Below are 70,754 nucleotides of genomic sequence, written 5' to 3' on the forward strand. Positions count from 1 at the left end.
ATATGGGAACAATACTGTTACTTCAGTGCTACAGTGTACACAATAAGACAAAATACAAAAAAACAAGCACAAAGACAGTAAAGTGCAATATTAAACAGAGTAAAGTGCAATGAATTAAAGTGCCGTCACACATGTAAGGATGTGCCTGATTTCATCCTAATGATCCACCAAAGTTAAATATCGGAACATCTGGATGGAAATTTGGTTTTCCCTAGCATCATGATGCAGTTCATATTTGTGGAATTGATATTAATATCTAGACAATTAGATGGGTTGCCATGAAATGTGTACAACCGTGACCCCATGAGGACGGACTGCAATCACCTTGGTGATGTCCAAAATTTTTATCTGGTGCCCACATGTCACATTTCAGTTTGCCCAGCATTTTGGTTTATGATGAAGTACCTGTAAAACTACAGCTTCAGCTGTACTGTGTTTAGTGCTAATTAGCAAATACAAGCATGCTAACAAGTTAAACTAAGACGTGAAATATGGTAAACACTATACCTTAACATCAGCATGTTGGCATTGTGTCAGTATACAGCCAAAGAGCTGCTAGCATGGCTGTAGACCCCTGACTGTTCTTATTTTTGTTTTAAGATGCTCAATATTATACAGGCATCTAATAATCTTTCAAATTAACAATTTGAGAAGCAAAAATCACTCTGTGCCTGCACAAAGTTCAAGTAATCAAGTGATACACAAGATGCAATCAAGGCTCCACACCATGGCTGGATTAACAACAGGGCTAAGGGGGGGGGGCTAGCTGGTGTCTGGTTATTGATGATTTGGAATCATCCACTAAAATATAATATCAACTAAGTCAGACTCCGCATTAGTGGCTGTCTTGAAGAGGGGCCCGGTGCTCACACTGTACACATAGCTACACAGGGGCCTAACAGAGCAAACACACAAGAGCAGCTTCATCCTGGTCAGTTCAACAACAAACTTCAGTTTGTGTTGACAGCTGATGGCGCCACCTGCCATCAACACACCTGCACCACAAACTGCATCAAACTGATTCAACACAACATCTTGATTGGAAAACCAAGGTATGTGTTTATCTGTCTTTTGTGTGTGTGTGTGTGTGTGTGTGTGTGTGTGTGTGTGTGTGTGTGCGTGCGCGCGCGCGTGCGTGTGTGTGTGGTATTGAAGAGGAAGGCGTTAATTTACCAATACCGAGAAGCTACACAAGTAAAATAGGTGTAGGTAGCAAATAATGTAATGTGGAATCACTTACCAGGAGCTGAGCTCAACCAAACTCCAACAATGGCGGCGCCACGCTGCGCAGCATCTTGCATTAAATCTTGTTTACCAGCTCAGTTTGTTTTGTGTTGAGGAACTGAAATGTCCGCTGAATATAAACATCCTGTTCTTCTCTGGAACTTTTATAACGGAAACTCCGGCAAAGTCGACAGTTTCTGCCGTAACAGTCCCTCCATGCAGAGTCCAACACACCTGAGGTCGGTGGGTCACCTAGCGTCCATTACAAACAGCTAATTAGGCTAATGACCGGTGTATGCTAACGACCTGTCAATCACACGTCACAGGTGACACCCAGGTTGGAGCAGGGTTCATGTTTGGAGCCTGTGACCACTGAAAACTGTTCACAACTGATTATTACTGGGAAAGAAAGTTTTAAAGGAAACATAAAGTTAAACCCAAGCAATTAAGGATAGGGTTGTTATCAATGATTGTTTTCATTATACATTAATCTCCTGATCATTTTCTAGATTAATGGATAATTACTTTATTAATAAAATGTCAGAATATAATGAAATTGTGTTGTTGTTTCTGATAGCCCCATGTGATGTATTCAGGTCGCTTGTTTAGTCCAACTAAATGGTCCAGAACCCAAAGATATTGAGTTTACTTTCATACATGACAGAAAAAGCAGCAAATACTCACAGTGGAGAAGCTGGAAGAAGCAAGTTTTGTTTGAAACTGAAAGGATTAATTGATTATTATAATAGTTTCGCTGTTGATTAACAAATCAAATAATCAACTAATTGTTTTGCCTCTAATTAAAAAAATCCATAACATCCAAAACATCCAACCATACAGATCAGGGGTGCCCTGGTAGCTCATCTTTCAGAGCTCATACCATTATCAAAGCTGAGATCTTACTGCAGTGGTCCAGGTTTGAATCTGGCTGCATGTCATCCTCCTTCTTTTCCTGTCACTCTCTACTATCTCTATCAAATAATGTGGGGGGAAAGAAACATGCAGATAAGCTTCATCTCAGACCAAACACATGTGTTATGACTTGGCAAATCAGTTCATTTTTGAATTATCTAATAAATTGTGAATTTCAGACATTGTTTTCTGTAAACTACGTAACGTCAGTCTCACAGTTAATATGCATTTCCCCACAACAAGCCAAGGAATTTCCAAACTGATTCATTTAGTGCTCATGTACTGTATTAGATGGGAAAGTAGGCAGACATGCCCTAGATACGAATGACAAGGAGCATATTGTTTGTTGTACATAACCCTGTATTGATCCAGTCACGCAGAGGCAGCATCCCCTGAATTCACATAAACAAACCTCCACACACACACACACACACACACACACACACACACACACACACACACACACACACACACACACACACACACACACTATCATCCTTTGCTCAACTACTCCAAGCTGCTTTAATTTCAGAAGAGAGCTAATTGCAATTAAGATGCATGGGGTGTTGAGCTGGAAAGTAAAAGGAAGTAATCAGTGTTGATTATAGAGCCTCAGCCTGATCAGAGTAAATCATACACTGTGCGGCTCCTCTGTGCCTGCCTGAATCTGAGTCAGGCATGACACCGGAACAGAGCCTGTTTTTAGTGTGATTACGTCCGTGGCAGCACTACTGACTCCAGCTCTCTGCTAGATTTGAAAGGATTACAACACATGTGACACAGTGAGGCTGACCTAATCATGTCTTGCCCGGAGATGCGCACAGAAGATGTTTTGTGGCTTCAAAAATGAATCTCCCCGATACAGCTGCCAGACTGAAATTAATGGTTTCCTTGCCAGTTGCTTTAGTTTCATAATCTGGGTTTGTTTTGGAAACTGCTCATTATATCCAGAGCTGTGCTACTGTATATTAAGCTTGATTCATGTATGTAAACAAAACAGCAGCAAAATGAAACTGTAGATGATTAAGCGGTCTAAATTTGTCTTTTGGGGATAGCTGAAAATCATGCTGTGCAAGCTCTAAGAAACAGTGTAGTTATATATCTTTGAAGCCAGTGTGTTAAATGATCATTTGCAAGTCTAATAGATCTATTCCTCCATGTAGACTGTTCAGATGGTGTTAAATGATCCAAGCTGAAGTACATAACCCTCTATTGATCCAGTCATGCAGAAGCAGCACAGTGAGCTGCAGTAAAAGCAACATTCAGAACACATTTTAAAACCTTTAAAGAGAAGCTTTTGTAGACACTCAGGGATCTTTTTACTGCACACAACACCTCTGCATAACCAGAGAGAAGAAACAGTTACACTGTTTATATCAGAATGAAAGCAGTAAAATACTTTTTTCCCTTTCCTGTCAACTGATTGCATTTTTCTCTTTTCCAGATGTTGCATGCACACGTTTGGAGGCCATGTTGCGCTAGCAGCAAACAAGGCACTCCACTGAAGCAGTCTGAGGACTAAGTGCCTTGCTCAAGTGTGCGTCAGCAAAGTTCGGTGGGTGTGAGTGGACAGTTACTCATTCATCTTCCTCATCCTCCTTTTTACAGCACATCTGGGGTTTCAGACTCACTGACCTCAGCCTCTGGGTATCATCAGCTCATTGTTTTCAGTTTGAGGAGCAATAAAGAAAATTTCCATTCTGGCTTTATTCACATCATTTGTTAGAAGATACAGAGACAGAGAAGAAATATAGGAGCTGACTTGGTGTGGACATTTGCTAACCAACACTGACACCTAGTGGTTCCCAGAGGCAAATTAATTATGAAATAATATTTTAGGCAAGTCAAGGAATTTTTAGGTTTAGATATAAAATAGTATACAGCAACAACATAAACTAATCTAATAAATGATAAAGTAAAACATTTGAATAATTACATTATTTGAGAAACTACCAGCACACACACACACACACACACACACACACACACACACACACACACACACACTACTGTTAAAAAATAGTTACCAATTAAAAGTATTTTAAAATAGCTACAGTTCATAAGGAAGCATCTTAGTTATTACGTTACGTTAAGTGTTTGTGATGATTAAGGTTCAAGTTACAGCAGAGTTCGTTTTCTGCTTTGTTTGTGTGCTTGACTTGAGCTGAAGCAGGGAAAAGACACACAAAAACATGCAAAGGGAGTTTGGACCTTGGGCATAAACAAAGCTGTCATGCTAATTTCAAGCATGATCGATGTGTAATGGGTTATAGCACACTGCTGCCTCATTGGCCCCGCAGCACAAATAAGTGCTAGCACGTGTGGAGAGAATTTTTGAATGGCACGTGTTCATATTTATGCAACAGTATAATGACAGATTTTCTTAATGAGAAAAAGATAAAAAACTGGCATGTGATATGAGGAGAACCCTCTACAGGGCTCCCTTGTTGTTGTCTCAATCGAGGAGGTCAGGGTAGTAGTCTTGGCAGTATTGGTTAAAGCTGAAGTCCTCAACACTGAATTGGACATCCTTCCACTTCTTCACAGTTATCCTGCCATCAGGGGTCTGCAGGGCAAAATTCTTAATGGCTAGATTGGGCAGCAGGGCGATCTTCTTGTACTTCATCTCAAATCCCCAATCCTGTGAATTTACATAAGAATATCAGTCAGATCCCAACACGAAACAAGCACCAACATCAGCTCTATCAACGAACTGCCTTGAGCAGAACGGTGTCTGTTTTTGCGTTTTAAATTGATATTTGGCAGAAGGTCCGTTGTACCTTGTTGCAGTTGCCATAATTGCAACTGATAGTGCGCCCAGGCTCCCAGTCCTCAAAATTTCTTGGAATCTTCACCTGTCCACCGACTTTGTAGTGTTTCCTGAGAACAGACGCCATGATTAGACCAGTAAAGACGTTTTGTAAAGACTTTGGCCTGAATACACTTTTGGATGACCTCTTATACCACAAGGAGTCCAACTTACCCAAAGTCAGGATTGACATTGACATAGTGCGCATTGTCAACAAGTTTAATGTCACTGCCAGATGCCACAGACTTGAAACAGTTTCGACACAATAACTGGATACTGGAAGCAGTGTAGCGACTCCTCTTCTCTGTTTTTTGGTTCTCTGCAACTCTACTGCTAATAACTGCCTGTATCTGTAGCTCATTGATCTGGAGACAAAGAGGAGTAAGGTGATGGTAGAAACATTGAGCAGTGAGAGCAAGGAATAAGAATGAACAGAGTTCCACACTCTCACCTTTCTCTGAAACTCTTGGAGGCTCATTTCTTGGACCTTAGCGATAGCTTCTCCAGTCAGCTCTTCCAGATATTCATTGGTGATCTCTCTGCGCTCTTCCCGGCCCCCTCTCATGGCGACCACTGAATACTGGCTGTTTTGCGCTCTTGCACGTCCACTGGCCTGCTGCTGGGCAATCTCATTTGTAAGCAGTCCATAGCGCACCACCAGGTTGCATTCAGGGATGTCAAGGCCTTCCTCAGCCACACTGGTGGAGATCAGAAGGTTGAGAGTTCCCTCGCGGAAATTGCGGATTGTCTCCGCCTGTTCATTCTACAAGGAAAATATAGAAATGAAATACTAAGTCATACAAAACAGAATCACATATCCATAATAGTAATGATGATAAAAAATAATAATAATAATAGTAATAATAATAATGAGCTTTATTTGTATAGCACCTTTCATATAAGAAATGCAGCAACAAAGAAATTACATGCACCAAGAGCATTACATGAAAAATCATAAAAATGAACATAAAACATGTTAAAAACACTAAAGATGGAAGAATAATAAAATAATAACAAATATAAATGAAATAAATAAATAATTAAATTAAGTTTAAAATGGATTACATAGAATGCAGTGCTGACCAGTGCAGAGGTGTGGAGCAAAGTGCAAAATAACAGAACTAGTTAGAGCCTAAGGTGAAGAGATAAGTTTTAAGCTTTCTTTTAAAAATACTTAGTGAGCTTGGTCCTCACTCATTAAGGCCTTTGTATATAAGGAGGAGGAACTTAAAATCAATTCTAAATGTAACAGGAAGCCAGTGCAGAGCTGGACTGGACTGATGTGCGCTCTCCTATTGGTTCTGAGGAACAGCAGAAATGCAGAGTTTTGAAAGAGCTGAAGTCTCGCAGTGTTTTTTTTGTTTTTTCGGGAGCCCAGTAAAAACTGCATTACAGTCATCAAGTCGATTCTTTCAGCATCTTATTGTTCTATGAATGGCCCTACTTTAGCTGTTTCTAAGGTGGAAAAATTATATTTTCGTCACCTTGTTGATGTGAGACCTGAAGCTTAGATCTGAATCTAAGATAACACAGAGACTTGTAACCTCAGGTTTATTCCAGGGTTAATTTCCCCAGGTTATTGAGCAGCATTTAACTTAGTGAAGCTGCAAATAAATTCGGATGACATAAAGCTCATAGGTCAACATCATATGTCAACACACCTGTGTCATGTAAGTGCTGCCATTGCCAGCCCCAGTGAGGATGGTTGCCTTGATGCCAGCTTGCTGTAAGGCTCTGTTGTTGAGGACCCAGTCATTGAGGCAGTAGGTGCTTCTACGGGTTTTACTGAAGAGGATCCCCCTTGATTGCACGCCTTGTCCAAACTGTTTAAGCAGAACGCTCTCAAGTTTGGCCATCTTTGGGTTCTCGTAACGAGAATCCCATGCAAGTTTCTTCAGCTCCACCTGATTCTCTGTGTAACAAAGACAATGATATTTATATTTGCTTACTTAGTGAAAATTGCATTGTGAGCTACAGCATGAATGAAAATCATGCACCCGAATCTATCAAGACAAGTGATGAAATTTTCCGTATTCCCACCTTGGAAAAGTCCCACCAGGAAGAGGTCTGTTCCGTCGATTGTTCTGGTTAACTTTGTGCTGTAGAATTCCTCCAGGGAGCAATAAGCATCCATCATTCGCAGGGTGTCGTTGATCAGGAGGGCGTCGTTGTACTGTCTGAGGTGGAGTGCACATTGTGCCAGCAGTCTGTTGTCCTCTTTTACCCCTGATCCAAGAAATTCACAAAGAACGTATGGTATTGCTTTCTGCTAACATTTGATTTACATTTAATTTGCCTCACCGTGTCACAAAGACAAATGAGGTCTCCTCAACATCACAAGTGAACACCCTCAAAACAACAATGTTAAAACTGTTCTTACCTCGCTGCTCTAAAATCACCACATCTGCCTCATACTCCTGTGTGCCACACTCTCTCAGTTTAAAGTCTGGAGGTAAGTTCATGTACTCGTGGATCAGCTCCATCATCCATTTCAGATGATTCCCAAATGGATCCTAAAAGAACAAAATATTGTCTTTTAGCAACTTATAGCAACTTTCTAATCGTTGTGACGACATAAATTTTTGTTTGTTAAAATGCGAGACAATCCCAGTGAAGCAGTATGTTGTTTTCACCCCATTCATCTTATTGTCCCCAGGTCAGATCAGCTGGGTATCAGCTGTAAGTTCTTCTGAATTCTATAAATAGTGCTTTTGTTGTTTAAAAAGAAAGAGACAAATTGGCTTACCGCTGGCCTTTTCTCCACAATGTCAAATGATTTGATGGGTCTGGGTACCTTCCTCTTCAGCTCAGGGGCATAGTTTTTAGTTGAGACTATGGCTGCGTCCAAGTTGGCACAAATCTGAGAGGGAGAGAGATGAAGAAGAAAGGAGTTGTGGGAGATCAGACAGATAGCTCACATTGTCAAGTGACAAATACAATAAAAGCCAAATACATAGACCCTGACCTGCAGGACATGCTCCACAGCCCTGATTAGGATCTTGGCGCCTCCTGTACCCGGTGATGCAGTGAGACCCAAGATCTGTGGCAGTCGACGTTCTCCTTTCAACTTTTTCTCCAAATAGAATCTCATTACCTTGTTGTAGACTGACTCCTTGTGGGTGTGGTGGCACTCATCAATTATCAGTAGAGTAATGTCTGTAAGGAACCATGAAGAGTCAATTCACCTTGTCATAACAACATCATAATCGAAGCTGTTGAAGCTCATTCTTACTAACCTGAGAGCTCCACATGTTTGGTTTCCTCCATGTTAGTCAGAGCGTTATATAAGATCTGTGCCGTGCAGATGACCACGTCGGACTTCTGCACCACTTTTCCAAAGAAGTCCTTCTCGTCACTCTCTCCACTGACTGGCACCACTTTGTAGTTTTGGTCCAGGTGAGGCTTGAACTCTTTCTTGTAATGTTGGTCTACAAGGTGAACCTGCATTACAAAATATGTTGAAAACATTGTATTTGGCCACCTGGTTCAACAATGATCCTTAACTGTATTTGTTATTATAACGAAAATGATTCTGTACTGTCCGTCCTGTCTGTTTTGTGCATTCTGTATACCTTGTTCACCAGGACCACCACCTTCGCCCGATCAGTGGTCTCCAGATGTCTTTTGGCCACATACACAGCAGCACGGGTCTTTCCACCTCCTGTCGGCAGCCAGATGATTATGTTCTCTCTCTGAAGAGCCCTCTCAACCACTTCCTCCTGGTATGTGTACAGATCAAAGTCTGCCATCCTAACGTTACTCCTGTTTGACAACACATCAGAATTACATAGAATTCCAAATACTGCAGGAAAGCAATAGACACTGGATTATACATCAAAACTGTTTGGATCATTGACAACACAAAGTCCGGCTAGATCTTAGTAGAGAGAAAACAAATGAGGATTCTGTGGGAGATGCATCCTGAATAAATTGTCCTCTCTGTGTCATTTCTCTATGAGCTGTTTGAAAGGAAGTTGGCCTTTATTAACTCACCAGTCAGCTGTAGAGAACCGTGTGCTGTTTGCAGCTTCTCCTTGCCCACTATCACTGTACAGTGCCGTTGGTGGGGCTTTTAAATTCTGCTCTGATCAGCTGTGTGACGCCAAGACGGGAAAACGAAAGTAAAGGCTCCTTTAACTCAGAAAAGTGGGCCTACTGAGGGAGGCTCTGGAGGACCAACACATAGCCATCACTATGCAGTGACAGGGGAATCCTGAACTACACTGACATGAAATATTCCTTACATAACCCTTTTTTGCTGAAGCCATATCCAAGCCTATATTTATATATTTATTTATGTTTTATCAATGGTATTTTCTCTATTAGCAGCACACAGCTGAGGTGTTCTGTTTAGGGTGATGAATATGTCCCATGTTTTTGCATGCACCCTAACAGGGCCCTACCCCATCAGGAAAGCGAAACCTAACGCCGATGACAGTATACTCAGGGAAACTCCTAAGTAGTTTTAACTTGTTTCCTGGCCCCAGGATATTCAGAAACTTTTTTCAGTTGCAAGTTATTGTTTTGCAGGACTTGTGAAAGTGTTAACTCATAATGACAATGCATAATGGTAAACATTTAAGAAGATAACAAGTATCATAGCTAGGAGCACTTTAAAATAACAAATATGCAGAATGGACTTCGTCCTGTCTGTTAACATTTTGACAATGCTACAGTCTTCAGAGATTAAAAGAAGTGAAAAATAACATCCAAAGCTTCTGGTACAACATGATATATCATATCATCATCAATGACCTCAATAAGGAAGCCATATACTTACACATAACAATAAACAAACTATTCCTGTCCTTTACAATACCTTCAGGGTAAAAAGTTGGGAACAATGAGAATCACAGGATCAATGAAAAAGTATAAACACAAAAAGAAATACAATGTGATGTTGGATGAATTACCCAAATCTAAAAAACTGGGTTAAAGTAAAAGAAACAGACACAGAACCTATAATCTATTCTGTGGGTAATTTCCATTAATCAGCACAAAACATGAATCACCATAATGTGCCTGTTCAAATGATACACACAGGATGACACAGGCAGCCCTCAACGTTCATTATGAGGTCTTAGATGTGGTTTAAAATGCTGTTATGATTAGCTGTGAGATACAGAGAAACGAAAGTAAAGTCTTTGTGCACTCTGCCTGCAGAATGGCCCTAGGGGGGAGGAGCTGGAGAAACAACAGAAGTCTTCATTACGCAGTGACAGATGAAGCCTAACTGACAGTAAGTCTTTCAAAAACCCTGTAGAGTCTGCCAATGGGTGAATCTGTTAAAGTTACCCTAAACTGTAATGCGGCTTACAGTTGAGGTGTTTTGATGAAGGGAGAGGCTCTTTGGCAGGTTTGGCATAAAGGACACAATGTAACTGACTGGGCGCAGCCTGTGGCTTATTCTCAATCAGGAAAGCAAAACCTGCAGCATGATGTTGCACAAAAAAAAGCACTGTACACAAATGCAACATAACAGACTCCTGTTTGACCACGAATGCACTGTGACCCACAATAAAAGATACAAAAATATTTTCTGATAATATAATTTGAACCAGTTAGGCCTTAATTAAAAGGTAGTTACTGAAGGCAGTTAAGGTAGCACAGTAATTCACAATGCTTTTCTTCACCAAGTTTAATATCCTTTCAAAATGTCAAACAACACCAACATAAATGTAGCATCTAGTGGCTGTAAATCCTGAATATTTAACATAAAATGAGTGTGTACATCTGCGGTTAAAAGCCTGGACAGGTGCACTTTGGTATGCAACAAATAAAAAAAAAAAAATTCACATGAAGAGAGATGTAAAATTACCTTCTTTTACTTCCCTGTAATCACCGTCAAAGGACAAAGTATACAGGGTGTTGTATGTTGTACAGAAGCACATTGAGGAAAAGGTATGTTTTTAGATAAATACAATCAACTGTGACAAAACAAGTGCAGATCTACAAGTAGGCGTACTAACAAATCAAGTCATGACAAGTAAGTGAAGTCACAAGATTTACTTCAGATTTACTTATTCTCAGGAAGTTATTTTGTCATGTCAGAAATCCCCAAAATCTTGACTGAATTGCATGCTTGTGTTTACCTGTTTCAGTTCCACTTGGTAATTGATGTTTTCACCCATCTTAGAAATCACATGCTCATTTAAGAATCATTTATAAAAAACTTTATTGTCATGAACAGTATTATAGTTACAGTAAATGGCATTTATACCATAACTAGAGACAGTAGCCATCCTCAAACTGGTGAAAAGTTCACTCAGACTTACCTTTTAAGAAAATCTGAAATGCAGCATAGGTAGACTGAGGAAGAACACACACACATACGCAATTGACAACCCTGAATAATGCAACACTGACATCACTTCAGTTATTCAAAGCTAGTCATGATTCAAGTACAAAATAAACATCCACTCACACACACACAAACACAAACGTACACAAGTCAATGAAAAATTCAACAAGCAGGCTCAACCAGCATTGGACAGTTACTTCCGATAAAAGAAGTGGATGCGTCTCAGGAAGCACTCTGTTTGACACTGACGGTGAACAGAGAAAGGTTTCCAACTTTTCATCACAATGTCTATAACACTGTATTAAAAAACCCTGCAACAACAAAGGCTAAAAGTTGGATGTTTTTTTGTTTTTTTTTAATCAATGCAAATTGTAAACTGTCCGTCATGCATGAACACCTACTACAGCTTGTGTATGTTGTGATAAATAAACCAGAGTTAAACTTTTTTTCCTAAAGCCCTGTGAGGACTGCTGGTTAGCTTCTCCCCCACCATGTTTGGGACTTAACAACATACTATCCAGTAAACCTGTGACACCACAACAAAAATGTGGCTGTACATGAAATAGACTACTTAGCATACGTGTGGAAGTGAGTGTACTACTGAACAAATCAACGCCAACAGCTACAGCATCCTCTCCAAGCGTGGTAAAAGCTATACTAATGTATGACCTCATCCTAAATGGTTTGGAATAAAACCCTGCCAGTGGAAAATGGTGTACAAACAGTACATTTCATATTTCCTGTATAAATAACTATCTTATGTTGTTGTCAACATGAAAACAGTGTTCTCTTGAAGGCAACAATTGAGGAAATTATTTCATTTAGCACACAAGTGCTGGCAGTCTCTCTATCTAGTAAGGGGTAGGGCTGCAACCAATGATTATTCTTATTATTCTGAGAAGGTTTTCATAATCACTCATATTTAGAATAAGTAAAAATGGCTACTTGTTTTTTTTTCTGACCAACAGTCAAAAAAAAAAAAAAAGAATCTAGATAATACACACTGGAATGAAAAAACAACAAACCCTCCAATGAGGCGCTACAGCAAGCAAATGTATGGTATTTGCCTTTTAACAACTTCAACAATTGTGTTCGATTAATTTCTCACCAATTGACTAATTCAATCATTTCTGCACTTCAGTAGACTGCACTACTTTGAATCAACAGTCAAAGCACTGCCCATCTTTCATAATCAAGGACTTCACCTCTGAAAGAACATTTATCTTTATACCCATGAAAATGGCCAGGATGTTCAAGTGTCTGTCAGTAACGGAAGGCAACGTGGCTTTAGGTCCCGAGGTCCAGTTTTCTGTGAAAGAACTCCACAACACATACACATCTGCTCGAGTGACGAGTTTTAAGCAAATTGGAATGAATGAATGTCTTTAAATGTGACAAAACCAGGTGAATTATACTATAAATAATGGTGGAAATAGTGGCATTGTTATAACTTGGACCTATAACTTTGGTACACTTAATGAAACATGTTACGATTATTAACTCACTGTGAGTACTGAGGAGGAAAAAGACAAGATAACTTTAAGTGGAAAGGTAATGCCATTTTGATACTGTGATGCTCAACTGGCTCTGATATTTCCAAACAACACTCATGTTTGTTCAAGTCCACCAATTCCCTTGTGAAAATTTCTAAGTCATGTACACACCCTTGTATTAACTTAGACATAAAAATAACTAGCGATAGTTTCCTCGTGATCTGCTTCATCCCGGTGTGTGGCAGCTGTGACGGTCACTCCTTGTCTGTAAATAATCCTGCGGCCAAGTTCATTTCTCAATCAGGCCTCCATCTTTTAATTTGAAGTAGAAGAACTTCTCCAAGGTGTTGGCACACTTGCAGTACTCACTGTCTGGAGGGTTGTACTCGCGACAGTTAGTGATGATCCGCTGCAGGTCAGCAATAAAAAGCTTCTTGGTCACATAGTATCTGTTCTTCAGTCTCTCTGTCATGGTCTTCAGGTCTGCAGGGACCAAAGGACAAAAAAGAACAATTAATGTAAATTACTCATGATTTAACTAATGAAAAGTGTGTGAGACATAAACAGGCAGTTAAAGTAACCAGGAGGAGTAGTCGCATAATCAAGGAGCAGCTCTCTCACCGATGGGAAAGCGGATGATTTCGTAGTAATCTGGAGCCTCTGATTTCTTCACTGGTTCCATGAAGGGCCAGGCTTCAGGGTGAGTCTGTTGAGAGATAAAGTCTGGGTTAGCCTCTGATCTTGTTACTCCGGTGGTGTGTGTCAACAGGTGACTCTTACCTTTATCTGGGCCAGGAGGTTCTTCAGCATGTTGTATAACACGTCAGGGTCCTTCACCTCTTTCCTACAGAACATGTAAAATGATAATTACGTAAAATATTAAACTAACGAGACTAAACGTACATGGAGAGATAAAAACTACAATCCAGAACAAATGGCCTAAAATAACATAAGTAATGTTCACTTGCATTGTTATAGGCTTGTTGATGAATCCCGTTTATTTCATCAACACCCACAAGTCAGACATATTTTGGTGTCCAAACATTTAATGATGGATTTTTCTTTAACTGGTATTGATAAGGTCAGTCTGGGACTCAGAGGGTGTGACATGAATTTCTTTAGAAAATGTATATTTGCTTCATGGATTTACAATCTCAGAATCTTATGAGGAATTAATGCAGATTTTAGCGATTTTTGTAATTATTAAAAGGTTTTGAAATTTTTGAAATGTACTAACAGTTTTTAATACTAATCCAGATTTTTCAATTCCTTTTTTGTGATGGTATTTTGTGAATGTTTAATGAATTTGCTATTTGTGGTATTTTGTTGTGCTGGCGTTAGATGTGCTACATCCTTTAGATCCTATCTTTTGTTTTATTTTGCAATAAAACTTATGATCAGCTCAAGCGTGCATATCAATATTAACAGGTATGATTGAAAGTTTTAGTTCACATGATTACAGAGAGCAAAGATGTTAACTTTAAATGTTTAAAGGGGCAGCAGTGGTTGAACATTGTGACTGTTATAGAGACTGCTGAATAGTAGCAGCAGAATTTGGCGTAAGATTTGAAAATGTCTGACTTTTTAAGATTAAGACACTGCTGCAAACAGAAACTCATGTCACTTCTCTGTGTCATTGTCACATAAAAATTCTACACACATTGTCTTTAAATTCGCATGTTGCTGTATCCATTGTGTTTTTATTGCAGAGCTAATTGAAAGAAAAATGACTAAAGAGGAAACACACAAACAGAACCTGGTTCCAATCATGGTACACAAGCATCTACACTACAACACCGATTCAAAAATATATGCAAAGAGTTTTTACCCTTTGTCCTTGTTACTGGGTTTCCAGCCTGTCTCTCCTGAAAGAAAAAGACTGGTAAGTTATATGACAATGCCAGTTTCTAAAAATATTTTTTCTTCACCGTACACAAACCAAACACTTACTTATGCCTGGAATGCTCTCTACGGGGATCTGTCGTACGCCCTCTTTGAAGCAGGTGAGGCCTGGGTAAACTTTTCTGATCTGGCTCTGTTTCCTCTCAATCAGCTTCTTAATGATCTGATATGACAATTTTCAGGTGTATGTGATAATAAAACCACAAATTAGCGGCAGGAAACACAGTCTTTGCTTTAATGAGAACATCAGACAGCCTCACATACCTCTTTCTGTCTTTTAATGATATGAGAGAGTTCAGTGTAGGGGATTCTCGGGTTCAGCTCACACTCCATGAGGGTCGCTCCTTCGTAGTCTTTGATGTATCCCAGGTATCGACTCTTCGGCACTTTGATGTCTTTGGAAAAGCCCTGCGAGGAAGGAACAAATTACTGAGCGGACAAGATAGCGGGAGAGGACGTGACGGAGCTAATGTGTAGGTCATGCCGGCAGTACCTGCTTCTTGAAGTAGCCAATGGCGTATTCGTCTGCGTAAGTGAGAAAATAGAGGATGTTGTGTTTGATGTGGTACTCCTTCAGGTGGTTCATCAGGTGGGTACCGTAGCCCTTAAAGTCACACCAGAGAGAAGACATTTGAAAAACAGGACTCTTACAATAGGTATCTCAATACTTCTGTGATCTTTCCAAATACCAGTGCTCGTTATGTTAAAAGGGGTAAAGTGGATGGAAGAAAGGCTGACCTGGAAAAAGTATAGTTGTGTTTTTCTTTAGCATAGACAATCAACACACAGACATCATAATGGAAAATAAGTACTAATTACTAAAACAGTACTAATGAGAAGTTGGTAGCTTTTTTTCTTTTTTGAGGTATGCTTTTACAACTGCTACAAATGGATAAGCTATGAGACGCTGCAACAAATTGACAAGTGTGAACAAGCATCTTATTAGTCTATTTGGACCCCCTCTCATGAGAGGAAATGGTTACTATGTACCTTAACTTGTTCATTGGATGTGACAGCACAGAAGACGATCTCTGTGAAGCCCTGAGTGGGAAACATCCTAAAACAGATGCCTCCAATGACGCGGCCATCTTTGATGAGGGCTAGGGTCTTGTGCTTCCTGTGAAAGCGGGACATGTCAGGACTGTGCAAATGCATCCAGTAACGTCCAACACGTGGTATAAGAAAACCTACTTACGGGTCAAACACCAGTCGTGTGATGTACTCTTTGGGCATGCGAGGTAACTGATGAGAGAAGACGTTCTGCAGACCGACCAGCCACATCAGGATCTTCTTGTTGGACTTCTGGGACAGTGAGTTTCCAATGACGTGGAACTCTATTATGCCCCGCCTCTCCTCCAGCCTGGCAGTCTCATCACGGGCGGCATTGGGTGTCAGCAGATTAGTCTAGCAGCATAAACATCAACCATCAGCACTACAATCTAAGTTTTGCTTTCACCTTAACAAATCACCTGAGGTTAAATGACTTACCTCTGGTCCAAGCATAGCAGCAGGGTCAGTGATTGTCATCATAACTTCATTGACCAGCTCCATAGGAATGTCTCCCATCACACGTATCCTCTTAGCATCCTCCAGGGTCAACGCCTCGGGAAGTTTACGTTTTTCTCCTGAACAGACAGCGACATTTCTCAGGTCAAGGCAAGGAAAAGACACAGCTGACAATGATTGTAGAATCGTCAGTGTTATTGTTTCATTAACAATAATTATTTCTTTTGTGATTTTGGTCATTTAACAGCATGAGACATTTGTGAGTCCGACTGTAGCTGCTAAGAATCTGGTAGACAGGTAATCAAAACAATATGAGAGCAGAGCTGTTCTCACAGACCTGTGATGGGCTCTGCACCTCCAGTGTCCATGCTGCCCAGAGAGGAGATGCTACTCAGACCTTTAGACAGAGCAGGGGAGCCAGACACTGCAGCAGGACTGATCACTGCAATGGAGAGACACCAAGATACAGGCAATTAATTACAGACTGTAAAAGAGGAACTGTGACAAGAGCTAAGGCCATATATTCATATATGCATTGTATTTACTACTGCTATTTTTATATTATGTGTATATCATACAATATTGATACCTACTTAACAAGTCACAATACCACCTAAGTAAGAGTTTCTGTTGCTGTAACACTTGAATTTCTCCTCTGGATATCAGTTAAGTCCACAAAAAAATCATTTTTGCAATAGGAATGTTTCACATTTGTTAGTCTGTACTCAGTTGTTACAGCTTTTAACTCTCCAACATCTGGAATTTCTATAATTTCTGCTTGAGAATAGCAAGTTTTCAGTCCCATGGTTAAATGACTCAATAGACGATTTGAGAATATAGTAGAATATTATCAGGCTATACAACACCTCAGCCAAAGGAAGTGGACAAATCTAATTATTATTGTTTATGTATTATTAACTGTTATTATTATTATCAACAATGAGCTAATGGAATGAATATCCCCAAGGGGATGAATAAAGTATATTTGAGAATAGAAGACTCATAAAATATGTACATGATGTGATTTTGTATTGTCTGGTCTCATCCCACTAACTGGATCATATCAGGTTATAAACCCTCTGCACCTGTCTGATGTCCTAGCTGTGTGCCATCGGATGCAGGCATGGTGAAGTCAGCTTCCCAGATGGGTGAATTCTCGCCATAGATTTCCTCCTCCAGCATAGACAGAAACCTGATGACAACACATGTTCAAATGAGTACATTTGAACACAGACGGGTCTCAAACAGATTCACACAGCTTGATCGCTGCTAAATATGCTTGTGCATAAATACAAATCCTCTATAACCTTGCATGAGCTTTTTGAAGCCAATATATACACCTGGCCTTTTCCAACACACATCTGTCAAAGCAGATACAGATTCTGATTGCACCAGCATTTCTACAAATGCAGCTGAAAGACCAGTGAGAACCATGAAAATTACTATCATTTTACTAATCTTAAAGTAGCACAGACACCAACGAGTGGAATAAAAGAAGAAAAGGGAACCTTCTATCGAAGCCAAATGTTTTCAGCTGTTTCTTTGTCATTAGAGGTCAGAGGTAGACACAATTTTTAAGGATCTGCCCTTACTTGGGGAAGTGTGTGAGGATGAGCGTGCGTTTCTCTGGCAGCAGTTTATCCTTCTCCACTCTGAACTTCTCCAGGAGCTGGCGTCGGGTCACAGTGAAGATGGACTTGAGCAAGCTGCGGCCAAACACCTGAGTGGTTTCATAGCGCGGGAGGCTGTCGTTACTCTGGGGGACATGGCAGTAGCACAGCCACCTGGGAAGCATAAGCAAAAACACTGAGATTGTACAAACTGATTAAGCATCCAACATAGAAATCTAGCAAGTAAATGCATGTACCAGCCTATTTATTCATTAGTAACAATAGAAGCAAGTCACTGATATGATATACCGCTTCCTAAAATTACAACACACCTGGTGTAGTCTACTTTGTATGCTGTCCCATCGTCTTTCTGTGTGCGCTGGCGATACTGTGTTGGTGTCTCCAGCTTCCAGTAATTTAGGCACAAGAGGAACATTTTTGACAGTTCAAACATGGTCTGCCTTTCCTTTGGTGCCAGGTGGCTGAACTTGTACTGAACAAAATTCAAAACCCCCTTTGAAATATAAAGGAAACAAAAAAAAAAGATCCAAAAAAAAAAAAAAAAGAAAATAGACAGAGTTAGACAAATGTGAAATATGATGATGCTGCATCCTAGCAAACTATACGAAGCATGCCCATTTTCAGAGAAGAGCAGTATAATCCTGTTACTCTTTCAGCAGCTGCTAAACATCTGGACATGAACTAAGAATGCTTTTAGTGTCATGTTCACCTGCTCAATGTTGGGCTTTTCAAAGGGTGGACTTCCAAGGGATCCCTCTACAACAGGCTGGCTCATCTGCAGGATGCATTTCCTCAGCAGCTAAAGGAAAAAGGGGTAGACAAGAACAATGTTGCTTGCTGATAGATGACACTGAGGATAAGTTATCAGGGCTAAAAAAAGATTAGCAGGTGGGAGTTCAGTGTGAAATGGACTCAACATTAATGGTTGGTCTGTTTTACCCATTACACTGATGTGACAAAGGTTAGCTTACCTTGAACAGATAGAAGTAAACCTGTTTGGTATCAGTGTCCTCCTCTTTGTGCACAGACATAAAAAGGTTCTCCACATCCACCACCATCCCCAACAGCCTGTTAATCTCATCCTCGGACACATTCTCCAAGTGGGACACATGATCAGCTGTAAATAAGGTATTATATAAACAAATATGGCAAACGTGAGGTGTTAAGAAATGAGAGGTCACTGGTATATAGCTTTTTGGGAGACAGGCAGGGGAGTGCTGAAGTATATGTGGAGGTTGTTTGTACCCAGAGCATGTCCACAGCTGCGGCACGGCTCGCTCAAGCTGGCTGCTTGCTGTTGCAGATCCATACGTGTGGCTGAAGGTGGATTCGGGTTTTTCCATCCATTGCACTTGCATGTGTCACTAGCCTGAGAATAGGCAAAATATGCCGAACACCAATTAAAGCCATTTAAACAGTAACTCAGCTGCTGGTTTTGCACGTCAATGAATGATTAAACCATTAAGCTAGCTGATACTAAATCAGATATTTAATGTGAATGACACAAGTATCCGGAGACTATGGCTGGCTAGCTAGCTACAAAGTTAACAATTACGTTAGCTCGTTATGCTTTTTAGCTAATGTTTTTGTTTGCGTTGTCCTGGCTGTAATACCATTTGCTACCCCACGTTCACAGTTGCTAATAGTACCCGGAGAGTGCTTTGTTGTGGTGAACTTTAGCTAAGCTAGCTACCTTGCATGCGGAGAATACGCCAAGTTTCTCAAGCTTTTTCGCCCGTGGGAAAGCTCGGACTTGGGCTTTCTTCTGGCTTGCACGCTGTTGCTGGCTAAGTCCCGGTCTGGCCGGGTCACTATTTCCTGGCCCGGAGCCTGTCGCAGCAGTACTGGACCCAGCTGACCCAGTAGACTGGGCTTGGAGAAGCCGGGGTTGCAAGGCCTGAGCCGCCGGATCCGACATATCCACGCTGCTAGACTGGTCCTCTGCTCCGATTTTGCTCGTTAGCTGCCTTCACTGGCTGTCGAAAAATTGGACACGGGAATGACACACTAGTGTCAAGAAGTAGAAATGGCTTTTTCAGATTTTTCCTTCAAACCAGATATGTTAAAACAGACAGAAAACACAGAGAGTACACACTAGTGATTTCAGGCTTCAAGCTGATTATCTTATTCAATATCAATCAGTCAAATCAGAACTATAACACCAAAATATATCGATTACTTGCTTCAATATACCAAAACTACATCCTGCTATTAAAGCGGCCACGTTACATCAATGTCCCCACAGGCACAGCATAAGCATGGATCTTCAATTCCGCAAATTTTCGCGATTTTATTTTGAATGTTTTTACTGCAACTGTTGGCGTGAGACTATTGTAGGTGTGTAGATGATAGTTATGAGTGTATCCTGAGTATTCAGTGCCCTCGAGTGGCCATAGCGCATAACTACAACTCTGGCTATTTTGAAATTGTTGATTTAACATTAACGAACCGGATCAAGGTTGACGGTCGCAATGACAGCGTTTATTATTGTCGGAATACACTGTGTTTTTTTTTTATTTTTGAATAATTTAACTGAAAGTATTTCTGTGCTTTTGTGTCCTGCCATGCCAGTGTAGTGCAGTTGTAGTTCACCGTAGCCACAGGAAATCAGTCTTATTGCCTCTAGTGGTCATAGTATGGAACTGCAACATAATATATTGTAAAACTGGCGTTATTACACCTATAATATAATTGGAAACGTTTTCAAATTTCAAATTAAAGTTTGAAGCAATTAAAAAAAAGAACTATCCCAAATTAAACTGAAATGATTATGTTAATTGTTCTGTAGTGATCACAGTTACAGACTAAAAATCACATTCTCTTTGGAGATATCAAGAAGGGTTATCAGTCATGTTAGTACTAATAATATTGATAATGTTCATTCTGTCACCAAATAATAGCCTCACATCATGTAATTGATTCAATTTAACAGCCCTGCAATTATTACTGTTATATTAAAAGTCTTTATTATTAGACAATTTGGAAGGATTTCCAATGATTAAGTGTCAGATTATCTGCCTAGGGTAGACCAAATTCTATCTTTCAAGACATGATTAAACACAGAAGAACCTGTGTTACAGTACCTAACCTGCTACACAAGTGTAATTGCACCACTTTGGGGATGCCAGCATAACAAGTGCACTTGAAAGCAACACCTTGCCTGTGGTTATCATTATGGGTAATGTAGTGTTTGGACATAAATCACATCATCACTGGTAAAAAACCCTAATTCAAGTAACATATTAATTTCTACATGTTATATATACATCAGAATTTGTTTCATATGATTTCTATTTTCTGCTTTCAAGAGCTGGGATGGAATAACTTGAGGTTTTTTACTTCGTTAGCACCTTTATATTTTACCATTTAAATAAGTTAAAAGCATCATCAGTAAGTTTAAGTAAGAACAGACACAAGAGAAAACAAGACAAACATTTTGTAATCCTTAAATGATTCCCTGATGTCTTCCAGTAATATGTTAAAATGTGTGTCAATTTCTCAAGATCAAATTGCTCATAAATATATTTTGAGTATTAGAGAAATTACCACATAAACTTCCAGTAAACTGAAACCAGCTTGTGTTCATTTTAGCAAAGAAAATGAAACCAATTAGGTTAAAATTTTGATTTTAAAGAACTTCCAGCATCTTGAACATGTGATGGGAAAGAAACGCTAAGGGGAGGATTGCCAGGATTGAACATTAAAGTACTAGTAAGTATTAAAAGTACAGCCAACTTGTGGCAGGCTGCACAAATTCAATACATTATTGATTGTCAGTCACTGCCGATTGGTTGGAGTGGTTTAAATATCAAAGAATAATCACTGGTGATTGTAACTAGTTATAAAAAATGACGAACCTAAGTGATTGGTAAAATTTAGATGAAATTAAAACAGGCATACAAAGAAAGATACCTTCCCCTTGTTTATTCATAAAATTACACTTTTTTCTTCCTTCTCTACCCATGACCCCACCCTGCCCATTATCCCCCACCGACAGCAGTGGCTGCTGTGCAGGTATTGTTGTGCTAGTCTTTGATGCCATAACAAGATGACAACACTGTTGAAAGCAATCCCTCCCTGATATGAAGAGTAAAAACAAATAGAGAATAGAAACAGTAAAGGAAGAGGATAACATCTCAATTCACAAAGATGATGAGACAGAACCAGTGCATTTAATACCATAGATCTTCAGAAAAAAAAAATTCAGACATAAAAAAAAAAAAAAAAAACACAAAATAATTAAGGTTGACAGAAAATCATGTAGAGATTGGGAAGATATTGTTTTGACAATAACTACTGATTGATTATAAACTTGAAAAGTCTGATACAAATACAGCAACATGTTTTCAATACACAGTTGTGATTTTGGTCAAGAAAACAAATCTTGCTTTATGTATTTGTCTTTGTACAATGATGATTCAAAAACATTACATTAATGCTAAAATTACTTATGGGTGACAGTGTTAATAAAGTACTATTTACTGTATATGGTTTGATAACATAGATTGATGATTGTAAAACCTTTAAGTCCAGGCTTTAAAATCATATTGAACAGTCAAAAGAGGTTGAAGTCATAATAATAGTGATGACAATAACAATGTAATAATTCAATCTACACAGCTCTATCAAGAAGGAAATATCTGTCCATTCCCGCTCTCCTGTTACGAACCTTCTCTCTTCATCTTTTCCAGGAAGCTGACCAGGAACAAGACAGAAAAGTGATGGACTGCGGCATGCACCTGGATTTGAGTTTTAACAGTGTCATGAGATGATGAGAATACTTTAGAAATGCATGGTGCATGGGAAAGCAGGGGGCAAAAGAGAAGACAGTGACAGGGCCAATGACCCCGTTTATATTCCTTCCTGTTGTGTTAATTTTTTTTCCTCTACACATATACAGAAACAAAGATGAGCAAGATGGCCCTATTAAGTGCCATTGGTAATGACTGATCTTTTTTTTCCTTCTTCCAAGAGTGGGACGTTTTTCCCCTAAGGTGACGTCAAGTGTCCATCATCAATAGAGAGGTCATGGATTGGCAAGTCCTGGGGTTCAAACAAGATTCTGTAAATAAGCCTGTGGGTTGATTTCTTGGTCTGTTGATTGGTTCATCACTTGGAACCATCAAGGGGAGGGGGGGGGGGGGGGGGGGGGGGGGGGTCTGGCAGTTTACTGGCCAGTGGACTTATTTGCCAAACAGTTAATTGGTGCTGATAGGGTGGTTGGTCAGACCATGGCTTGGTTTGACCAATGGGACATTGTTTGACAGCTGGCTAATATCTGGTCTGGTTGATCGAAGCTGTAGATTGGTTGGATCAGCTGACTCATTGTGTTGGTTAGTTCCCGCCTCCACAACACTGGCCACTTCTGCCATGCGGTGCAGTTTCCTGCAGGTCCACGCCGCCTCTGGCTCGTCCAGCAGTGCCTGCTCCACCCTGAGGCTCGTTCTTAGGAAGCTTCTTGGCTGTTGAGGTGTAGAAGTGTAATCCATTAATTTGTGCACTATGGTACTGTGACATTAGGACTGCAACTAACAAGTATTTCATTATCAATTCTGCTGATTATTGTCTTTATTAATCATTTTGTCTATAAAACATTGTCTACAAATACTTGTCTACAAAACTGTAAAATGAAATAATAAATCAATTAATCAAGAATATATATAATTTATGATTAATCAATAAATATTTTTTAGTCGCATTAAGCATTATTTTTCAAGATAGTTACAGACTTACTTTCATTTGATCAGCTAACTGTTGCAGCTCTACATGACAGTAAAATGTGTCTGTGTTGACTCACCTATAGCCATAAAAATCTCATTGACATTCATAGCAGTCTTGGCTGAAGTCTCCATGAAGAGCAAACTGTTGTCATCTGCATATGCTTGTGCTTCCTAGAGAAATAAATACAACACAGATATATCTCTGGGCAATTTGGCAGCTTATATTCATTTATTGAAATATGTCATTAAAAAACTAAAACCCTCAGTGTAAAACTGTGTCTCTTTACCTGGAAATCTACAGCTCTCTTGTTGGCCAGGTCTGCTTTGTTCCCTGCCAGTGCAATAACAATATTTGGGCTGGCTTGTCGTTGGAGCTCCTTCACCCAGTTCTTTGCACGTGTGAATGTGTCCTTTAACAAAAAGTGAAACATGTTTTAAACTTTAAACCACTGATGCAAGTTTTAAATGTTTAATTTGACTGTAAGAGTTAGAAGAGCAAAGGTCTGTCTGCTGAATTAAGCAATCATCAACCCAGGCTGGAAGACAAGGGTCAGCTAACAAATGACATAAGACTTTTGAGTGTCACAGTCCAGGTAACTTACTGTGTTGGTGATATCGTAGACCACGATGGCGGCCTGGGCTCCCCTGTAGTACATAGGTGCCAAACTGTGATACCGTTCCTGTCCTGCAGTGTCCCAGATCTCAAACTTGACTGTTGTATCATCCAAACATACCGTCTGTGTGAGGAAGGCAGCTGGAAAAAACAAAATAGATATTCAGTCTTTTTGACTGAGAGGAGGTGCTATATGTAAAAAGCAGAAAATCACAGACCCGTTATCTACAGGGCTTAAGTTTAATAATTAAGCCTCAAAACGCAAAGATTAAGGCTCTGATGAAACAATGAGGAACATCACACAGTCACTCGATTGACAAAAAGAGAATATAGATGGTTTAAATTAAATTTGGTGAGATATGGTTCTCTATTGACCATACTGAAAGGGACAAACCATCCAGCAGTAAGTTGTTAGCACTGCTGGTAACAACTTTACCCCCTCAGACTTGACTAGAATTACAAAACCAGCACAATTAAGAAAATAGAAGATTAAATAATAGTGAAAATACACAAAAAGATTCTGTATAGTGTAGCTTATGAATGGCAGGAGGCACAACTGCATACAAGTCACTTACTCAGCCGACTGTCACATGACAGAGGAAACTGAGCACTCACAAGCATAGCACATATTTTAAAGCTGTGTAATCTTTGACCAGGAATGCAGCTGAACACAAGTTCAACAGAAATAAAGTTAAAAAAAAAAATGCTGACTCGTTATGAGTCTTTGGTTAGCGTAAGCACTTAGCATCCTGTCCCTACATCCATAAGCCATGTTACTCATATGCAACCATATGGAAAAAGAAAAGTTTCAACATAAAAGAAAAAAGAAAGGACACTAAAAGTAGCTCTGACAGTGCACCAGTAAACCTGTTGATATCTTCATAGCATTTAATGAGATAGTTTACCTCACATTTTATACCAGAATTGTACTTAGGAATGCGAATTTTAAACAATTTAATTAACAGTAGCCCATGTTAATGAGTAATCATTTTATTATTAATTTTTATTCTTATATCAAGTGAAAAAAAAACTGGTCTGACCTCCTGACAACAGACTTAAGCCTGTGTACATGGTCAAAGCTGATTGGTGTGAACAATCCTCTCACTGTAAATCCTTCAATACATATTTGGTGGTTACGTTTCTCAAAAAGGAAAATAATGCAGTGGAGTAGTTATAAAAGCAGCAGAATCCACTGTGAACTAGAGGTGAGGTTTTCTAAACTGAATGGAAATTCAACATACATGTGGCCGGATGGAAGAAACAAATAGAGGCACAAATATGTTGCACCCACTTTGCCAATTTTTGGTTAATATAATTTTAATTTTCAGTTCTTAACGGCGATTAATGATTTAGTCAACATTACTGACTCAACATTTGTGCATTTACTTTCAAACGCCTGAATCCAGCATGCTGACAAAGGAGGAAACCTGTCACTGTTGTTTTTCCAGCTGGACTGAGGATTTGCACTTCTGACATACCAGTTAAAAGTTGACTTCCTTGGCCCTCAGGCTGAAGTCATGACAATGTAGAGACAACAACACATTTTTAGCCCCACCACTTTAAGTCACAGAGAGATTACCATATTCATATATCATATTATTCTTCTTTAAAACTTAGCAAAACCCATCAGCTTCACTCGTCTATAGGAGGTCCAGGAAACACCCATTGTTGTCTCAATTCCTTCCTGTTTCACTTAACTTCACTCCTCTGCAGCCCAAGAACTGGTATTTAGTATTAAAGTCACTTTCTTTTCATCTTCATCTCATTACCGTCAGAAACTATTACAAAATGTAATTTGTCTCCACAGAAATCAATACATGTGTCTGCCATGTGAGAGCAACTTGATGGCTCATGGGAGTCAGGTGATCAGCTGCACAAAACTGGTTATGCCACTCCCTCTCCTGGGCTCCCACAACAGCAAAGATTAAGCCCTCAAGCAAGCAGCTCCTCTGTACTGGCAAGGACATGTTTCCTTTTGCTCCAGCTCTCATGTTGTGTCCACTGACATTAAAACATTTTAAGAGCAGGTACAAAACCATTGTGCGTTTATGACAACTATAGTAGAATTCCTTTAAAAAAAACAGGATGTAAATTGTAGGGGCTGTGTGACGATTGTAATTAGGTGTGAAATTTGTGGTCAATTTCTATAAATAAAAGTCTAAAAGGATATGATAAATGAAATTATTTTATTAATTACATATCAGACCTGATTTGTTAAGAATTACCCTTACGTGCAGTACACCTTCAGTTTGTCTACACACACAGCACAGGTATAGGGCAAAAGACAGCCTTTACCCTCGAATGACTGAGGTAATTTTCCTACAGAGATATGCAGCTATGATGCTATCAAAGCATGAGTCAGACCAGGGACTATTATCAGAATCAAAAAAGAAACCTCACCTCCAATGGTGCTCTCCTGGTACTCATGGAACTGGCCTTTGACAAAGCGCAGCACCAAGCTGGACTTCCCCACTGCTGATTCCCCCAACAGCACTAGCTTAAACTGGCAAATCTTGTTGCTTGCTGCAGTGCCGTTGGTCCGTGCCGGTCCGCCTCGCCCTGCCATAGTGCAGTGTTAAAAACTGGGAGAAAGAAGCTGGGAGAAGAGGGGGAGGAAGTTTGGTTTGACTTGGGCTTGGTGCAGGGGCTGGTGGGGGCTGGGTGAGGCTGAGCTAGAGGGGGGCGAGTTCAGGTCAGGCAGGTAGATGAGCCAGAGGAAGAAGAGAGCTGAAAAACAAGACAGACAGTTTGTTAAGCTTTGCTTCATAAAGAAATAAGATTTTCCATTAAAACAATCAGGTTATGAATATTATAATCAGTCAAACCCAATGGAGTGTTTAATGAAAAAAACAAAACAAAAACAGAGATTAATTCCTTGTTCCTGCTGGCAGTTGCTAATAAGAAGAGGATAATGTAAAATATAATGTAACTGTAAAATTCATCAGCACTAAAGCTTTTTTTTTTTTTTTGCCCAAATTATAGTCAGTATTAAATCAATTTAAAGTCTAAATTGTAAACACAGAAACTCTGGGGCTCTGGGGCTGGGCCTCTAGGTAAAGAGTTTATTATTTACTATAAGCAAGCACTGGAAGAGAACACTTAGTGTCTTATATGAAGCTGTGTACACTGTCTGGCTCCCACAGGTCATCCTGATAGTGTGTGATTAGTACATGGTGCAGTATACACCATACTTTTGCTTTCCTTAAGTTTAAAACACTACACATGATAAAGAAACAAATGAAGTGATGTGGTTCTGGAGAGTTGATGGTGTACATGTACAGAGGTAGGTGTAAAAGTTCAGTAATATATGCACAGACGCACGGACGCACGCACGCACGGACGCACGCACGCACGCACGGACGCACGCACGCACGCACGCACGCACGCACGCACACGATATATGTTCCTGTGACTCATCTGTTAACAGATATCTGGCCACAGTTTGAAACCATAACCGTATAGTGTTAAGAACTTTGTGGCAATTTATATGCAGCAACAACAAAAAAAATCAAACATTAAACAGTGGGTCAAAAATAAAACATTTTAACACCCCACCTTCCTGTAACAACATAATGTAAACCCAGCATTCACTCAGCACTAAGAGGAACCTGTAACACAGAATTTGACTTTTAAAAACAAGTCTTTTTTAATTTGAAATGTTTCACCCAGCATAAATTACCGCAACTAAACTGTACCGCTTTCAGAGATAACAGTGTACCAAAACAGCTGTTTGTTCTCTTTTCTTCAGCCGGCTTTGAGTATGTGAAACCTTGCCTAATCTCTTTTCAGTTGGTTGATACACATGAGGTCAGGCAGCTTCTGCTTGGTCAAAGGACAGGAAACACAACTCAGCTCGAAGCAGGAAGTGAAGATTGCAGAAGACATTTTACTGCTGAGCACATTAAAACCTGGGATAGCCTCATCTTTGTCGCTGGGACAACTTAATGCAGAAACACACAATGCGTGCTGAAGTCAAGCACGAGAATAGACCATTCCTGAGAGAGAAGCAAAATATCAAGAGCGAGGAAAACCAGAGTAAAGATGTCACTATTATTAGTCTATAGAGTTTGGTTGGGCTACCCTTTTCCTCAGCTCGGTGCTGAGCTGGGCTTAATCTCCAGCATGTGACAGGAGATCATGGCTCTGTCCATGAAATATTCAGAACTGGCATGTTTCATTTGACAGTGCTGTGCACCAACCATGCAACATACATTAACTACATTCACCAATTTCTGCTGTGCAGCTCGCTGTCTACCATTGTTTTACAGCTTCAATTCAATTTTAACATTCACTGTCACAGAGCAATCATGAGCTATAAAAGCGCTCCAGCTGCTTCACTGGTTTGACCTTTTATTCCAACATAAAATAAGTTGGCTATAACACAGGGGCATTACACATTAGGATTAGAGAAATTGATTCCATCTTAAGTGCACTAGCAAATCTGCTTACCTTTGATATAGAATTTAAAAAAGGTACATGGACATATACCTGTATCCAACTACAGCAGTCATCATCAACAGTGAACTAAGGTCTCTCTAGACTATTTAGCTAGCAGACACACACTTCCCACAAGCCCTGAAAGAGCAGAGGGAATCCTTCACAGCAGCAGCACAGTCAGAGAAGGAATAAAGGCACTCTGTTCACTGGATCAGACAGTCGGTCTGTACTCATTTGATTGCAAGCAGCAGAGCTGAGCTCTCACCTGTTCACATTCCTCACTAAAGGAAGCAAAGAGAGAGATGGACTGAGTTTGTGGAAGAAAGCCAAAAAGCGCCCTGAATGGTGCCAAAATCTGAGCCTAATTGGTTTTCTAAGCTTCTTGAACATAAGATATGCAAGATAATGACATTTTGGGAACAATTACTCGGAATTAGCTTGAACTGATTACAACTATGAGTTTAAAGAAAAAGAATTAGTCTTCTATCACACAGTGACGAATTTGCAAATTGTAAGTTTTGCTGTCCCAGGGAAATGTCTGGTTTGGATAAGACAGGTGGGTGTCATAGACATGCACCAAAAATGTCTTAGGAAAAGGTTTTGTTAATCAGTAGATTTGCTTTTTTGTGACTACCAGTTATGGCTCACACAAAAACAAGTGCTACAGCCATTCCCACAGGATGAATACAGTGAAGGAAGGTTTCAGAAATGTAAGGAGTAGCCTATAGGAGCCAAAACACATTGTGTCCTAGGCTGAAGATTTTTTTTTTTTTACCACCAACAGATACTGCAGAATACAACTATTAAGAGGAAAATAATCAACTATTGTGTCACATTTTATGCACATAGGCTGATACATACTGATTAATGATGCAGTAACAGTTTAGCGCAAAAACACTAACACCTATGCAGCATACTGTGCAAAAGGTAGAAGTAACTAGCTCACAATCAGAGGCTCTTTCTTACACTGAGACAAACCTTCACACATCTTTAGCAGCCTGTGACGGATGCTTTGATGGCATCCCTAATGGGCTCTGAAGACCTCCACAGGGAAGTGGGTCAGAGAGAGAGAGAGAAAGACAGACAGTGGGACATGGGTCAGAAAAAGGGGGAGGAGAAAAGGCAGGAAGAAGAAGCACACTAGAGGGAGAGCCTGTGAAATATTCATCGTGGCCTCCTGTATGCTCTGCTGCCAGCATGATACCCAAGCACTTAGGAGGGATTGCAGTGCACTAAACACCTAAATATGAGAATGTGTGTACAAATTAAATACCTGTATACACAGACCCCATTCATGGTAATGTTATTCAAACTCGAAACCAGCTTCAAAATCTGAAAAAAGACAGATGACATTTCTATGAATAATTGCTGTTCACTCTGATAGAGCATAGGCTTCAGTCAATTAATGATTGCCTTCCTCTGTGTTGTGCTGTCACATGTACATCTCCATAAAAAGAAAAAAGTAAACTAATTGGAAATGATACTGACTGTGGTATAACTCATTAATGACAGTAATAAAGTCATAAAGTAAGTACCTCTCAGTAACAAATAACCGGTCATGTTCACACATTCGCTGTACTACAAACTTCAGCAAAATGATCAAGTCTCAGTTTTTGTCTACAGTTTCATCAAGTTTTTATCAATTTCGAAGAAAAAACATTTTTATATTGTATATTGTGTAGTGAGCTTCAGGAAAGACGTATCAGTCCGAAACTGTTGTGGCATAAATAAACATCAAGTTTGGATTCTTCTTTTCATACTTAGCAGGAACAAAATAAGGAACTTCAAATACACTTTTTGACCAACTGAGATTGCAGCTTAGATGCCACATGTTTGCAATAATTACATAAAGAAGAAAAAATAGCTGGCTGATTTTTTGAAAGTACTACAAGATAATTTCTTCACAAGGAACCACTTTTCTCCAAATGGTCTCAAACCTTTGGACCCCACTGTATAATTGGCAGTATACCAAAGAGTGCATAGGCATGTAATGACTGTGCAAAAAAATCATAATTCAGTCACACATTCCATTTAAGTAGTAGTCCAACAACCTTTACAGCTGACTATATTAGTTACAAGAAAACAAGCATGGACTGCTGTTCACTTCATTTGAAGGGTGGGGTCCTGGAAGAACTGGTGGTGTCTGATATGAGGGGCTGCATCACCATCCTCTTTTTGTCTATTCCACCAAATGGTCAGATTCTCTCCTGGAAAGAGGAAATTTCCATGTACACTAAAACCATGAACTCAAGACCTAGATATTACTGGCACAGAGCTTTTATAGGTAAAGTTTTGCCCCAAGATGACAACAAAGATACAAGAGAGGAACAATCCTTGAGATCTCAAATGAAAACAGGAAAATCTATTGAGCCAAGGTAAGCCCTTCTAAAGCTGAAATTTCTACTAAAAAATGAACAGTGACAGTTTGGATGGGAAACTGGTGACATTACTCAGGAAAAGCAAACAGGATAATCATCACTAGCAGTTAGCAAGGCCAATAGGAAATCACAGGCACTTCCTTTCCTTGTGACTTCTGTCTGAAAAGCTCAGTGACTAAATCAAGAGTCATGGTTGTCCAGAGGCTCAAACTAAACCTGCACCACCTCTGAAAATTACAATCTACAAAAAAAAGTCTTCCTATTTGCATGGAAATCTGAGTACCAATACTGGTTTCCATACTAGTTGCAATGAAAATAAAATCCTTTCTGTACCTCATAACTCATCAAGTCACATAAAACTATAATAACAAAAGCTTCAACATCAGCACCCTTCTGCAGAGATAAAACGGAAGATGAAATAACTCAGGGTGTTGATGAAAAGCACACTTTAGGAAACTAAAGCAAAATACTAGTAGTCAGTAGTCAGTTAAACAGTACTGACCTTTAAATTTAAACAGTGCTGAAACAGCCCAAGAAAGAAAGTGAGGGGTGTCCTTAATGAATGCAAACACAAATAGTACAGTGAGTGGGGAGTTAATTCGCAGTTCTTGTTTCAGGCCTGGTTTGTCAAGATGTGTCACTACTTTTGGAGGACAATGTCCATACACCATTAACATAAGAAGAGCTCAAGCATGTAACTGTAAATTCCCTCTCTGTCTCAAAGGTCCAAACTTTATTGCCTCTAATAAAGCCATAAACAGGAGCTGTGACGACACATGCATATCTGACTATATTTGCTGTTAAATGTAAGAAGAAACACGTGCAGGCACATAATAACCTAAAAATGTAAATTGGCAGAATTACATCACAATTGCTATGAACAGTTTATGACACTTCATGTGATGACACCTTTGAAAATACCAGCGTGCTGGCATTTACTGGCCTGTCAAACTATGAAACATATTAACTGCCTCACGACTGTCTCTGTCAAAGCTTCAAGGCAAACTTGTAAGTTGATAAACGACGAACGGGGTGTGTTAAAGTTTCAAAGGTATATCTACTTCAGGGAATCAAGTGGCTTAATTTTCTGTGACTCAACTGTGCTCAACTTCAAGGTGTCAAATGTAAAACCGATTATTACTTGACCGGTGGCATAAACTGAGACTTATAGCCTAATGTTATAACCAAGTAACGTGAGCACACGCTACATATATCATCATTTACAGTTAAGTTATAACGAAATTTCCAAGTTAAAAAATAAAGTTCACCCCTGCCTGGCTGCAACTAGCTTGAGCAGAGAGATAAGCTAACTTGTAAACGTAACACAATGGCTGCTTCACGTTATGAAAATAACTGACCAAGTACCGTAGCTAACCACAGTGTAGCTAACTATATTGGCTAGTGGGGGTAAGGTATAGTTAGCTATGATAAGCAGTCAAAGTAAAGCAACCGCTGTCATGAACTTCGATAGCATGCCATTCACTTGTAGTTGTACCAAGCAGATGGCTAATAATAAATATACTCGACTACATATAATCAGCAACAACTGACTGTATCGTTTACCTAGCATTGTCACTAGCTTGCTAGCGTAAATTGACAACAAAAACTAATGCAAAGCCACGGAGACAAAAACAACTTGAATTGTGATAGCGTTAGCTGGGTTAGCAGCTACAGCCAAGTCTCGAAAACGTCATTAGACAACTTTCCTTTTCGCGGCTCCACACCGTCAGCTGTTTGACATTTGACAAACTATGGGATACAGACTTGTTATGGTGTCAGCTCGTGGCTTAAAACGACGCCGTATGCTCCTAGACAATATTCGTCCCAAGGCTTTTTGTGCATTTTCTGCGGTCTCAAAGAGCTAGAAGCTCGGTGCCTCTGTCGATCCAGTCAGATGGACATTTCGGTTGAAGTCGGACTTGGCTGATCGGTAGATCAAAATTTGGCAAAGGAGATCCGAATATGGTTAACAGCTCGTCGACAAAAGGAACAACAAAAGTTCAGTGTTTTGCTTTACCCCCATCTTTCATAATTTCAATCTGTCTGACTTACAATACTTTTTCTTCTTTTGCTGGTCTCATCAGCGGCGGCTGTCTTCTTCTTCTTCTTCTTCTTCTTCTTCTTTTTCTTGGGCTCTGGCCTTCCCTTCCGGTTAGCAATTTTTCCGGGAACCTCCCACTTTTTGTCAGCGGCTGTCTGACCAATGAAAAAGCTGCAGCCTGCACAAAACATCACTCTGCAGCACAGGAGCTGTTTACGGGGCCTCAGTAAATTGTCTAAATTTAAAATTTACCACTGGTGGACAACGTACTCAGATCCTTTACCAGAAATACTCAATTATAAACATTACAAACAAGTAATCAATGTGCTGAAGCTCAAAGCCTGAAGAACATAATTGTCCAAACACTTCCAGTCTTGACTGTATTTTTCAAACCAATGCCTGTAATGTACAGATGTGATCATAACAGTTGATGAAAAGTTAGTTTAAGATCAAAGTCTGACTTCAAGCTGTATTTCAAGTGTAAAGTCAATTAATGGCTGGATCATCCACAGAATTAGAGACAATCAAAATTATCAATTTTGCCATTACATTCAAGTGCTTTTCTATCAGGTGCCTTTTCAAGATAAATCCAGACAAGGAGACCACAGTGGAGAAGCAAAATACAAATACAAATACAAACTCACTGGTAAATAGACAATAAATTAACATTAAGTTAATGCTTTTATTAGCATTAAAAACAGAAGATAAACAAGAAACAAAACAGGAGCGAAAAGGTGTAGGCTAAAGCCTTAGCTAATTACATCTACCCTTTTTACATTCATTATTTTGCCAGCTCCCTTTAAATTTATACAGAGCAATAAAAAAAAGTAACAAAGACTAAGTATATATGCATTATATAGGCCTGTTGTTTACCCCAAAATCCCAAACACATTTCATGTACACTCTGGTGTTCATACGCTTATATTTGTTAATCATGTTATGTTTAATTCTTTTTTTTTAATCTATTGTGTGTATTACACTCTTTCATTTCTGTTTCTAAGCCATTCCACAAATTTACTCCCCATACTGAAACATATATCCCAAGGTTCTTTCATTGATCACAAACATTACAGACTTTGAATAAAAAGAATGAGGCATCACACATGCACACAATTTTTCACAGGTGGAAAATAACAGCTGTTAATCCCACTGCAAAGACATTTTTAGAGATTGGATAGTCAGCTTTTAAGTGGTGAACCAATGAAAAGGGCAACTACACTATAAATCCTAATTCACTCTCTCAACTGTACAGTGTACAGTACAGTGACATGAAAGTTATGAGCAGACCTGACACAAAATAACTACTGTACCTGAAACCATGTGAGAAAGTTTAGAGGGCTAGTGTCTCTTTGTTGGACCTGCTAGAAACTCAGACATCTGAGACATGACCTTTTGCAAAGTACATGCACATGTTTGCAATGCAGTAAAAAATAGAATATTTCCCTCTGAATAGTGGTGTTACTGTAAATTTGCATAAAACCAATAAATAACTATTAACATTTCAAAAGCTGCAATGAATGATAATTAAAATCTAATGCTTTGTTATTGGCATTTTAAATGCCAGGCAGACAGACAGACAGACTATGAAATAATGGGTCCCTCTCCTGTATACCTGCAGACTCAAAATAGTTTGTTGACATTTTGTGTCTCTTTGTAGCGGTTTTGTGAAGCCCAGCGTGCCCTCCAATGGCCCTGGGCCTGTGCTTGGTTGGCTTGTTCAGTAATCCATCTATGACTGCACCTTACTTTATCTATATCAATAACTCCTGTAACATGATTGTTCATTACATGTGGATGTTATTTTTTTATTTATCATGGCTCGTTTGCTGCTTTCATGTGTTGTTTTGTGCGTCTGTATGTAATTATTGTGGGTGGACTTGGTGTCAGAGAATTCTGCCACTTAGCCTGCATAAAGGCTTTACTGCACTTCCAGATCACACACCTCTATGAAGCATCTTTATGTCAGCCACAAAACCAAGATTTTGGACTAGGATAAATGTAGGAAACACCTTGTCATAGCAATCTTTCAACACAATGATAAATTAATTATGATATAAATTAGTTATGAAACTAGTAACAGGCCTAAATTTCTCACTAAGTAATGAGCTTTTCAATTTTCTTTGTAATATTTGGTATGAAAGGTCTCCTGAAGCAGTCCATGGTCCTGACAGGTTTGTCCATGGACAAAGCAAACATCAACAAATATAAAATAAATTAGCTTAATATAATTTTAAGCTAATATAATAAAAAGCTTTGATTATTCAAATTCAATAGAATTGAGGACAATAATGTTCCAGTATTTATACAATAGCAAATGATATGGTTGCTACAACAGTTTATCTGATCCTAAATCAGTGTGTGAATACTGACACCTGGTGGACCCACATGTCCTTTATTTTCTCTGCAGATTTCAAACTGTGAAAACATTGGTTTTCTTTTGTTGCTGATAACTTCAAATAAAAAATTATTTCCTCTATGAAATCATTGACTGCTCTCTTCTGCTTTTCATTCATTCTTCTATCAGTCCTGCCTATACACCACTGGTTGTTTGAAAGTCTTGTTACCACGGCAACTGGCTCAGCACAGTGACTCTACAGCAGGCTGAACTAGTAAAGGACACAAGAAAGCTGTCATAGCTTTAAATTTTTAAAAAAGAGAGAAGAAGAGGAGCAACAAGTTCAAGGTGTTGACTTGGCCTCCAAATTCCCCAGATCTCAATCCAATCAAGCATCTGTGGGATGTGCTGGACGCATCCTCGCAATTTACAGGATTTACAGGATTGGCTGCTAACGTCTTGGTGCCAGATACCACAACACACCTTGAGAGGTCTTGCCTCCATGGGTCAGAGCTGTTTTGCCAGCAAAAGGGGGACTTACACAATATTAGGCAGGCAGTCATAATGTTATGGCTGAAAACTATTGAAGAGCATCATTAATTGACCAGGTGTATGAGATCCCAGATGAGGACAAAAATCAACCAGTTATTTCCAGTGAAGCACTTTGCAGCTTGTGCATACAACTGATAATTACTAATAAGCACTCGAAAAAACAAACTCAGTTGGTAATTTATCAGGAACATCTCGTTAAGCCTTACATTACTTAGTTGTTGTTTAAGTTGCATTTACTGGTGCCAATGAAAATGAAAGCCTATTTCCCCCCTATGCCTAATTCTAGCTGGCACAATTTAGTGGTAAATACGACCCTTTTTACAATAGTTAATTTAGAAGTAGTATCCAGCTCCACAATCAAGCTGTTGTGGTTGAATCCAGCTCCAGAATCAAGCATGCCCTCCTGTCTACCACCAGGGGTATGAGTTCAAATTAGAGTCAAAAAGATTTTGAGCTTGGAAAGTGAACACTTGCATTTGTTAAAAAATGTGCTTGTGAAGAAGAGATTTGTATCTCTTAAAAGAAAAACAAGATTTTGTGATAAAACTGAACAAATGATATAGATGAGATAACACAAAGAAACTGTGAAAGAGGAAGTGCTTCTGTCAACATACAGAGCAGAAACCTGTAAAACAATTCCACCGATTTATATAAATGTCTACTGCTCGTTATAATTCATCACTTTATTGTAAACTCTTTTGTTCCCTTCAGGATCCTCTAGAAATGATTACTCAGTTTTTCCAGTGATCTGATTGGTCAGTAGTTTGGCTGTTTACAGGTTTTGATCTGAAATAATGTAATAATCGCTTTTAACAAAAATGTTATACCACTGTAGAAGTCAAGTAAAGGTCATGAATTTATTAATCATTGTCTCGTGTGCGTCCGCCTCTAGCGGACAGTCTCTACAATTACTACATGCTGACATGTATAAATGTACTTAAAAATGTTTTCCAGACTCACTGCTTTAACTCTCCGAGTTAAGTATTTTCCGACACTCAGTACTTTAAGCTCCAGCTGCAGGTTGATGGTGGAACATGACCGACAGAACCAGCGCTTCACCGTCACCCCGGGCAGCGGAACCGGTAAGCAAATATAGCCTGAGCTGACGCTCCAGTGCCGGGAGAGATTCTGTAAGAGAACCCGGCGTCCACTCACGGCCTCCGGCAACACATTTCTTCGTGATAGATTAATTTCCACAGAGAATATTAATATACCGTTTCAGCCGTGTATATGAATTCTGCATCGTACGCCGTACTCTCTACAGGAGAGACGCTCAGCGAAACTTAATTTAAAATCAGATCATTTAAAGTTACTTTTCCCGTGTTAAACCGTTGCACTACCGATATGAATGACTCATATTTTATAGGATTTGTTTCTAGTCGCTTAACAGTTCGGCATAGTTTTTACCAGCAAAAGTAACACATTTCAGTACACTTTTGGCAAATTGGCCACAGTAGTAGCAGGCAAGCAGTGCCTGTCTAAATAAAGGTATTTGGTATTGTTTATTAATTATCTATCCACCTGATTTACTTTTTCCCCCATATGGTTACAGGGTAACAGGGTCACACACACACACACACACACACACACACACACACACACACACACACATACATACATACATACATACATACATACACACACACACGACTAGATTGTTAATAGTGATACAGATGTAAGCAGCAGCTTGAGGTGGAGGATTTTAAATTTAGTGTAAAGTTGTGTTCTCTGTCCACAGGGGCCCATGAATGTGCGGTGCTGAACTACAGATTCACTGGGGAGAAGGAGGTGGATCTAATGTCGACCTATGTACCAGAGACATTCAGGGGCCAAGGTGTTGCTGCACTGCTGTCTCAGGTAAGAGTGTTAGACGGTCAGTCAGTTGTGTCAAGACATATAGTGGGCTCCAAAAGTCTGAGACCACGTTACTATTAAAGTAAATGGGAATATTACATGTTTTTTTTTTTTATTTAATGTATTTTTACAGGCTGCCATGGACTATCTGGTTGAAGAAAACCTCAAGGCTCATGTCTCCTGTTGGTACATAAGGAAATACATTGAGGACCACCCATTGCAACATTTAAAGGACCTCATCATCACTTGACTTCAGCTTATTTTTCCAACTATAGCCTGAACTGCTACCTCAAGTCAACTACAAGCTCATACCTCACTGTACAACACTAGAGGCCAAAGGGATGATGTAAAGCTACTAGTTGATCTGTGCAGTTAAATGTTGTAGTTATGAGTAATGATTCTTTTTCTCTGGAATTGTCTGAAGTTTCATATTATAGAAATAATTGATCAGACCTGTCAAAGTCAGGCATAGTATAATTCAATTTTATTTTGATGATCTTAAACCAGCAAATTTGTGTGTTATTCTTATTAGATTGCTCTTTTTAATCTTGTATCTGTATATATGTTATAATTTCTCACAAACTTGATTATATTTATTAATTATTCAATGTTGGGACAACACATTAAAATCTTAATCAAGGCTTAATGTTTAGATATTGACAATGTCTGCACCGTTTTTTATGACAAATTTTGTGACTAATATTTAGCCAGAGTAGAACTTTGTGCTTGTTGACAATTAAAGCATTAACCTTTCTTTTTTAAGTATTAGGAGGTTCCGAATGAAAGGTTAATTATCATTATGGGCATCTAGTCTGACTGCCTGAAATTAAAAAACTAAGAAACTTCAATCCTCTGACCAAAGTTCTGTTTTTTAATCTCGAAGGAAGAGAGAACACACCTGGGCTGCTGAATCTGAAAGAACAAATAGAGATAAAAAAATTTAACTAAACTCAATAAATCAAAGTTAAGGATAAGAACAAAAGAGTAACATAAACTTCTCTCACCAGAACTGCTGCCTCATACAAAGGTGGAAACGAATGAACAATAACCTTGAAGTGACCAGGTGAACTTAATCATGTAAATGTGGGGGTTGCAAGGGTCCAAAAAAGAGCCAATCAGTGATGAGAAAAGGAAAGGAAGTGGAAAAATTTTCTATAAAATATGGCTGCAGTCGAAAAGTCTTTGTTTAGGAAGGTTCAAACTGAGTGAAATGACCTAGAAGTATCAGAGGAGGAGCCATGATAAGAGCGGGTCCAATTCTCTAAATGATAAGGAAAGGAGCTTCAATGCTTCCTATCTTATCTCCTTTAGCATACGAAACACTGGACCTTTCTTTTCAATAGAAAAAGAGAAAACGCTGTCCCACAATTCCTTGCTGCAGCGACATTTAAAGCGACGCACTATTGTAGTTTCACCACGGCAGACCCACATAAATGTAGAAACAACAGAGAATCAGTTTGTGCCACGATCCAAAACTGATGGAAATCCTTACATGATCGACTGAGCTCCAAATCCATAAATATAGATTTCTTCTCTTTCAGATCTGTCCAGGTAGGAGTCATCATGAAGAAAGAGCATATTGAATTTATACTTAACAATATAATATTAATAATAATAAAACACTATTTACATAAATGGTTTCATGGCTGAATATAATTTATTCTGGCTCCTTGTTCAGTTGCTGATTCTTCGACCGCAGTCTGTTTATAAGTATCAGGGGAAAATGTTAAGGATATGTGAGTATTCACATGTAATTGAAGATAAAATGATGACTCCTGTAAAGAAAATGACAAGGATTAAGAGAAAGTTGTACAGCGATACTTGAAATGGATCTAATACTGTACATACATCTATCACACAACTTGCTAAATCCTGAAATGCTAAAACATCAAGGCATAAAAAAAAAAAACTAAATATAATAAACTAAATGAAATATGGCCTAAATATGGAATTAAAGCGCTGTAGACAATATCATGAAATACATTTAATTAACCAATGTAAATAATGTAGAGTGTAGAGGAATGAACTAACACTGCACAGTTGTGGAGTGAACATAGATTTGCAACAACCTACCTGCAGGGTACCTCGAAAAACTGCCAGTGAACCGAGGAGAAGTGATACTGTTTTAAAGCAAAGGGGAAGTCACAGCAAATATTGACCTGATTCATGTCTGTGAATGTTCTCATTCGTCCAGGTCATAGTTATCTCTCTCTCAAATTAAATCGAAGGCAACTGGACTTGTATTTGTCTGTGGAAGACGTTTCGCCGCACTAGTCTGAACGTTCAGACTAGTGCGGACTAGAGAGACCAATACATGATGAACTGATGAAGCCGCTTGGATAAGAGGCGAAACGTCTTCCACAGACAAATACAAGTCCAGTTGCCTTCGATTTAATTTGAGAGAGAAGTTACCTGATTCATGGTATGTATGAAGTTAAGTGATGAATAAAGACTATTCATGGCATCATTTGTGAAACTGTCCTCACTTTACTTTTGGTGCCTAAAGCTGTTGCACAGGACTGTAAATGCCGACTGACTGATGTTGCCAACTTTGTTTTGCCTCAGTTCGACCTGAAAACCAGTTGTTCCTGGGAACTACTACTTTGAGATTTTTGTGGAGGTGGTGGATTTGGATCTGAAGACCTAGAAAAATGATAGAACAACTGCCCCGGGAATGGTATCAACCTGCCGTTTCATTCTCCATGATGTCCAAACATGCTGCTCTAGTGGTGAACAAACTGTTGCTTTGTAATCGCTGATATCCAATGTAACAGAACAAACAGAACCTGCTTGTAGTGAATTTGGCATTTATATACTATACAATATATACTATGATTTTTTAGCTTATATTTATTCACATTTTGTAAAGTTAAGTACGCCAAATTCACTATTAGCAGGTTCTATTTGCTCTGTTACATTCGACAATCATTGGATTCATTTCATACTGAAGAAAACTTACAAACACGATACTTCTCAGGCAAGCTTTGCAGTTATAAGGAGACAAATTTTTCTGTGATTTTTTTTTTTTTTTTTTTTTTTTTTACAGGTTTTTGTTGTGAGAGGGACAACAGAGATGACTGTGTGTGCACATTTTGACTGAGTTATGACTAAATACAAATGGTGGCAATCGGGTGCTTCAGGTGCTGAACTTTATTACCTCCATGAGCTGTGCATCGGTGCTGCAACTATTGATTGTGTTCATAAGCAGACAAACTTCAATAAGTAACTTTCTGTTGTTTTTAGATCTCCTGCACGTAGATGACCTTCTCACCTCACAAATGTCAAACTTATTGTACATGGAAACAATAATTGGTCCAAATGACAACAGCCTGCCCAAATCAAATTTTACCCACGTAGTTAAAGAGAATGTATCCTCATCTGGAAACACTGTATGAGCTAAATGCTAATTAGAACAACATATAGCTGAGACTGAGGGGATGTTATTTGTTTTTTAGATAGTCATAAACCAAAGTTTTTGAGGAATGTATATATTTATATATATATATATTTGAGCAGGTGATAGCAACAGAGGACAGATTAAAATAAATTTTATGGAAAACCATCCAAAAGTTGATATTTCACTCAAAACTACAAATGTCAACTTCATGGTGTCACAAGAGGGTGAGTCAGGAGATCTTTAAAGGCATTACAGTTTATCCTCTGAGCACTGGTGGACTGACTGACCAACAGACTGACACTAGCATCAGTAGAGCCGTGGAGCTAGCGTGTCTGGAAATGCATGTATGATAGAATAAGTTGGTATCTCTGTAGGCGCTCTGGGTGATGACTTAAATGTTCACGTATATCATTATTCAATAACATGATTAAACAGTGAAAGACCACTACACAGTCAGACTGTAAACTTGTGTCAGTAGTTGCTGCATCTCCGCATCACAAGATTACATCAGAACTGGAAGGAACGAGGGGGAAAAAAAAAAAGCTGCAAAAATAACACCCACTTCATAAGACACTGTAATTTTCCTTTAGCTACGACCTCACCATGAGCCTAGAGTCTCAGATGAAATCAGCACATGTTGGGCGAGCACAGTATATCTTGGATTCTCGCCACTTAACGAGATTAGTTCTGCCACCACAGCAGCAGAAAGTACTGCAGCGTTCAACCAAAACACAGCATCCGGTCGGCTGCAGGGGGGTGGGGGTGGGGGGGTGGAACGGTGCCTTCAGGCGGAACCAGATGATGAGAGATCAGCCGCTACAGGAGGATGTAGTGACTGAGCTTCTGACTTTAACAATAAAGGTTTTAAGTGAATTTGGCCGAGTTGTCTTCCTCCTTGTTTTCAGAAGCAAACCATTCAGTTAGAAGCACACTCATATTTTATTTTTGCATCTTCATTACATCTTTAGTGACAAGCGTGATTAAGTGATACACCATCCATTCCAATCCATTCCATCCAAGATGTATCGTATAGTTTCGTTCCAATAGACGTCAGTCTTACTCCATTAAAGACATTTGGCCTGGTGCTGTCAACGTTTGATTTATATCTCAAATGAGAAAATGTTCAACATCCATTAAAACATCAGATAAGTCGTTAGAGCTGAGACCATCAAAGACGACAGCTGTTTCAAGAAAAATGGGGAAACAGGAAAAGCAAATTCCTGATTTAAATTTGAATACAAAGTAGATTCTAAACAATCAGCGACAGAACCGAAGCCTGGATACAAATGGTGCATTTTGTTGATATTCCCAGTGAGCACCATCAAAACTGTGAATTAAGATTGACTTGTATGTATATGCGCATACCGTAAATTTTCATTTACAGAGCAACGAGTCCTGGCTGATCTTCTCAGCCCAGTACGAGCTGTGTGACGAACCGAGCGCAAACACACACACACACACACATCTGTCCCTGAATACCAGTATAATACTCACAGTGTTGCTCTGGACACATGAAATGTTCTTTTTTGAGACAACAACAACAACAGGGCCTCAGACACAAACATGTTGAATGACACCNCCCCCCCTACATACAGACCGACCTCTAGACTGAAAGACACAAAACAGTCGCTTGCATTGTTTCTAGTCACTTTGTGTGTCTTTGTGGTCACTTTATGTCTCTATGGTTGTGTTATTGCTTTGCAGTCACTTTGCGTCTCCTTGTGGCTGTTTTGTGTCTCTTTGTGGTCATTTGTGTTTCCAACAAGATATACTAAGTCACTTTAACCAGAGTCTCTGATCCAGCGGGCCCCTGATGCTTCGGGCCCCTGGTCCTATAATCCTTTCACGTTAGTATACCACAGTCATGTTTTCATTGAGATCATTTTCTCGTCCCGACCGTTGTCCCTCCCACTGAGCAGGTGACCGACAAGCAACCGACAGCAACAGACAAGTAACATTTTATCTATAACTTGGATTAAAAAGGCCAAAGGTCTCCTCAGCCGAGACAGAGATGAAGGATCTGTGCTGCCGCTGCACACGGTCACAGCTTAGTGTGAATACGGTGGGATCCCTCCTCCCTTCCTCCAACAGACAATATCGCATGGAAAGATTTGATGAAATGCATGTTGGGTCAAAGCAGACCATGTTACATTATTTCCAAAAAAAGATTCTGAGCTCTGGCGTCCCAGACACACATTTGATGTGTGGCACAAAACAAACAAACACTGTCCTGAATTAGAAATTTAAATCCTAGAACAAAGAGTCAATCTAGGTCCAGGAAATCAGCCAGTGGGGCACGGGACAGGGATCATGACTCCATCTTTAGCAGTATGCCTCTCCTTGTTGTTCTGGTACATTGTCCATTTCCACCACGTACGTGGTTCCTGTGGAGGGCTTGTGGCCGTTCACCGGCAGTTCTAGCGGTGCCTCCGCGTCAGCGGGCACAGCCGTCAGGTACATGTCCCACATCTGTTCGGGAAAGTCAAGCTCCATCATCTTCTGCTTGATCATCAGGCTCTTCTCGATGTTCCGCCGCTTGTATTTAAACTCTATGATTGTCTTCGTGTACCTGTTCAGCGCTGTCACCGCAGAACCCATGCAGGTGCCAAAAGAGCCCCACGCTAAGCTGAGAAGAAAACAGAGTCAGACTCAAGTCAGTCTGCTGCTGATGGAGGAAGGTTTTTATGCACACTTGTAAAGAATCTGAATCTTTTTTTTCTTGTAACGTATAAACTGACACTGCCGCTCCTGTGCATCATTTTAAATAGAGGATAACATAGTGTTTTTGACACTATAAGAGTAAACAGCTAGTTTCTCTAAAACTGCATTGGTCAGTGATGATGATGAGTGAGGGTCAGAAATCTAAATTTACTGCTCACTAATGAGGAAACTAATGAGCATCTGCTATAAAGTGAGCCAGTGAGTGAACAAAAGAGTAGTTTTGGACACATATTCTTTAGTCAGGGGCATTTGAGGGCTGGCTCTCAGTGTTAAAGGACCTGGGACTTATTTTCCATGTTTTTAGGTGTAAATCTTTGCAATCGGTGCAGTGTTGAGCACGAACGGCTTTCCTGATGACAACTGTGTAAAACAGCTACTGCAATGTAAACAACAGGATTCATCAGGCATATGTAATATAATCAGTTTATTAGGTAGGCCAAAGTAAAAGTAAGTCAGTCCTCCAAAATGAATGAATGAATGAATATACTTATATACTGTATATATAGCACCGTTCATGCAAACAATGCAGCTTTACAATAATACTAAAAAAAACACACGTCTAAAACTATACACATACAAAACGAAGGTTTGTGCATGTGCTTAAAAAATACTATTCATAAAACAGCATTAACACAGCCAATGTTACTATAAAAATGATCCCACAGTTGAATCAACACCTTTCTAAAATATTTTGAATAAAAACTGAACATTACAACCTTCATGGAACATTGACACAACATGGTTTTCCTCCTTTTTGCAGTCCACACAGCGCTTGGTGACTTCAGACATCTGTCCCTTTAGATCTTTACAGATTTGGGTGGACCTGTCCTGCTGTTAAGTTTGTGTTTAACTGGGAAAGTGGGAGCTAGTAAGCCTGGCTTACTAATGTTACCACTAAGATGTTAATCTTAGTTCATGTTATTTCAGCACCTGCTGAGTCACTGGCAGCTCTCACACACTGAGGCTGCATCTGAAACCACTCCCCATTTACCACATAGTGCACTACATTACTGTCCGCCATCTTATTTGAGTGCCCAAAAAACACCACAATGTCCATAAGATGTACACTTCCTTATGCTAACAATCCCTAAATGCAATGCTCCGCATTCTATAGATGAGAAAATTATGTGAGTAATAAAACATGATGATGATTAGAGTGATATGTGATGATAAATGTCTGAAATCTCAATTCACTGCTGACTACAATTCAGTGTGCATCGCATGAGGAGGAGTGAATGAGAGACCGAGTGGGTGGCTTCAGACACAGCCGCGGTTTGTGTTCGTCCTGCATTAGAGAAAGCAGCAGGAGTCTGAGATTAGGCAGCGTTAACTGTCAGGGGTCCAGATGAGATGAATAACCAGACAGTGAAAACTTACAGCAGGAGGTCGAGCTGTAACATCAGCACTCGTACGTAACTCTGTTAATCACAACATCTGGAGTCATGAAGTAACGTATGGAGAGCTCGGCTTAAACAACATCGTCACCTAGCTGCTTAACTGTCTATGAACTATTGTAGGTACTGGACCAATCAAAATGAAATCATAGCACTGACATCATCAATTTTGGCTCACAAGTCAAAACAAACACAAAGGATATATAGTATATACTGTTTCATTTGGCTTTGATGATGCATTTTTCAATAGATGTAAAAAAAAACATGCTTACACATAAGACCAGCTGTAGTCCCAGGTCTTGGGCCTCCAGTCTTCTGGTCCCATAGCGACAGCCAGCTGGAATATGGTGGTAAACATCATGTGGGCCACCATCCCACAAAGGCCTGAGGACAAGAGCACATCAGTGTTCTTTCTGAAGTAAAATGTACATAGGAAATCCTATCCTATCCTTTTTCCATTACACGTCTTTCTTATCAAAATATGCTGTAAGTGCAGTTGTTTGTTCGCAAACAAATGGAAAGTGAGATATTTAAGGAACAAATATTCACTGACAGTTTGGTCTGTAGACACAGTGTTGGAGCCTGAAACAATCTCTCACTTTTATCTTCAGTCCCTCAAAAACTGTGATGTTTGATATTCAGATATTCTCTGGGTGAGGTGAACTGGGCTGTGCCTCTCTCTTATCTCCCTGCCACATCCTGGCCCTCTCGCATCCAGCAGTCTGCCCCTCCACAGCTGCTTTTCTTGGGATTAACTCCTAACAACAGGGGGGGATGGGAGTCAGGGGATGGGGGAGTAGAGGGGGCGGCAGGGAGGGAGCTCCTCTGGTCAGGTCTTGGCACGGCCCGAAACCACTGCCCCGGCTCCAATCCGATTAGTCCACAAACCAGCAAATCCTCCGAGGCAGCGAGTGGACACAGTACAGTTAACTGCTGTGTGCTCACTGGTGCTGCCTGACCTGCTGCCCTGCTCCTCTGCTCTCTTACAGCAAAGATGTCTTCATGCAAAATACGCCTCCATGTTTACTACAGATTTCTTGTCAGAGAATAGATTTTCTTTTTGTCTTTGAATAAAACCAAGGCAAATACATCTACTAAAGACATGTTTTTCTATTTCGAACATACATTTTGTTTTGGAAGGCAGTTTTTTTTTTTTTTTTAATAAATTGCAGCTTATTTGTTGCAGAGCATTACAAGCACAGTTGAGGAAGGATAACTGGGCTTTAAGACCATAGACATTATTACAAAAACCTTTTTAACATATGGCACCAGCTGGATTTGTTGGGTCATCCTCATGCTTCAGTGTGAAACTCTGAAACGCTCTTTGAGCTGTTGGTGCATAAACACCTCTCAGAGGCAAAAATCATCTCTGGCTGCAGTGAAACACTAGAATAGATTATTTTCAGTAATTAATCATCTGTTAACTGATGCATTTTTAACAAGTTATGATATGATTGGTATGATTTGCAATAATGCATTTGTCTATAATGATTAATAAACTACTTTAAATTGTTAAATGAAATAATCTTTCAAGCCTTTAAGTTTACATTTTTATTCTTCTTCTCTTCTTTCATATTCCGTCTCATACCTGGTTTGTCTTTTGCATTAAAGCAACTCTGTGTAACTTTAGCTAAACAGCGGTTACAAGTGATAATTACAGGACGATAGTGAATGTTAAAACACAGTGTATTGAATGTAGTGAATGGAGCAAGGGTGCATTTCATTGCCTATAAATTTCATTTTCCATTTGTAAGGAAAAGAATGTGTTAGTTCCTCTTTCAGATGTTACATAATCTGGAGTCAATGTTCACAGTTTGTTTTAACCATACTTAAAAGACACAGCAGGTCTCTTTATTCACTAGACGCAACATTTAGAATTTTAATTATTAAGTGGCCCCTTTAATGGTCATTAAACGCCAAATCTAATTCATTTACTTAAGCAGCTCTAATTAATACTTTACAATAAAAGTGTACCAAATATGAAAAATGTGAAAAGGGTTTGCATTACCAGAATTACCAGGTGAGTCAGCAGCTCCACTCGGCTTTATAGTTTTACAGTGAGTTTGAGCTCATTGTTTCTCTGTCCGGAGCACAGCTTCACTGTTCTGGTTCACTCTAACTGCTCCCATAGTGTCGTTTTGGGCCACAGCAGCAGCTCAGAGAAAAAGCTCTAATAAAGCCACTACCTGCTCAGCAGCAAACCATGCCATGGGAGCATTAATTCAGGAAGTGCTCATACGGGTCGTATCAGAAGGTAGGCACAGACGACCTGTATGGCTGTTAAGGTTGGAGGACTTGTTGATTTAAACAGTGATGATATGTCAGTGTTGTGTTCACAACTTGTTTACGATGCACCCAATCTCTAAATAAAAAATCAGTTATTGCCAGTATAAAGATGTATTTCTTTATGCATAATTTAAAGACAAAACATTAAAAAACTGACTTATCAATGATGCAGGTACAATGCAGGCACAATGATGTTTTTTAAAAAAAATATAATTCAGGTGGTTTCATGAACTTAAAATATGAGCAGGATCCTTTACTTGGACACCTGTAGACTAGGATGACAAGTGTACATTTGTAAACTTGTTGGTTCAGTAGGCCAACAAACGAACTGATGATCCTGTCTTTTGCATTTGATCCAGTCTAATGTAACCAGAGAAACTGCAGGTCTCTGGCCACACCCACTGGGGTTACCCTATACCAATCAGATTATTTCTGCCTCAGAGCAACGTTTGTATAACTGTAACTCCAATCACACCCACCACGGGATTTCTACGAGTAGCAGCTTTATCACAAGAAGAGGTCAACATCAGCTGCTGTGACTCAAAAACATTAGATACACCCACGCCAACGTCACACAGTCACACAGTCACGAATTAACTAGACAATACTCGAAATAATTGTTCCTTACTTATTGAAAAAAAACACATTGACATAAAACACCAGAGCTTCTTTTGCAGTGTTACCTGACAGGGCAGTGCACAAGGCAGCGAAGGCACTGAGCTTCAGTTTGTTCATGATACTGAAGCAGGGACACTGCTCCAGAGTCATCAGAGCCCCCCCTGTGAAGAGCAGGGTGAGGTAAAGACTCTCAGCCACGATACACAACCACAGGACCCCTGGGAACAAAGAAAACAGAGAGAGGGAGGGAGGGAGGGAGATATGAATTGAGCTGTGTTGTCCTCATAATACCCAGTCCCTGATGAATAAATCCCACTTGTCTGACGGCAGACATGCATGTGGGTACAACAGGTCTGCTCCTTTCAGGTCGGGAGATCTGAATCTGATCGCCTGGACTGGGTGGATTTATAAAATAAGGACAGCAGCCAAAGCTGGATCACCAACCCCAACTTCCCCGGGGCCCAAGCCCCACTCCCATGGGGCCCCAAAAGCTTCAAGTTTACTTTATATCAACTAGTTGTGCTGTTTAAGAATTTTTTATCATATCAGCTATGATGGACCCCGTCATAACTGAACGTTATGGCCTTGGTCTTGTAGAGTTTGTTTATTTATTTACTGTAGTTTTACGACCTTTATTAATATATAACAGTTTAATGTTACAGATATACACAAAGTTTATTATGATTTTTTTCTGCTTTATAAAAAAAAAATAAATAAATAAAATGATTTATGAATTTTCTAAAGCGCCACTCAATCTGGCAGCCAACTATTCAATTAATCAACTTATGATTTCATTTCTGAAGTGCTGGTTTCTGTGTGTACTGGGGGTCCACATGGGCCCACCAGCAAATCTTTGCCCCAGGTCAGATCTCACACTACAAGTGTAGGTTAATAAGTATGAGGAAATAAGTATGCATACCTCAGTATTGCACTTAAGTACAGTACTTGAGTAAATGTGCTTAATTACTTACTTAATTACTACCACCACTGGCCAAGTTTAATATTATGCCAAAATAACCCATCAAAAGAAGTGGGAAGTGAATAATGTCTGCAAATATTCTGGCGTTGATGAAGAGATGTTTGATGATGGTTGATGTTGGACACCAAAAATAGCTTGTTTCCTTGACTACGGTTGAAGTCAAAGTAAATGTTGAAATTTAGGTAGCTATGTTAGCGCTGTAACATCCAACAGTGTTACCTGTGCTGAGGAATGCATTACACAATCTCTCTTTAAAACAAAGAAATCTGTTCATAGTTCAACAATTTCAGCTTCGGCCATTTTACCAACCTCTTTCATGCTCTGGTGCGATCTCTGAGAAGTCTCGACAGTCAAATCCTGTGATCGGAAGAAAAAAATACAGTAAAATTAAGTTATTGTTACAGAATTAACTTTTGGTAACACTTCATTTCCTGATAATTTCTTAGGTCGTTTCCTGGAAGAAAATATAAAATTTTGTTGTAATTATAGAAGAAATAAAATCCTTCTTCACAGGTTTGATCTACTGAAGTATTTCTGCTGTAGATGCCTGTAATAGCTGTGAAAGAGTGTTGTAATATTACAAGATAAAAGCTGCATTATTCCAATGATTTCTACAAACATGGACAGTCAACAGCCACAGCTGGAGATGTGAAGTTATTTCATCAGATCAGATGATACCTGACCAGATGAAATCAGCAGCTGTGTGGTCGTCTACTGATTACAAGGTTAGTGGTTTCCAGCTCCTCCAGTTCACATGTCAAAGTGTTTTTGGGCAAGATACTGAACCTTAAATTGCCCCTGATGGCTGTTCTATCAGTGTATGGGTGTGATGTATGAATGTGTGAGTGAATGGGTGAATGTGGCAAGTATGGTAAAGCACTTTGAGTGGTCGGTAAGACTAGAAAAGTGATATATAAGTGCAGTTTCATATATTGGTCAAGTCAGTAGATGAAACAACTTGTCTCTAAATTGCATGCAAGTCCTTTTACAAACTTATTTTACTCAGCCTTATTACCAGAGCTTATGAAACCAAATGGGACGGCTTGCATGCAACGCTCGGAGAAATGGTTTTAATCCGGTTCTGACTCACAGTAGCTTTGCTATCAGTGTGAAAAACTAAATCTATCAAAAACTACACTGTGATGAGTATGAATCATGCATTTACCTTTTCTGCATTCTGATGATAATTACACTTCCCGAGATGCACACAGAGACGTGCTATATGCATGTTCTCTCATTTGTTTATTTAAAATTACAGACTCTTGCAGTTGCCTGTGGTGTTATGTTGCTAAGGGGCACATCATCAGTCAGGGGAAACTTAAAGGCCCTGAAAACATATTTCCCTCAATCAGCTTCTTTCTTCGAGCAATGAGATCCTATATGAACAAAACAAGTTTGAAGTTTGTTTTTTGTGTAGTTTTTTCTCCACGTTCTTCTGCAGCATTTTTCTCTCTGCTCCGAAAAACTGCCAGTCAAGTCTGATCAAATCACATCCATACTGTCATGAAAAGGCAAATTATGATGAGTTTTTTTGAGTTACAATCTAAACACACACTACTAAATGCATGTACATACATCTTCTTAAATATAATATATAAAAATATAATCATTCATTCTGCAATAGCTTATGCTGCATAATGAGTACTTCACTGTTGGCTCTTAAAGGAGGCTGTATATTTGATGTTTTTGTAGGACATGTAGGACATTTTCGTGGTTACCGGCTGCAGCGGTTCAGTGTTGAATGAATCCTCTGGAGTCCAGGTTGATTATGAATCATTTTTGTTGACTTTCTTTGTTTAGCACCTTTGAATCTGTCCCTACCCCACATGCATGATGTTTTTTACAGCACAATCTCATCTACAAGTCCGACTTCTGATTTTGTCAATTTAACAAAGTGTAAAGCTGCCAGGAACCCAAATTATACAAAAAAATGATCCAGGTGCTCATAAACATGTACAAATCTTCAGTCATAATATGATAATAGATCTAGACTGTTAAAATCATTCATTTCACAATTTACACACCTACAAATTCAGCACAAATAAAGTGTAAGAAATAAAACTAATACTGACTATTTTACATGTAAAGTGACTTTATCCCAATATGTCTGCGTGTAAATCACTGAATATATTCATGGCTCAGTTTTAAAAATTTCTTTCAGACAAAGATGAGGTACTGTTCTACAGCCCCACGTTAGCACTTATACATGGTTTTCCCACCTTGTCTCTACATGACATGTCAATAAAGTTATGCTACTGTAATTTACACACAAAATCTATTACATGTCTGGCAGACGGATCCCTCCTCCGCTGCCTTTGAGGTTTCCTCCATTTTTCCCTTTTAAAAAGGTTTTTTGGCAAGTTTTTCCTGATATAACTGGAAGGTTTAAGGATGACTTTCCGTCAATAAAACATGTTTATATGTATTCACCAATGAACAGACTGACTCCAGACGGTGACATTATATATTATATAACCTGCAGATTTTAACAAGAGGTACCTCCTCCATCGTTACTTCCTGTCTTTGAACACCTAGCTGAATGCTGAAAGGCTCAAAGTCTTCGTTGTCAATGGTCTTACCGTTCATGTCAACGGCCTGCTCACAGGAGAAAAATATGCCCGTGTGGAACTTCCTCAACAGAAACTTCTCCTCTCCGGTCTCGAAGATGTACTGCACCAGCCGGGTGTCATTGATGTTGGAGCTGTTGAAGCGGATGCAGAACCACTGCTTCACTTTCACAGGCGGTCCTGTGCAGAAGGGTTTGGCCACCTTCCTGGTCCCCTCGCACCAGTAGCTGGTGGTCACCGCTGATAAGGCAAAAGCAAACGCCACAAAGTTGAGGGTGAGCGCCAGAGAAGCCCGCCGCCCGTGCTCTAGCCTCATGGTCGAGGCCAGGCCAAAAAGGAGATGAAATGAAAAGGCAACTAATCCTGGCTTTCGATATGTAGCCACCGTGTTTCGCCTCCCAGCAGATATATCAAATCTTCATAATCTTGTTGCCCTTGGGGCTGCTTGGGTGAGACTTGTGTATATCCCTCCGCTGGCTCTAATGAAGCGCCGCCACCTTGATTAACGGATTCACTCTCTCTACTTCCACAGAAACAATAGAAACCCATGGCAGCCCAATGACTCTTTGTTTTCCTCTGCTTCATTTGAACCTTTTCACTCCTCACTCTCTGCTGCTCGTCCAAGCCCGTCGCTCCTCCCCTTCTACAAATCTTTGCCTGGAATATTATCCATTACAAATGGCAAATTATATTCCAGACTTCCTTTGAGCATATTAATAAGTAAAAAGATTACTATGGTCTTATATTATAATCCAGGACAAGGCTCTTCCTGTTAATATTCTCCCTCATTTTTCTGCATTTCATGTCGGAGCGTATCTCTAAGTAATTGCAGCCACAGGCATAAGATCAATTGACTGTCTTACAGTCGGTGACCCATGACATAATGTGCACAGTCTCATATGAAAAGCCATCCATAATGTGTGTGTACATGAGGTGAAAATCTATTCGCGTCTGATAGCCTGCTGATCGTGAAAATGAAGACAAATTACTTACAGAAGTGTGTGAAGGAGATGACAGATGTTAGGAGAAAACATCTGCTGCCTTTAGTCTCTATAATTTTCCATCACTCCATTAAACTTGCCATAAAACCCTGCAGCTCAGACTCTCGGTAACAAACGTGTCACCTTTGGTTTGAGCTGTAATTTACCGCGGGGACACTGTTGTCATTTTAAAAGCTGAAATACAGAGGTGAGATACATAATTTCATCTCGGTCTAGCCAATATCAGATGATGCTATATGAAATTCAGACAAATGGACAAGCCCATAAATGATCTGCTAATACGTTAAGACTGCGGGTATTAGGATCCTTTAAGGTATCGCAAGATAAATCGGACAGGTTGTGAGATTCACCATTTCGTAATTAGCACTAAACACGAATTAAAGCTGAGGCTGATGGGAATATGATTAGTTGTACAGGTATTTAATCATAAACCAAGATATTGGATAAATTAAAATTTTGACCTCATGGCGTCTCAAGAGAAAAAGGTGAGGGATCACATAAGTTATTACAATTCATCTTGTGGAAGACATGAATGTTTGTAGCAATTTTCATGATAATTCAATAGTTGCTGAGATATTTCACTCAAAACCATAAATATGAACCTTATGATGGTGCTAGAGTTAAAGTCAGGGGATCGCCAAAGTCACCAGAGTTCGTCCTCACGGGACCACGAATTTCTGTACAAATTTTCATGGAATTTGATCCAACAGTGGTTGAGATATTTCAGTCTGAACCAAAGTGGTGGACCCGCCCCTGAATTTTAGCTTTTATTTACAAAAAACTGGATACTACAGTTGTCCTTCTTTAGGCCTCTAAAACTATTTAAATGAAATTACTCTTTGGTTGACCTGCTTGACTTCAAAGGCGACAAGCCGAAAAGGTTTGGAACAAATCAGCATTAAGCTCAAAGGACGGCACGGTTGGTCCGTCAACAACAGCTATTGGATGGATTGCCATGAAGAAGAGGAATCTTATGGACTTTGATGATCCCCTGACCTTTTTCCTGGCGCCACCATGAGATTCACATTTTTAGTTCCGATACTTCCAGTTCCTCAGGATAAATTGTGATAACATTTTTTACTTCTCATATAGTGCCACCAGCTACTGTAACGTTAGCATGTAGCTCCAGTCACTGCTGCTAGAGAGGCTCATGACCGTGGCCTGGTTTCACAACATGAGCAGAACCCTAAAACCTGAGTATCCCATCAATCACATTAACCATGTAATGTTTTCTGTGTCAAATCCCAAATACAAATTAGGATTACTCTCATTTAAATCCTCCACTGTAGTTTGAGAACTACAACACTGATCATGTTCAACTTGTGAACATGACAACAGCCACCATGGTCCAGAAGTTTAGAACTGAAGACCATGTTGAATGATTATCAACCAAGACCACCACAAATCGTCTAAATGAGCAGTGTTGGTTATTTTCTTTTTTATATTTAACACGGTGTTTACTTTATACTAAGCGTATAAAGAATATATTGTTTATTGGAGTTCCCACAGGAAGTCAGTTAAAACAGAAAACTAATGTTATGTTTTTTTCTTTTCACATCCATAAAAGTTTAACATTAACATTAATATATAAAGTTAGTAAATTCCTCTTTAAACATGACAGCAGCATAATTCCCCTGAATACAAAGTGATTATTCTGAACATTAGCTTCCATGTATTAAAATTGTAAACACAGGACAAATCAGTTCAGCGTTACACTTGATGAAGTCGTAAGCCTGTTGTACAGTGAATGTTTCCTACACTCATCCCTTGTTACATAAGAAATACCTGCCAGTAAAAGCCGTAATATCAGAGAGCGACTGGCAGATGTGAGGCTTCAGTGTATGCCTTTTCCCCTGAGACAGGGACGCTCCACAATTTTATGATGAAACCTAAATGTTATGTGATTATGTAAATCCAGACAATGACATTTACAGACTAAAGAATGATTTGAGGTTTCCTAATCTGATAATGAAAAAGGTATATGCGGAGTTCCAGTTAGACGCTCCCAGATTACATTTGGTGGTTGGAGAGGAAAATAAAGTATAAATTAAAAAAAAAATTCCCAATACATCTGTATTAACTGTCCTTTAAAGTCATCAAATGTTGTTGGCGCTACACTCTGCAGCATGCTGCAGGATTATAATGAGCCATGCGTCACTTTGTTTACCGTCATGTCAGATTTAAGCGGTGGCCTCTTGGTCCCTAACGCATGAGAATCACGGATAGATTACTGAAGATTAATGTTGAAGCCAGTCACAATATCTGTCTCACACACATGTCTGACAATACACTAGGAATTCTGTTTTCCTCTCACCTTTATCACCTGTATACAATCACATAGGTTCAGCTCTAATACATTAACTTGGCCTGATAAACTGGTAACACTTGTCAGCTGGCAGCACTGGAGAATTTGAAGCAGTTCGTATTCATTGCTTTAACAAGACAGTCATTGAATTTAATGTCTATTAAATTTCAAGATAAGGTGTTAGCTAATTTTGTGTTCATTCGTTAAATGTAATTCTACCATCAAACAACTCTATTATCAACTCAACTATATTATTGTATGTCTTTCAACATAAAAGCCCCCACAGAGCCAAAGATGGACATATCAGGTACTTTTTAGTTTAAGTGTCAGTAACATCATATAATTAAAGTCTTTATCATTTCTGACATCAGCATCATGTGTAGCCTTAACAGGCCCCCCCACCACCCATCCCAAAAGCATGTGGGTTGAGGCCTCTTTTAGCTCAACTCCAACGAACCCCTCCTACCGACGACTCAACCACCATCATTTCAGAGCAACATTTGCTCATTCTGGTTCTTTTAATTACCTTCACTCGCTGTGGTGTCGGCACCACTGCAGCAGATGGTCTTGTAATCTGGTCTGAGACACTGGAGACACGGATAATCTCACCCCATTGGAGAGGAGCAGCCCACACCACACAGGGCTGCACGACCACCCCCAGCGTCCAAACAAGTACACATTAACCTATATGATCAAAACAAGAGCAAAAGAGTTTGTCATCAATCTAGTTCCTCAAGTACTTGGAACTCATTAACCGTCAACCCCACCATGGTTATTACAAAACAATATATATGCTATTTACATTGTTTATCAAGTAGGAATCACAGGTAAAGGTAATAACTTGACATCTGGGAATTGATCATGACATCACATTTTGAAGACCTGCTGTGACGTACATTAATCTGTATCCTTACTTTAGCTGGAATAGATGCTGTAAGATGTTTTTGCCTCCACTACTCACATTAGTTGTTTTTTTATTTTTTAAATTAGCTCATAGATGAGAACTAAAATACATTTAGTAGCTTTTGTTCCAAAATAAAACAAAATTATTAAACTCAGAGTTGGCAGATGGGATTATCGTTTGAGCAAAAAAAGATGCAAAAGGCATAAGAAGTCTCCCAGATGTTGACCTTTAAAGTGTTATCTACCTGTTGTGTTTAATCTTCTGCTTATACCTCCAGTATTTAACTGTGTCATAGTGAGGTGACGTGGTTATCCCCTTAATCTTCATGACAGCTGTCTGGATTTAGGTAGTGATGACCATAATCCCATTTGGCACCTTGAGGGGCTGCCAGGGTGAACACAAAGCAGAGTAAAGCGAACCAGCGCCGCGGAGGTTTTACCGCCAAAACACAGGAAAGAAAAAGACGTTGTAGTTTCACCTTTCTGAGCAGGATGGGGAATACTAAGAGCAGCGCTTTGTCGAAGGAGCTCCTGGACGAATTGAAATCCAACACAAAATACTCAGAGACCGAGCTCTGCACTTGGTACCAGTCCTTCCTGAAGGAGTGTCCCAGTGGGAAGATCAGCAAGGAGCAGTTTGAAGGCATCTACGCCAGCTTCTTCCCAAACGCAGACCCCACGGCGTACGCGCGCCACGTGTTCAGGAGTTTTGACACCAACGCGGATGGCACTTTGGACTTTAAGGAGTACATCGTCGCTCTGCATCTCACCTCTGGGGGAAAGACTCTGCAGAAGCTGGAGTGGGCCTTTGCCCTGTACGACGTGGACGGGAACGGAACCATCAGCAAAAATGAAATCGAAGAGATCGTTAGGGTACTTACACCTTCTCCTTTCATCTGGTGGTGCAGAAAACAGTATGCTGTGTAGCTGTGTACACAACCATAAGTATATTTAATAAAAAATTAGCTTAATACCTGCATAATTAATAACTACTGACTTCCTCTCAGCCTCAATCCAAAAGCTTTTTGCAACTTTTACATCGATAAATGTTAAAAAAAAAACAACCTTTATTATGTTTTGGTATTAAATCCTTATAGCTATGCAACATATGCAATAATCAATTTACAGAATAACAACCAGGCAAGAGCTGCAATCAGTGATCAATTAATCTGCCAATTGTGTCCTTGAATAATCGTGTAGTTTGTAAAAAGTTGGTCAACTGCCTGTCAATTCGGAAGATTATAATTTATTAAATTGCTTATTTAGCCCAACAAACAGGAAAATACTAAATAATGAATTAAAGTAGAGAAAAGCAGTAAATTATCGTATATAAGAAGCTAGAACCACTAATTGTTTAGTATTTTTGTTTGATGAATAACATAGCCATTCAATTAATTATCAAAATTGTTGCTGATTAATTTTCTTATTGTTTCAGTGACTGACGTTATTATTAAGGACATAAATACGTTATACCCTTTAAGCTATTTAAATTTTGTATGAGTCATCCACATTTCATGATGAAATTCTGCATGCACCGTTAAAAACATGTTCAAAAATTACTCTCACACAGTCAATATTCAACATGATTCCTACTGATGACCAGAAGAACCTCCCCGAGGATGAAAACACACCGGAGAAGAGGGCTGAAAAAATCTGGGAATTCTTTGGGAAGAAAGATAATGGTAATTCACAACTCATTAACTCCCTCTAAACGGTCTCAACACCTGCAACACCAGCATCTTTCAAGCCTTTTTAATACCTTTCCTATGGCTTTCTGTACCGTACTTATTCTGCTTTTGTCCTTTCACAGATAAAATTTCAGAGGGAGAATTCATTCAGGGCGTGATGGATAACAAGGACATCTTGAGGTTGATACAATATGATGAACCTCAGAAAATCAAAGACAAGCTGAAAGAGAAGAAGCAATAGTCTATGGGCAGGAAAAAGCCCTTCTTGTGGTTTTAAGACTGATTTATTATTCTGTTTACATTCTTACATGATCCAGCTGCTTCTACGCTTCACCCATGTTTCTCTGTTTTTTTTTTTGTTTTTTTTGGTCTTAGCAGCTGAACAGTGTTGTGTTTTTGTCTTTGTACCCTGAAAGCAATTAGACACTTGCATCTGATTCTAAAAACAGAGGCTGAGGAACTCTTGAAATGGCAATTTAAGCTCTAAGTTTGAAACTTTGTGCAGTTAGACTGTGTACACTGTGTATACTGAATGAATGGTGTAGAGTTAAGTTTTACACCTTATATGTATGTTTCAAACTTCAAACCCTTTTGCCTGAGCTTCACATCAGTGTCTGCATTTATTTCTCTTTGACTTCGTAAGGCAGTATAGAGCAGAATGTCCAAACTCGATGTCTATACACATTTAACAGAGCTTAACCATGACCCCTTGCACCTGCTGACAGCCAATTTACTCTCTCACGTCTGGCAGCGCACTGACATGTTTTCTCACACTTGGATTCATTCATTAGGTTGATAGCAAGAAAGTCAGACAGAGAGCTCCTTATGAGGGGAATTAGGCTCAGGGTAACAATCCGCCTGTATCAGCCTATCCTATTAGGAGCTGAAGGTCAGTTGAGACAAACCTCCTTACTCAAGTGTCTAGTTATGATGACAAGGGCTTGGTCCAGTGAAAAATACACTGCTTATTGTAAATATGCTCCTCTGGACAGCTTGTGTACTTCACACAGATCTAACAAGTGAGTGATAAGTGTAAGTGATAATGGATGTAGCAGTGCAAAAAAATTGTTTAAAACATGGAATATGTAATGACGACAGTGTATATTCACTAAAAACATTTGCCTTCTACCACATAGATGGATGAATAATCAATGACAAGGACAGAAGAACATTGTGACTCCTGTGCGTACATTGGTTTTGTAGCTTTTTGTGTAATTTATTGAAACTACTATTCTATTTCCAGGTACCCCATCAAGTTTTATAATGCGTTGTGTATCCTTGAAGGCTACGAACGCGCCGAATGCCTCATAAAACATTTGCAAAACTGACCTTTAAGGTTCTGTATGAAAATCATTTGTCTCCCTTTCATACAGCCTGTTTAACCAGTATAGTTAATAGTCCCATGTATAATTACATCAAAACTGACTTTCACTTCTGCCATGGTTCATAAAGGTGCAATTTTCCATATTCATTTCTGTCTCTGTATTAGGGTTTTATTTACCTGTACACCAGCACACATTTGAAGTTCCATCAAGACATTAAGGTTTAAACTGGGGTATATGATTAAACAAGTTGTACCAACTTAACACTGTTATCTTAATTGGTAATGTTGTGTGAGGTGTGTTGCAGTTGTCTTATAAGGTTAAAAGGAGGATACAAAGAAAACTTTTTACAAAGTGACACAAGGTTCAGCGCCACTTACCACCTCTGAATCACATGCAGGGTTTTAGAAATACCCAGGTCCAAAAACTGAGCTTGCTAGGAGGGTTTGAGAGCATGTGATCCCTGATCTACATAGGTACATTTTAAGATGTTTGAATGTTTGAACATTTGGATGACAAACCATATCAGAGGTATGTGTATATATATATATAAATACGGTTACCTCATTTTAATATATATTTAAAGAAAAGTATTTTAACTTCGACTTCACCGAAAGTTGATCTGACATTGGATAGCTGATTGTGATATTAGCTCGCTAGTTAATTCACTCTAGTGAAACTAACTAGCCGGCATCATGATGGACGGTCACTGTTTAACATAGCACAGACAACCACACAGGTGCCGTTGGTCACATGATGTCTGGGGATGAAAGACACTACAAACAGTACGTTAGTGAAATTCTCTATTTACCTGTATCTCACCTCGGCTGATTCACCTGTCCTTCCGGTTTGAACCGTCGTGTGGAACAAAGATTTGGAAGTATCGACAAGATCATTCACTCCACTCACACGACACAAGCAATGACGCGGGTGATCAGGTTGAAAAAGTCGGTGATATTGGCGTTGTACAATGTTTTTGAAGGACCGAAGTGGCAATAAGTGACAATTGTTTCACGACTTTTATTATACAGCTCAGAAAAATTACTGAGGTCTGGGCCTCGGTGACCTTAATGGAGGTTACGACCACGTTGACATCTAAACATATTGTTTGTTTAATCTGTATGTTTATGTGTTGCACTATTTCTTAGCTGTGACCACTAACTTCCTTAGAGTCTCTGCTGCTCAGAATCAATTTAATACATAACCTCCCTTAAAAACCGCTGTTACACTTGTGGTTTTGTACGGATTGAACCCCATGTTAATTGGTGAGCTTTAGAGCTGCTGGTATACGGATTTTGTTTTAACAGAGCCAGGCTAACTGTTTCCCACTGCTTCTAGTCTTTGTGCTAAGCTAATCAGCTTCCTCTAGCTTCACATTTCCCGTATAAAAAAAACAAACAGTCAAACTATTCCTTATCCACTTGTACATCATATTAGTGTGTATATTACTATATAGGAAGTATAGGAATAATTTGACATTTTGTATATAATATATTACTGCAGATAACTGGATAAATATAATTTTTTGTCATTTCTGATATGAAATTGTGCAGTAAAGGATCTGAGGTCATACATTGGTACTGGTTATCTGGCAGAAATGGCAGTGGGTTCCTATAGTCAACTTGATTGGAAAACTGTGACTTTGAAGGAGGGCCAAGTTGTTATGGCAGCTGGTTAGCCCCAGTTCGAGGGGCTAACCATGAACCGGCAACATGATGTTGTGGGACGTGCTGCTGGTCAAATGCTAACATCTTGGTGCTGGATACGACAGAGCACCTTGTAAAGACTGTTGGCTGATCCGTGAACTGCTCTGCTGAATAGGTGGTTGACTTTGCATCACTTTGTCCTAAAGAGTGTTTTAACTTTGGGTAATAGATGTTAAGAACCCACAATGACTCACTGTCCATCCACCTGCCTTTCTTTCCCTTCCAGTCTAGATCCCTGGATTGTATCCAGTATTGTTTGGTGAGCATGTAAGCTGACCAAAAGGTCAGAAGTTTCAGCTGGGGGTCAGATGTGTGCGTGCTCAATACAATAGCTGAAAAACATGACCACGTAACTGCCTATTTCTAAAATCCTGTTACATAATGACACACTGTGACATTTAATTTCCAAAGAGGAGATTTATTTTGGACACTGCATTCCACAGTACACCGTCTGGACAGAGGTCACCTATGATCAAACATTCTTAAAACATCAGGAACATTGAATGCACGTTATGAAAATGTTCACCACAGAAGGGCAGTTAACTCAACCGTTACATCATCATGAAACTGTTGCTTCTTGTCAAGAACATTTAGTTGGAACATAACTTCTTACATTTAGTGCACAACATTGACACACACTGATTAAAATCTCTACAACAGATATGCTTTTTAAAAACCTGCGCACAAAGCTGTTTGAGTTAAAATAAAAGTCAACGTACTGAATCCATTTGATTCAAATCAACGTGACTTTTCTTCCTTGAAAGAAAAAACTAATTATCAGTGTGTTGAAGATAAGGCAGGTAAGCATTTGATTATTTTTTCACAGCAGTTTTTTTTTTCTCGTGCCCGGCATCTGGATTAAGATTAACAACTCAAGTCTTTGTTATTTGATCAGCCCCGTCCTATAAAGAAATTTAAAAGAACGACCGCAGAAAGGTAATAATCCAAATAATTCCAAAGCAACTAGGCCACAACAAAATGTAAAGACAGAGACAAAGACACACACACACATGTAAACACAGACACATACTGTACATGCAGTCTTTGATCAAATGTGTTTTATCTGCGTTTGTGCAACTGGCTTGTGCTCCACTGGATCAATCCATATCAAAAAACTTACCACCTTGTCTTCTCTGTAATTTGGTGAATTTTGCTTTCTCTGCTGCGTGTCGCCCCCTTTTATCGAACACCGCCGTAAAGATATTCTCTGTACATTTACCAAAAATAAAACAAACAACGTTGTACAGTACAAACACCTCATCAGCCCGAACATCTGGGGCCTGTTAAACATCTGACAGCAAAATACATCTAGACTGTATGTACAAATGTACACTGGTGTAGAGTAGAATATATCAAGGACATTCCAGGTATATAACCGTTAGGCACTAAAAGGTGTTTCAGTGTAACTTGGACCACCTTTTTCCTCCAGACTGATCCAAAATAGACCCTGGCCTAAATCTGATCGACTACGTGTTGGGACTTGTGCCGAGCATCATCAAATTCACATTCCAAAACACTGTATATGCTTGATGTCTGTGTGTGTGTGTGTGTGTGTGTGTGTGTGGTGTGTGTGTTTTTTAAACAGTTGAGGTTACTGGATGTTTATGCTGTACACTTGAAGTCTAATTTTTTTTCTCAGAAAGCTCCTAAATTGATTCTGTCACTTACAGAATACCTTGTGTAAATTCAATGACTAGATACCAAAACAACCATCATGGTTCCACATATTGTGCAGCTCTCCATACACAGTAAAAGCAAGATATTCAAAACATGCATTTCCACCAAAATGAACCAGCAAAATATGAAAATATATCATATTCATTCTAAGATCTCAATATGCTTCAATATCTGTATCTAAAATAAAGGGAAATATCAATAATCAGCCTTTTTTTGTTTGGTTTACTCAAACTGGAAAAGTGTCAATTGAAGCTAAAACTAAATGATTCAAAATACTTTTTTTTTTTTCTTTTTTTTTTTTTAATAGTTTCAACTTTACAACAAGTAAACAGCAGAGTATGTTAAATGGCATTCAATAAGCTAATGTTGATTATGATAGGGTTAAAATTTAGAAGGAACATGCTGGTACTTTGATCCCTTACTGTTTCCTGGCTTCAGACTGCTTTAAGAATGAACCTTTCCTCGTGTTGTTCCAGTCTGAGAGAGGATGAGCAGACTCCCTGTAGTCTGAACACGCCACTGTCCCTGTTGTTAGAGGTGTTCTGGGACTCTGTGTTATAATACTGCAGACAGAACAGCTGATCCCAGATCAGGATGGTTTATATGTCCATGTCCACAGGTCGAACCTCGCCAGTTTTATTCTCCTTCACCCACAGCTCTCGGTCTTTGGCTGGATCCACGTTCTGCAGCAGCTGGTCGACCGGCTCCACCGTCTAGAAACACGTGAACAATAACAGAATCCCATCAAGCATCAGGATCAGTACAGTTCATTTATTATTATTACTTCAGCAGGTCAGACACAAACTGTGTCTCAATTCAGGGGCTGCATCCTTCGGAGGCATTATTTGAAGTATCACAATGGCGCGACAAGCTTGTGCTGTTTCTAAGGCTCCTTCAAATGCAGCAGAGAAATACATCCTTTGTTTCCCAGGCAATGGGTCGATCTTTCACGGCCCAACCCATCCCAAGATTCCTTACACACCAGTGCTGAATCATTCTTCAAAAAGAGAATAGGAGGACTCCATAAATAAAACAGAGGCCTAGGATAAATAGGAAATCCTCTGTAGACCAGACAGTCTTGGTTCGGCCTACACGGTCTATGTGGTGTTTGGAGGCCGTGCCTTCTTAGAGCACATCCTCCAAAGGAAGGGACCACTGAATTGCGACACGGCTACAGTCTACAGACAGGAAGCTAATGGGAGTTGTTGGTCCAACACTTTGATCCAAACCAAAGAGTTCTCAGCAATTACTTGGCATAAACTGGTATGAACATTCATGGTTTTTAAGGAATAGTTTAACATTTTTGGAAAAACATTTATTGATGAGAATATTGATACACATGATATAAATGCTCTAAATTTCCAGCCTTCCAAGAGGAAAATTCTGGGTGAAATGCTGAATCCTTTCAGTTTTGTCCATCTATAAAAGTTATTGCTACAGTAAAATATCCTTATTCAAATAAAATCTATGTACACTCTACTAGCAGATCATTGTTGATCTGTGTGTGTATCTTCTATGAGGAATTCCACTTGTCAGCCAGCGCACAGAAAAGCATCTTTTTTATGGTACATTCCAACAGTGCTGACACAATATGTCTCATTAGATTTACAGGGCTTACTCTACACCTCCTAAATAAGCAGAGTGTCTGCGTGGGTTTTGCTCTGAGGCACCGAGTGATGACAGTGACTGTGTTGGATGAAAAGTCTGACAGAGGAACACCAATGGCTCACTCTGTCACAGTATCTACGCTCACCGGCAGGCTCGGCTGAAGTGGCGAGCAAGCCACGTCAAATCCAGTTAATAATAATGATAATAATGATAAATAATAATGTAAATGTTATAATGGTTTGTGTTGTTTGCTGATCAACTGATCGATTACAAAAAAAGAGGTGGGTAAACTGTTGTCCAATTGGGAATTAGAGAAATGCAAATAGCCTCCAATCTAAGCAAAATCAACTATATTTTAAGGGCTGTTTTCAGTGTGACAACCACTGCTGAAGATCTAGCTGCTGACTGTGTTGGTAAGAGGCCAAATCAGCTGTATCAGGGCACCAGCATGCACCAGTCCCTTTAACCACACACAGTATCTTCATCTCATGTCTCTCCCTCTGGAGAAAGCATTAAATACTTATTTAATATTGTTGGATACTCATGTTTAGCCTTCCTTTAAAGTGGACAAAGTAATAGAAACACCTGGACAGCACAGCGAGAGTCCTCATGTAGCAGTAGTTTTGTGTTGGCATATTGGTTCCAAATATCCTTGATTAGAAATGGGTATCGACCCTCAAAAAACAATCAAAAAAACTAACCCCTAATTCTTATTCCTTACTATGCTGCAGAAAACACACCAGTTTGTGTATTATACTGTATGTGTGTGTGATGGTGAATGAAGCACCATTTATCTTTCTCCAGTTCTTGCTGGACTAACTGTGGTGACTGCAAATTCATTTAAGCAACTACACCTACAGATTCTGTATTACACAGTCCTCACCACTGAGAACTAAAACTCTCTTTACCTGCTCTGCTGCACAAATCTGGGACAAACATTAAAAAGATTCCAGATTTAGTTTGACAATGACTATTTTTAAAAAAGTGATCTGCTCACAGTTGCACTGTAAATTATTCTGTATTTCTTCTTTTCTACTTTGTGGCTCAATGTTTTTCTGTACTATACAAATAAAGATTCCTTCTTGTCCAATAAACTGGCCTCACCATCGGCTTGTACTGATGACATGACTGTTATGAGGCTGACAACACCTTATATGAGTAAAAGTAAATTATTATTTAAGGAAGCTATGGGTATGATCTCATATTTGTTAGATTAGTTTGACTTTACTTTCTGTAATGTATAGGCTACTGTGAATTTAGGTTGTATTCATGTCAGCCTGAGGCGTAGTGTATGCACAGAGGAAAAAAATAATAATTTCATATCAGTTTTGTTTTGAGCTTTCCGAATTTGCACAGGTTAAAAAAAGACACGAGTAACCATGAATATTGATGTGCATGGAAAGGAATGAAAGCATGATTGTACAATTTAAGATTAGAGTATTTCTGTTCAGCATTGACAAAGTAAATGTTCAGTAAAATGCAGGAAAACAAATACAAACTCACACTCTGATTGAACATGTCTGTTTCATGGCGCAGAGTCGTGTACTGGCGTAAATGCTGCTGAATCCACTCGATTCGGTCGACCTCCAGTTTCTCCAGCTCCTGAAGTGGAAGGAAGACAGATGGTCAGTGCTAGACACAGCCAGTTCATCCTAGCGATGAGCTGTACTTCCTCATGTTTGAGTCTCAGACAGAAGTAAGATGGCCTTTTCTATAGAGACTGAAACATTTCATCATTATTTTCAAAAGCAAATCTGATAAAATTAGGCAAAATCATTAGATATTAACCTGAAAAAAACAATGTGAAGTGTGGTTTTTTTAGGATGCTTAAGAGGACTACAAACAGAACTGTCTGTCTAATCTGGACTACAAAGAGGAGGTTTTACCATGCTGGTGGTGACCATCTCTTCAAACCATTTCGACTGGGTTTGGTTGTACAGATCCACGCAGCGCATCAGGTCGTCTCCTGGAGAATACAGACAAGTACATGAAAGGTCAGGGGTCAGCAGCGGTCTGCTGTCAGTCCACCAGAGACACATCAATCAGCACTTACATGGAGTTAATTCTTTTCCCAAATTTTTCTAATCATCTTTTTCAGCTCTGCATGTCTGGTAGTAGTATACTGTGTAATATGATCTGTGTACGTATGGAGTAAAACCCTTAAGGACCAGCAGAGGGCGCTCAGAAATCACTCATCAATGAGTTTACTCCTTCACAGAAGAATCATGGTTTAATGTGGACAAGAAGTGTTACCATGACTTTGTTTTAGAGCGAAGTAAGGGTAGGATATAAGCTCTACATAAACATTTAATAAATGATATATAACACACTATAATGTAGGTGTAATAAGATATAAAAACCTTTTAAGTGTTTATTAATGTATAGGATTTGTCAACAATTAAAACGTATTCTATGATATCATAGCTGTTTTACAATATTAGTTGTGCATTATGTGTTTCCACACATTGGTACTCACAGGAGAACTTATACATTATCATGTTATAAATCAGCTCTTTAAATTAAATTAAATCAAATCTTCTGTGATAGTTATTCATTTTGACTGTGTGTCTCTGGAAGCTTAATCTCCATCTTGCTCATGATGCTGCACATTTCTGGGACAAACATGAAGAGGATCTCAGATTTGCTTTGACAGCTACTATTTTTAAATCATCTCTAAAATCCTCAACTGCTCACTTTACTTATTTATTTATTTATCTATTTATTTTAGAAATCTGCACTGTAAATTATTCAGCACTTGTGTTTGCTCCATTGCTCCATCACAGATCAATCATGGTTTAATGCAGATGTTTGTAGCTTTTACCATGACTTTGTTTCAGCTGTTCAAGCTGTTTCTTTATTAACAAAAGATTATTGATGATCATGACTGGCAGTGCTGGTGTCCACAGGCTCTACATTCAGACAACATATAAACTGATACAGACCCCAAATTAGAAACATTAGATATTGATTGTCATTATTTATTTCAGATCATAATATTTTACTTTTAGTTTGTTACTTCTCGTTACTTTTCAGATTAAGATTTTTGCATTAACAGATAATATGGTAAGTTTATAAAACATGTAACACACTAAACCAGCAGCTCTCAATCTTTTTGTAAAAGCAGGATACAGCTGCCCTCCTTGTCATGTCATGTCTGTGAGTCATCAGCAGTGCCAACAACAAATGATTTCAGGTAAATAAAGCCTTTTCTGTTGCATTTGGGACAAATCACAGCTGATAACTGCTCTGTAACTGCACTGTATTTCAGGTTTACTCCTCTCTTTGTCTATCTGTATTTCATTTTCATTTCATGTATTTTATTTCATTTCTAAATACATACATATTGTCTTATTGGCTTCATTCTGGTTTTCATGCTTATAGGTTTTTAATGTTATTCTAATGCTTTTCTTTGCCTGAGCAAAGCACTGTGAGCTGCCTGTGTTTCAAGTTTGAAATGTGCTATATAAGTAAGACTGTGTTGCCATGGTTGGTAACCACTGGACTAAACTAACTGTATATAAAGTAGCTAAAATTGGCTCCACCTCAAGCAGCTACAATAGTACAATGCTACTTACACACTGATACAGCAGTGTTAACAGTCAAATAATGTAATATTTAATAATACATCAGTTATATATATACACACACACACTAAATCACTAAAATCACAACGGCTCATTAAAATTCATTCAGTGAAGGTAAAAACACTTTCCTGCCTCTGGCAGCAAGTGCAGTGAGCCATAATGACATTTGGCTCAACCCTGAGGTAACAGTGGTGATCACCAACACATGGCTGACATCATTTGACTGTGGCTTACGAGTGATATTGATTAGTGCTGTGGACGGTGACTAATCTACTGAGTGGAAGAGAGGAAGAACCAGGTAAGTTCCCAGAGAGCTTTTACTCTACCGAAGTGGGAGACAACAATCGCAACACAAGCTCATCTTCTTCCTAAGTAAAATGTCAAACACAGTATCTCAGGTGGGATTTCTCTCTTTTGCTGTGCTCATCTTTTTGGTTTCTTCACTTTAGACTGGTGAAAAATTGAAAAACCAAATTCAAAGTCCATATTTTGATACACATGCAACTTCCAGTATGTGGACGTAAAGTCATTTAAATAAAGGCCTTCTGAAGCACACTAATTAACACTATATATATTATGTGTGTTTAATCTGTACAAAAACAAGTGTAAAAATGACAATTAGCTATTTCTTGGCTGAAAGCAGCTGTCAGGAAACCAGAGAAGTTACATCTCATGGCATTAGAAACAGTCCAGCACCAACCCACTGTAAAACAACAAATTGTTGTTTTTATGCACCGGTTTTTGTACGTTTTGTATCAAGGTACAAAGTTAGAGTCAGGATGCGGTTCGCCTAGCTTAGCCTGGATTGGAGGTAGGGGAAACAGCTGGGCAGATGGATAAACCTTTGTTACAAAGAAATAGTTCCGTCACCGACTCCAACCTAAAACCAAACACTGGTGTTTTTTACACTTTTTTTACACTTCAGGCTAATGTAAATTATGTCAAAATAAAGCAGACTGAAGTTGACTTAACTTGCTTTTTTCTGTGATTGACCTTCTTTATCTTTACAACACTGATAACAAATGTTAACATGTTTCCTTGTGCTTTTAAAACCTTCATTTTCAGCACTGTAGTTTTTCTCCTGCTGGTTTGGGTCACTGCAACTTCTCTCTCTTCCATGTGTCTCAATGCAGTTATTTGGTGACATCTGAATAACTTCACTGTTGTCACTGCGTCTTATCTAAGCTCGGACTCTGTGACCTCTGACCTGCTTGTGTGGATTTCCGTCGGGCCTTCTTTATGTCCTCCTCCGTCTTGTTGCTGAGTTTGATCTCCAGCTGCTGGGTCTTCACCTCCAGATCCTTCTGCCTGTCTGCCAGGGCTTTACGGGCCTACACACACACACACACACACACACACACACACACACACACACACACACACACACACACACACATAGACATCAAGCAGGATGTGTGAACGTAGAAACAACGAGTCATTCAGCATAATCCTCAGATGTACTGTACGAACATCTATTACAAGAGTCATTACAGCCTTTTCATGTTGGCTACTGATATCCACGCTCAGATCCTGGTCTCATCCTTTAACCTTTTCTTAATCCACAGTCATTGAGTCTTTCCTCTCATTCTCTATAGAGGCACCTCACCAAGGTCATGGTGTAATGGTGTTTGAAAGGTAAACATGCAGTAACAGTGATGAGCAAGCCAAGAAAATCTGTTTTTCAACAGCCAACAGCGAAAAGAAATCATGTGGGCTGGAGTGATCCTGAACCCACTGCTGTCAGGAAACCAGTGGAACCAGGAAACAATCCAGTGCAGAATTCAGTAAACTCTGAATGAAACATTGCATTGGCAGACAATAAAACTTTAAAGCTGAAGTCTGACTTTAGTTAAGATGCCCTTACACCTCAAATAGAATCTATGAGATTTATTGAAAACATACAACAACAAGTTCTTTAGTTATATGGATGATTATTTCTCATTCCAAATCCTGCACTGTTTGATTTAATTATTGATTTTTATCATTTTGACAATATATATTTAATTATTTTTTCTAATGTGCTGTATAGTTGTCCTAATATCAAAGATCCCATACTGTAGAAAGTGAAATGTCTATGTGTTGTTTGATTATAAAGCAGGTCTAGGTTCTATATTAATACTGTGAAAGTATCAAAGCCTCAGTCCACAGAGAAATGCAAAAACAGCCTGTATTCGGAAACTGAGCCTTAAAATGAACCGTCAGGACTTCTGTAACTTTGTGATGTCACAACAAAGCAGTCACCGCCCTCAGCCATGCCTCAAGCCCCATCCACCTGAACCCACCATCCAACCTTGCAGGATTTGGTGTCTATGAGTGTTTACCTGAAATCTGCTATATTTTTGTTTGATCTCTCATGAAACAAATCAGACAGGATTTATCATAATACTTGGCTTGTATTAGTTTACTTCTTGTCGTGCAGACACAGCGTTCACATATTGCTGACACCCACTGCAACGTTCATGCTGTGTGTGTTTATACAGAGGAAACAAACTCATTCATTAAAAGATTGAACAGGTTGGAAGCAAAAATAAAGTACTGTATAAAGATGTACCAAGTAAAAGCGTCACTGAAGCTCTTATGTAATCTCTGTGATGTAAACACTGATGTGTATTTGTGTTTATTTGGAAACACTGGCCAGGGAGTAGTGCAGGGAAACAGTATTCCACCAAACTGGCTGATATTAAAATAAAGAAAACCCTTGAACATGTAAAATCTCTCAGTACCTTCTCCACACCTGCGTAGCGACTCGCCAGCTGCTTCCTGAGGTCGGCGATGTGATGGTCGTACTTTTTCAGGTCCTTCTTGAAGTTGTCACCTCTGAACGTCAGCAAAGGTTTCTCTACCTCAGAGTGGAGCTGTGAAAACAAGCCACTCAGCTGTCAGTGCTGCTGCTGTAGTGTAGCAACAGAGCTTGATGTAACATATGAAAAGCGGCAGTTTTTTTTTAAACCACAGTAAAGTTCAGCTTTTTGTGACTTATTGTGTAATAACGCCTGTTTCCTGTTCTACAGTTGGATCCATCACCATAAGGGGAGAGTCTCAGATTCTGTTTCTCTCACCAAACATAGACTGACGCTAAAAACTTCTACTTAGTCAAGGACAATTAGTTAGTCTTTCTAGGAAACACAGATGGATACTGACATCTCTTTATTAACTATTTTTCACTTACCTTCCTTATCATTTCCTAGTTTTTACTTAGATAATGTGGGAATTAACACTTTCTCTATTTTCTGTATGATTGGTACAAAACTCTGTAGCCCTTTCTTGGAAATATCCTTGTAATTTACAAC

General features: G+C 39.2%; 7 protein-coding genes across 9 annotated transcripts in view; 2 read left to right on the forward strand and 5 right to left on the reverse strand.

The window, feature by feature from the left end:
- Positions 1–3,823: 3,823 nt before the first annotated feature.
- On the reverse strand, positions 3,824–9,036 carry dhx58 (DExH-box helicase 58). Its single transcript, XM_022739548.1, has 12 exons — positions 8,939–9,036; positions 8,518–8,707; positions 8,182–8,386; positions 7,911–8,101; positions 7,692–7,805; positions 7,326–7,458; positions 6,986–7,171; positions 6,607–6,857; positions 5,397–5,708; positions 5,120–5,310; positions 4,917–5,016; positions 3,824–4,777 (listed from the first exon to the last, which is right to left on the reverse strand). The coding sequence occupies exons 2-12, from the start codon at positions 8,692–8,694 to the stop codon at positions 4,592–4,594; spliced, it is 2,046 nt and encodes a 681-aa protein (XP_022595269.1). The 5' UTR covers positions 8,695–8,707; positions 8,939–9,036; the 3' UTR covers positions 3,824–4,591.
- A 2,067-nt stretch (positions 9,037–11,103) lies between these two features.
- On the reverse strand, positions 11,104–19,707 carry kat2a (lysine acetyltransferase 2A). The gene is made up of 18 exons (XM_022739632.1): positions 19,472–19,707; positions 19,024–19,147; positions 18,750–18,895; positions 18,488–18,577; positions 18,090–18,271; positions 17,740–17,931; positions 17,233–17,339; positions 16,485–16,589; positions 16,130–16,266; positions 15,837–16,045; positions 15,632–15,758; positions 15,135–15,245; positions 14,906–15,049; positions 14,690–14,804; positions 14,568–14,604; positions 13,520–13,583; positions 13,361–13,445; positions 11,104–13,222 (listed from the first exon to the last, which is right to left on the reverse strand). Exons 1-18 carry the CDS (start codon positions 19,694–19,696, stop codon positions 13,029–13,031), a joined length of 2,394 nt encoding a protein of 797 aa, XP_022595353.1. The 5' UTR covers positions 19,697–19,707; the 3' UTR covers positions 11,104–13,028.
- Positions 19,708–21,462: 1,755 nt separating this feature from the next.
- Positions 21,463–33,018, reverse strand: rab5c (RAB5C, member RAS oncogene family). Of its 2 annotated transcripts, none has more exons than XM_022739603.1 (6): positions 32,979–33,018; positions 26,512–26,838; positions 24,101–24,252; positions 23,786–23,908; positions 23,576–23,669; positions 21,463–23,240 (listed from the first exon to the last, which is right to left on the reverse strand). In XM_022739603.1, the coding sequence occupies exons 2-6, from the start codon at positions 26,675–26,677 to the stop codon at positions 23,113–23,115; spliced, it is 663 nt and encodes a 220-aa protein (XP_022595324.1). In that variant the 5' UTR covers positions 26,678–26,838; positions 32,979–33,018; the 3' UTR covers positions 21,463–23,112. The 2 variants fall into 2 exon arrangements, with proteins under 2 accessions (XP_022595324.1, XP_022595325.1); XM_022739604.1 differs by lacking the exon at positions 32,979–33,018 and adding an exon at positions 29,822–29,880.
- A 3,724-nt stretch (positions 33,019–36,742) lies between these two features.
- LOC111217679 (protein NATD1-like) lies at positions 36,743–38,533 on the forward strand. The gene is made up of 3 exons (XM_022739654.1): positions 36,743–36,936; positions 37,593–37,711; positions 37,842–38,533. The coding sequence occupies exons 1-3, from the start codon at positions 36,786–36,788 to the stop codon at positions 37,956–37,958; spliced, it is 387 nt and encodes a 128-aa protein (XP_022595375.1). The 5' UTR covers positions 36,743–36,785; the 3' UTR covers positions 37,959–38,533.
- Positions 38,534–43,427: 4,894 nt separating this feature from the next.
- Positions 43,428–51,986, reverse strand: LOC111217722 (germ cell-specific gene 1-like protein). The gene is made up of 5 exons (XM_022739706.1): positions 51,683–51,986; positions 49,413–49,460; positions 48,190–48,342; positions 45,493–45,604; positions 43,428–43,731 (listed from the first exon to the last, which is right to left on the reverse strand). Exons 1-5 carry the CDS (start codon positions 51,984–51,986, stop codon positions 43,428–43,430), a joined length of 921 nt encoding a protein of 306 aa, XP_022595427.1.
- Positions 51,987–56,283: 4,297 nt separating this feature from the next.
- rcvrn (recoverin) lies at positions 56,284–59,117 on the forward strand. Its single transcript, XM_022739532.1, has 3 exons — positions 56,284–56,752; positions 57,450–57,561; positions 57,690–59,117. Exons 1-3 carry the CDS (start codon positions 56,372–56,374, stop codon positions 57,806–57,808), a joined length of 612 nt encoding a protein of 203 aa, XP_022595253.1. The 5' UTR covers positions 56,284–56,371; the 3' UTR covers positions 57,809–59,117.
- Positions 59,118–62,548: 3,431 nt separating this feature from the next.
- The window catches only part of gas7 (growth arrest specific 7), a 25,326-nt gene continuing 17,120 nt past the window's right edge, over positions 62,549–70,754 (reverse strand). For both annotated transcript variants that reach the window (XM_022739764.1, XM_022739765.1), the window contains 5 exons: positions 70,188–70,319; positions 68,672–68,795; positions 65,767–65,846; positions 65,384–65,482; positions 62,549–62,985 (listed from right to left, as the gene is read on the reverse strand). In XM_022739764.1, the coding sequence (XP_022595485.1) occupies positions 62,872–62,985; positions 65,384–65,482; positions 65,767–65,846; positions 68,672–68,795; positions 70,188–70,319 (549 nt within the window). In that variant the 3' untranslated portion in view covers positions 62,549–62,871. The remainder of the gene's footprint in view (positions 62,986–65,383; positions 65,483–65,766; positions 65,847–68,671; positions 68,796–70,187; positions 70,320–70,754) is intronic.

Source organism: Seriola dumerili, unplaced genomic scaffold (genome assembly GCF_002260705.1).
Source record: "Seriola dumerili isolate Sdu_G_001 unplaced genomic scaffold, Sdu_1.0 BDQW01000044.1, whole genome shotgun sequence".
NCBI lineage: Eukaryota > Metazoa > Chordata > Actinopteri > Carangiformes > Carangidae > Seriola > Seriola dumerili.

Bases quoted from the DNA above. Each gene is read 5' to 3' on its own strand.
- dhx58 (XM_022739548.1), bottom strand. From the start codon at position 8,694: ATGGCAGACTTTGATCTGTACACATACCAGGAGGAAGTGGTTGAGAGG. The intron at 5,311-5,396 runs GTGAGAGTGTGG...CTTTGTCTCCAG, and splicing joins TCCAAGAGTTTCAGAGAAAG to ATCAATGAGCTACAGATACA. The intron at 4,778-4,916 runs GTACAACGGACC...GTAAATTCACAG, and splicing joins ATTATGGCAACTGCAACAAG to GATTGGGGATTTGAGATGAA.
- kat2a (XM_022739632.1), bottom strand. From the start codon at position 19,696: ATGTCGGATCCGGCGGCTCAGGCCTTGCAACCCCGGCTTCTCCAAGCC. The intron at 16,267-16,484 runs GTCTGTGAGAAC...CTGTCTGTTCAG, and splicing joins AGGTGCAGAGCCCATCACAG to GAGAAAAACGTAAACTTCCC. The intron at 16,046-16,129 runs GTAAGTCATTTA...TTATGCTGCTAG, and splicing joins CTGCTATGCTTGGACCAGAG to ACTAATCTGCTGACACCCAA.
- rab5c (XM_022739603.1), bottom strand. From the start codon at position 26,677: ATGGCAGGGCGAGGCGGACCGGCACGGACCAACGGCACTGCAGCAAGC. The intron at 24,253-26,511 runs GTGAGGTTTCTT...TGTTTTTTCCAG, and splicing joins CCAGGAGAGCACCATTGGAG to CTGCCTTCCTCACACAGACG. The intron at 23,909-24,100 runs GTAAGTTACCTG...TTTTTGTTAAAG, and splicing joins TCTACGATATCACCAACACA to GACACATTCACACGTGCAAA.
- LOC111217679 (XM_022739654.1), top strand. From the start codon at position 36,786: ATGTACTTAAAAATGTTTTCCAGACTCACTGCTTTAACTCTCCGAGTT. The intron at 36,937-37,592 runs GTAAGCAAATAT...CTCTGTCCACAG, and splicing joins CACCCCGGGCAGCGGAACCG to GGGCCCATGAATGTGCGGTG. The intron at 37,712-37,841 runs GTAAGAGTGTTA...GTATTTTTACAG, and splicing joins TTGCTGCACTGCTGTCTCAG to GCTGCCATGGACTATCTGGT.
- LOC111217722 (XM_022739706.1), bottom strand. From the start codon at position 51,986: ATGAGGCTAGAGCACGGGCGGCGGGCTTCTCTGGCGCTCACCCTCAAC. The intron at 49,461-51,682 runs GTAAGACCATTG...TTCCGATCACAG, and splicing joins GCAGGCCGTTGACATGAACG to GATTTGACTGTCGAGACTTC. The intron at 45,605-48,189 runs GTAACACTGCAA...TCTTGTCCTCAG, and splicing joins CTTGTGCACTGCCCTGTCAG to GCCTTTGTGGGATGGTGGCC.
- rcvrn (XM_022739532.1), top strand. From the start codon at position 56,372: ATGGGGAATACTAAGAGCAGCGCTTTGTCGAAGGAGCTCCTGGACGAA. The intron at 56,753-57,449 runs GTACTTACACCT...ACTCTCACACAG, and splicing joins AAATCGAAGAGATCGTTAGG to TCAATATTCAACATGATTCC. The intron at 57,562-57,689 runs GTAATTCACAAC...GTCCTTTCACAG, and splicing joins CTTTGGGAAGAAAGATAATG to ATAAAATTTCAGAGGGAGAA.